The sequence below is a fragment of the Aythya fuligula genome, chromosome 2 (genome assembly GCF_009819795.1).
Source record: "Aythya fuligula isolate bAytFul2 chromosome 2, bAytFul2.pri, whole genome shotgun sequence".
In the NCBI taxonomy this organism is placed as follows: Eukaryota; Metazoa; Chordata; class Aves; order Anseriformes; family Anatidae; genus Aythya; species Aythya fuligula.
Window position 1 is genome coordinate 148,507,802 of NC_045560.1, and position 72,089 is coordinate 148,579,890.

The 72,089-nt window shown below is 40.3% G+C and overlaps 1 protein-coding gene across 1 annotated transcript in view; it reads left to right on the forward strand.

The window, feature by feature from the left end:
* The first annotated feature begins 71,685 nt into the window (after window positions 1-71,685).
* The window catches only part of NSMCE2 (NSE2 (MMS21) homolog, SMC5-SMC6 complex SUMO ligase), a 4,484-nt gene continuing 4,080 nt past the window's right edge, over window positions 71,686-72,089 (forward strand). Inside the window, exon 1 of the mRNA XM_032182632.1 lies at window positions 71,686-72,089. This exon is cut by the window's right edge and continues 477 nt beyond it. The gene's annotated coding sequence lies outside the window, so the exon portion shown is untranslated.

A 72,089-nucleotide genomic window follows, 5' to 3' on the forward strand; every position in this document is an offset into this window, starting at 1 on the left:
CACTGAAATCAATGTCTAAGTTCCCATCAGTTTGAGTGGGACATTAAACACACTCACACACATACACACAATACTAATATCCATGTTAATGTTTTTTCTAAATATATGAATTAATCAGCAACCTGGTAAACTGGTTCAACAGCCTGATGCATTTGCTGAATCAACCTTGCTAAAAGTGATGCACCACCTGCCTCCCACTTTCTAACATTCTGTGAAAACAAAGCCACATTTTGATAAAAGTAGTTATTTTTGCCATTAAAGGCCTCAATCTGTGCTCAGGCAAAATTGCTTAGGACAAGATGTGGTGCACCTCTCCTGGGCCGTGTGTATAAACTATGTTTGTGGCAGAACTTTATGTAGAGAAATAAACGTTAGTATCTACATTGTGTCTTGAAACATAATTCTTGGATGTTTCCATAAGTATTTCCTAAATCCTGTGATTTGCTTGGTATATTTATACATCATATATTGAAAAGCTAAAGAGAAACAAGATGAGGACAGACTTCTAGTTGGTTATAGTCGCTAAGGAAATTCAGTCCAAGCCTTGAGGCAAACCACAGACAGTTGAGCTTTTAGGAATGCTGAAGGGATTAAGGTGCTACATATCCATTAACTTTCTTCACTTTGGTATTTTGGGAAAACCTCACCTGTAATGATTGCGTTTATTGCTGTCTTTATGAGCTAGTTTTACACTATTGGTAGCAAGTAGTTTCAGTGCTGATATTCAAATGTGATCCCCTTTCACTACTTCTTTTTACCCCTTTGGACTTTTCAAAGCAAGGCTCAGGGGGTCTTGGAGAGAAACACAAGGATGTTAACAATCTTGTCTCTACCATAGTGGGTAACAGGGGAAAATAGAGCATTTTATTTTCTGTTAAAATACATGAGGAGTACCACGTTTTACCTGAGGTGAAACTTGTAATGGCTGAGAACCCCAAAAAATCCTGTTCGGGCTGTAAACTTCGCATTTGTGCCCTGGCAATTTTGTTTCTTCACCTGGTGCTCACTTAGTTAATCCCACTCCGTATATATGGTTCATTTCCAAACAGGAGAAAGAAAAACAGAGTGGGCCAAAGTCCCTTCATAGCCTTAGCAAGATGACTCCAACGTACAAGGAGTTCACTTGGAAATACCCTAGTGAGCCCGGGAGCAGCACACAGCCTCTGTGCCTGCTTTATGAAGGTTAAACATCTCCAGCTGTGTTTTAGTAGGGAAAATAAGCCATGGATGGGTATAACCATATCATTACAGGGTAATACCTCAGCTGCAGCCGCCATTTTGACGTGCTGCTCCCCAGGCCCCGCAACCCTACCTCACCTTCAGACTGTTAACTCTGGCAGAGTTTTGGGATCTTCGAAACGTGCTGACAGCCATTTTCTGTTGTGCTGGCACGGTGTTAATAGGCCCTATGTGTCATAAGTATGGGTCAGCCCTCATAAATATGCCTCTCTTGGCGTTTCACAATTGTCTGCGAAGGTGTTGCTCAACCGGAGTCCCAGCCCTGCAGCCACGGTGTTGTAGAGGTGTTGGATCTCCTGGATCAGATGTGGGCCCTGAGGCAACCCTGGCTGCAGCAGAGCTGTGCTCAAACTAGCGCCGACCCTGCTGCTGAATGATGATATCCTTTCTGACCGCCCTTCTTGCAGACGTTTCCAAGAGCTGTGTTTTATTTGCGCATCAACAAATGACCTGATATTTGCTAAGGGTTTGAATCCAGCCATTGAAGAATAATAAATGACTGTTTAGGTTAAGCTGAAATTTTGCAGCCTGATTCAGTTACAGTGGTGACTCACTTAGAGTTGGTTCTCACATGATTCACAAAGAGTATGGGTGACTCAACCCACAAATTTACTTAGCTCCCATGTTATTTTCCCTCTCAGTGAAAAAAAAAATAAAAAAAATTGGTTGTAATAAATAATCACAGCAAACTTTGACTTACCCTGAGGTAAAATAAATGTGTGTGTTGAAAGGCTGCATATTTGTAATAATAAATTATTTACTGAGGTAAGGATGAAATAATAGGACGTAGGAATCATTAAGCAAGAAAGATATGTGCCATGCATTTTGGTTGATTCTGCTGCATAGCAGATCTAAATAAAGGAAGAAGAGTTATTTTTATCTGATGGAGGAGTTCAGCAAGGCTATTCTGACAATGTCCATATTTACTGCTACAGCTAGCCAGTCCTTGGCATTTGTTCTCTGAAATAAGTAGGTGTAGGTACCTCTGTGTCTGGGTCAGACAAGCGATGCCAATTCAGAAAGTGTGAGATACTGGAGTTCTGAAAACTGGGTCTTTGTAGGGTGTCTTCAGCTGGTCATGCAAAGTCCTGAAGTACCTAAAGTTGCCTGCAAAAGTGTTGACCGAGTTCCAATACAGTATCAAATTCACAGAGGTAAGCCATTCTGTCCCAACAGGAGCCATGAGACACCAAGTTTTTCTTCAAAAGGCACAACTGCTATCAGTGTTGCATAAGCATATTCACAGACACATGGCTGTAGTGTAAATACGGTCCACGTTGCTACGAGTTTTGAGCTTAGAGCTAGCCAGAGACTGCCAGCATATCCTTTTTTGGGTTGTCCCAAAAGGATATAAATATCTAGGTAGCTACATACCTCTGAGCTTCTTAGCACTGGGTGAGTAATCACTCTCCCTTTCATAAATGAAACAACAAAGAATCTGGAAAATTAAGAAATTATGCTACGTCAGCTGACTTGGTCATTAAAAAGGTCATTAGCAAACAGGATTATTTCTTTCCCTCACAAATACCAAATGTCAATAATATCCATAAATTAAACTTTACAAGTCCATATTTTTAAGGCATTAAATTATAGGGAACAAATAACCTGTGGCTTGAAAGATTAAGGAGATAATTCTGAATTCTTTGGAAAGAACAGTTCTTCTGCAGGTTGTGCAGAAAATGTCAGCATGGTTCAGGTGTGGGAAGGAAATTTCAGCAAAATAAAATGAATGGCAATGGCAAATTCCTCGAAACCAAGGAACATAAACGATGACCCTGCGGGAGGGTACGTAGGAACCGTGTCAGGATTTAAAACATGCAGCTAAAGGACTTCTGTGCTAGAGAGACAAGAAGGTAAAAGCTAGAAATTAACTTTGGGGTGTCACATGCTGAACGACTGCAACACAAAGTCCAGTGAAGCATTTTTGTGGTACAAAGAATGCCGTCCTTTTATCACAAAGTTTTCCAAGCAGCCACAAGCTGTTTTAGGGTTCTTTGATGAGAGTGAACCAAATGCATGTGTTAATTTGAACTTTCCCTCAACTAAAGGAGAAGGTAAAGGATGGGTTTGTGCTCAAAGTAGAGGACTGGGATTTATTTATTCTTGGTTCTGCCGCAGTCTCCTTGTGCAGGCTTAGGCCAAGCTATTCATCTCTTCATGCCACGGTCTCACTCTCTGTAAAATACAGTTAATTGTACATATGGCACAATGGATGTTTGAGGCTAAGTTATTTAATGCTTGCAAAGTGCTTTGAGATGTAATACTGGGAAGGACAAATTGCTAAACACTGCAGTGCTGCATGCAGAGTTGTGCTCAGCAGTGCCTTGTTAGACACTGATGCTTACTGTGTATAGTTTGGTACTGCAAGCTGGTCCAACCTAACTGGTTTTGGGATTGATCTGGAACAGAACAGCTTATTTCCTTTTTTATTGTGCTAATCAATGAAATAAAAGCTCCCCAGACTGGCACTTAGGATTCCCAGAGTTTACAGATTTCTTAGGTTTATGCAAGTTAGCATTGCAAAAAGCTTAATTTTGGGGGGCACAGTCTGTTTATGCATATACCATACACATCGTACCGGTGAAAGAACCTGCAAAAGGTTATTAGGGATATGTACTGATAGAAGTCAAAGACCTGACGTGAACTGGCTTCCTTCATAAGCATTGCCCATCAAACACACTAACCTCTGTCTATCTATCAGCTGTGATCATGCCGTGAACAAATGTATCATTTGATAGGTATACCACAGCTACGTTTCTCTAAACACTACTTTTTGGTGTGTGTTTCTAAATTTGTTTTCCTATCAGCGCTGCTAGTAGATCACGTGTACCATTAATAATCATAACATACGACATGCCTGTTCTCATGGCTGAGCTTCCATGTAAATGCCTGTGTGGTTCTTTGCTTCTATGGGACTGTCACAGCAGATGCTTTTGCTTTTTCTATTGCTGTAAACAAGCTGTTGTGACTGATACTTCTTTTTACCATATGTCCCGAACACTCCCAGTTCATAGTTATATGTCATTTCCAGGATGCTTGGTAGGGTGTGTATGCCTCCGCCCCATTTCAAAATCAATGTTACTCTCAATGGATTGACTAACGACTGCAAGGTGTTGCTTAGCATGCTGGTTTTGGCTGACAGTGCTACTAAATGAACAGTCGTTTGCTTAACATGTCTTTCATGGTTCCCATGTGAAGTAATTTTTCCTGACAAATTGAACATGCTGGTGGCTTCAGGTTTGGTGGCGAGCGTTTATCTCACTGACTCCTGAGATCAAAAAGAAGTACGACCCCAACTTGTTACCTGGAATATTGATAATTTTGCCCCATCCCTTAGCTCTGCCCTATGTTTATATTGCCCTCCTTCATGTTGTTTTGCTGATCTCATCACTACATCCATCATGAATCTGTAGAGCAGGAGTGGGTGGTGAGTACTAAAGAAAACTGTGAGGTACCTGCAAGTGTGTTGTGCTGATGCAGTGCGTAAGATGTTGCAATGCTGTCCCACTGTGAGGAACTAGGATGGATGTCAAGTTTTCTTTCTTTTCTTGTCATGTGTGTTGTTGAGTTAGACCATTCTTCACCCTATTCATGGCATAGGATGTACAGCACCAAAGAGAAATTACCTATGCACAGCAAATGTATTTACTTGTTATTACAGTGGGTGGACATGCCTTATTATTCACCTGTGACATGTTGACCTTCCAGAAGGTCTACCTGGCATTTTAGTAATAGCATATGTGACAATACAATATTGAGTGTGGTCAGGGATGGTGTCCCTGTTAATCATTTTAATGAAAGCAATCATCTGGAGGTGAACAGAAACTGAATTTAATCTTGTAAACACGTGAAATAAGTTAAACTACAGGAGGGAGCATTCTTTGACCATCTGTCTCATCTGACACTATAGATTTCTACATTAAGTGGTTGTCTGAGTCTGCGTCACGTACACTACATTGCTGGACTATCCCCACAGCTTCATGCATTGCTATTGGGAAAATAGCTGCTGTGAACGACTTTTTTCCTTGATAAATGGTGGAATTGTTCACATTGCCATTAGAAAGTAACGTATAGCTTGTAGTTGGTTAGGTATCTGTCAAAAAGTGCATGTAGATATGCAGCCAAGGGGGGCTCCTGAGGTTAGTATGGATGTCTACACACAGCTTCTTGTAGCTCTACTGGTGCCAGGCCAAAACTTATTTGTATGGCTATAATGTGGCTTCTCAAACATCTGTCCTTTTTCTAAGTGTAAGTTATGGTTCCTGCTTTTGTTCTGCTCATGTGCAAAATCCTTTATCTGGGAGCTGGAGCTGAGGGAGTGGTGTTTGAGCCAACAGTGGCTGTGCCCTTCTCTGCACCTGCCACTCAGCCGGGATTACTGGAGACACTAAATTGGAGAATTTCTGCATTCACATCTTTTGTGAGTCTGGAAATAGATAAAAAGAGCCTGATGTAACCATATCGATGTGTGACATTAGTACCTGCGGAGAGGCAAAGATTATTGACGTTATCTTTGTGGCAAATGCATGTCTGTAATGAATGTCCAAGGCATTCCTTTCACTCTTTGTGTGAATATCAGCAACTTGAAGCACTCGGGGATTTTTTAGGATGCACAACTGGATCTTGGGTATGTTATCAGGCCATGGTGCTCAGTCTTGATGAGGGCACCTCTTAGTGACTGGGCATTATTTGGGCTGTGCCTGTGAGTATGGTCCTGTGTCAGGCTGTAAAAACAGCTCGACAGAGTTGTCCCAGAAAGGAGTATGTCTGCACTATATATTGTCCAAGACAAATCGTGATTTTATCATGTGTTGGATTTATAATATATTTAAAATGTGTTTTGGTGTAGTAACTGCTTTCCCGTGCTTGCGCACAGCTGATGACCAAGTTTCTCCTCCAGCTTAGTGCAGATCAACGTTGGTATTCACTGTGATGGGGTCTCTTTTACAGCAGTTTGCAACGATGCTGAGACAGATCAATCTTTCGTGTGCGTATGATTGACCCATTGCCCCAGGCACAGGATGTCTGTTTTTCTTTGCTCCCTTTGCCAAATTCCTGAGGATGAGGACTGTAAGCGACTGCCTGGTGTTATGCAGCGGTCTGAGCAACCTGCTGTTGGTCTTTAATAGTGTGCTCCCCTGGTACAACGTCTGTCCCATTCGCAGTTGTATGTTGTAGCAGGTGATCTTTCATCTCCAGGTGCCTTTGAAAACTGCATGCTATCACCTGGCTGTGCATGTTGTTTTTTTCTTATTTTTTTTTCTTGCCATAACTTGCACCTGCCTAAAGTAAATGTGCCAAACTGGCTTTGCTCTTGGAAGAAAACATAGTTCTATGGAACCGTCGTTACACAAACGTTTACTAATTCTGTAGGATTTCCAACTTCTCTATGAATGCTGGAACCTATAATTGATATACTGAAGTTGACCATTTTTTCCTCAGGAGGCTCTTTGCTGTCCATGTGCTCAGGGGCAGAATTTAACGTGTGCGGCTGGGGAGGAGCAGCTCGGCAGAAATGGTGCTTACCTCCTTCTCTCTTGTTTTTCCTGATAGGCTAGAGTAGAAATAATCTTTGTCTGGTTCAGAAAGTGTTTAGGATTAAGGATTTGAGCGATGCTGCTTTCTGTCAGGGTTTGTACTGATGCAGGTCATCACTGCACGGCACCACCCCTAGCCCAGCACTGGTAGCAGCTAGCTCTTAGGAAGACCTGCCAAAGGCGCAGTGCCCTAAAATTTAATGTTGGCTTGAGAAACAGAAGGGAACATTCTAATTATAGCTTTTTTGGGGGGTTCCCAAAGTCCTTTTTGCATCCTTGGAATAGCTTCGTATTGCCTATGTGGTGACCTCCATATTATTTCCAGGCGTTTATTCTTCACATCATTCCAGAGGCAATACTGCAAGCAGGGGCTTTTAGGGAAATGGTGTGCCTGTATGGCACAATGCTTGTTGTTTACACGACACAAAGAAATTGAGGCGGTTTCCTTGTATGTTAGCTATCTGTATGGCGTATACTGATGCTATTACACCAATCATGCATAGAGATTATAAGATTCTGCAAACCTTATTGAAAAATGATGAGGGGGAGGTTTTTAACACTTAAAAATGTTATTTCTATTTTTCAGTCATCTTTACTCTTTGGAACAGAGTCGTATTCTTTGGTTCCATTCATGATCACTCATGCTGGTTGTTGTTGACCTTTACCACTCACGGAAGTAAATGTGACCACAGACATTTAGTTTTCCTTATTGTTAATGTAAGATATACCACATATACAGCAATTACATGAGTTAAATGACAATGGAGGTTAATCTCTACGTTTTATAGTTACTTCTCTTGAAATAAATAATTACCAGTTTATGGTTTCAGAGCAGAATGCCTAACTGGAGTCAAAAAAAAAAAAAGTAGGATTATGCTCATGAATTTTTGTTGGACATCTATTGCTTTGTATTGCAATATGTTTCATAGTGAATAACAGCATTCTCTTTTTTTGTTCCTTACAGATAAAACAAGAGAAACCAGAAAATATACCAGATTTAAAAAACTTAGTAAAAGAAAAATTCACTGCACTGGAGAGCAAGAACAGTGACTCAGATTTGGAAAAGAATGAAAAATACATATACTTTAAGGATCAACTTAAAGAGATGAGAAAACAATGTAAGTTTTTTTTTTTTTTTTAATGATTCTTTGAACATTAAATGATAGCATGTAGTAAATATCCTAAAATATAGAACTGCCAAACACAGTTTGTACTCAAACTGCTCAGTTTATGGCCCAAACTGAGGTCTGTTTCAAAACATATTTAAACTGATATTTGTGGAGCAAAAAGCCAGCGTAGTTACTTAGGTAGTTTTATTTAGACTCTCTCAGTTCCTGTCCTGCTTGGATACGAGTACCATGGAAATCTTGCTTCACATCTCTTTTTGTAAGGTGGGCTTTTTCATCTGAAGACAGGGTTTTTTCCTTAATTGATAGGATCTGCTAAAAGGATTAGGTAAGCTGTTTTCATTTGTCACTTAAACAAATTGCTCCTGTTTCACAACTTCGGATGTGTTGCAACTCTAAGAAGACCTTTGCTTTAATCGTAGAACTATATTGTCGGAAAATGCTTACTCTGTGTGTTCTCAGGTTTACAGCTTCTATGCACGCACCATCTAATGCTGCAACATATTAAGATCTGTTTTTCTTATTTTGTGCACATTTATCAAGTGGTAAAATTTTAAGTTACTTGTGCCTGAAATGCAAGAAAAGTTGGAGAGTTAACAGTTTTAGTATTTATGCAACACAACAAAGTAGTATATTTTTATTGCCCTGCACAAATTGCAGCTATTAAAAATCACTCTGATTACTGTTGGGAAAGAAAGTTCATGGGCTCTAACACTATTTGTGCTGTTCTTCCCCAATCATGATTATGTTTGAAATCATATAATTCTGCTTGCTATCCCTTGACCCCTGTACCTATTCCCTCCTAGCCCACATTTTGATTTCAACATAAACTGGTATCTCAGGAACTTCAGGAGTCATAGATTAATGATTTATACCATTGGAAACTGGTATTCTGGATTCTCTCCTGTAGCTCTCCTAAGTTCTGTTTTTTTGGAGGCCAATCCAAAACCCGCTGAAACTAGCGGAAAGAATTTTCCTGCTGACTTCACTGGACTTTGGATTACTTCCCCATAGAGATTTATGAAGTGTGAGGACATGCTTGACAAGGTGAATTTTAGATCTGATATCTCAAGACTCGCTAGGACTAGAGCTTGAGGGCTTAATACGTTTGTTTCCCATCTTTATGGTTTTTAACATTTTGGATTTGAGTATTAGCAGTGATCTCTGAGGTTAATAGAGCTCTTGGCACCACTCTAAGGATGAACACAGCAAGTTGCAGACCACAAAAAAGTGTAATTTTCACTCCCTACATAACCATAAAATTATTACTGCCCCACCATTATGTTGTAATTCCTAATTTCCAGGTGTTTGTAACTGGGAAGATAAAATCTTGATAACTGACTTTGGATTTACTTTCCACCCTGTAATTGCCTGAGGAGGGGGTGTATGCCCTAGTAATATATTCAGTTCAAGCTATGTGACTGAGTTCTAACTGGCAGGCCTGTTGAAAAATCCCCAAATTAAATAATCCCCAAATCGAAAATCCCCCAAATAAATAAGTATTATTTTTTTTTTTTTTTTTTTTTTTTTTTTTTTTTTTAAAAAGGAGTACAAGGACATCATTATCCTACAACTGCCTGAAATCCAGATCTGTCTTAGTAGCAACTTGGACTTTTGTTTTGGTTGGGCGCAGGGGTCAGACTGTGGCTGACAAGATAGAAAATGTTGGATGAACTGATGCGATCAGCATGCAGACTATTTATCAGCCGAGTCAGCTTAGGTTTAGTAGGATTCACAATGTTTTTGATAACATAAATCCATCACGTTGGTTCCTATTGCAGCATTTAATGAAATTCGAAAGGTTGAATGGAAAATCGTTGGTTAGTTTTCACAGGCAGTCTCGGATGTGATACAATGTTCTCGTATTCAAAATAACGAGGTTGTGTTCAAATAAGCAATCTCATTCAGCATCCCCTTTTTTGAAATGGCAAACTAAATGCCACCTCAGGTCTGCAGATAGAAGTGAGACGAAAATTCAGAGGTGAATTTCTCAAAGCAAGAATTCTGCTGCCTTAGACGTGTATCAGTGCAGCCTCTTCTGCCTCAGTAATTTGTTGATCCACCATAAAGTCACTTTCGTGCTTCATTTTCCTCTCCAAAATGCTCTTTTACCAGGAAGGCTACCAGAAATTCTTGAGTAATAATGTGTGACTGAAGATCAGTGAAGTCTGTTTATATTCACATACATAAATTTGCTTCCATGTGATGTAGTGGCCTGGAACCAGTAAGGCTGCCCAATTTCTCTATTTTATGTAGTAATATGATCTTCTTGCCATTACCCTCATCCTCTCTCCCTCCTTTTATGAGTTTTCCCTGCTCATGTCTAGCCTTTAATCAGGCTGTAAACTCTAAACACGGAATTGAGTATTCACAAGCTTAAACATTACAGATACGTTCTCGTAGGATCAGGACCTCTGATCTTCACATCTTTGTGAGAGGCTCAACTGACTCGTGAACTCCAACGAGTACAAAAAACATTTTCTCATTGCTGGGCTCTATGTAAAAAAGCAGTATGTGGAGATGTGTAGTACAGCACTGTGAGTATTATGTAAAATATCACATATACCAAGTAGAAGGCAGTGTTACTATACATAAAGTGGGCTCAGAGTGTCGCATGTGTATTCTCTAGCTTCTCCTTTATGAGTTGTGCCTTCCTAAGCATGGGTCCTTCAATACATATCCATAATATAGCTTATTATAGCGTGTCTGCAAATTCTGCTACAGACTTTAAAACTGCTTTTGGGGGGTTAAGTATATCAACAGCTTCATTAACAGCTAACCCGTTTGATACCTTCTTTTCAACTATTAGTGTTGCCAGGTTTGGGCACAACTCTGTGCATAACCCCTGGCCTGTTTAAAGCAGTGCAGAGACATATACAGTGTGGTCCAATTTTTAGCTCTTTCCTGGGATTTGGTTTTATTGCCAACTCAGATGAAATATCAGAACTGCAACCAAGATTTCTCAGAGGAGTTTCATGGTATTCTCCTTTGTCCCAGCCTTTTCCACCTCAAAGGGGCAGAAGGGGTAGATGTAAAAATGATTTGCCTTGCATGATGAATTGCCATTAATCATTGCATATATTTTATGCAGGGTTTAACATTTGTATTCTGGAATAGCTGAACAAGGACACATTATGTCCTCATGTTATCTTGTTACTTGGGAATCAACTAGGATTTGAAGGAGAAAAACATTCTTGACACAAGGAATTCAGGTTCAATACAGAGCATGAAACAGTTAAATATAACCTTGCTTTCACAGAAAATGAAGAGAGCTAATACATTTTCCATCTTCTTGAGATTCTTGATGTTTACTGCCACAGCAAATGCGAGGGAAGGGGAGCTGCATGGCTCTTACCTGCCACCTGAGAGGTGATGTGCTGCAGAGGGCAGCTCTGATACTCAGGGAGGAGAAAGGCACCCTGTCACCTTCACGTTGTCCTCTTTAGGCAGTTCTGCAGGGAGGAGACCTTCTTGGCTTTGAACTTTAAGCAGCAGCAGATGATACAGTGCCTTAGAGCAGTTTCTGTTCTGCTCATCTTTCAGACAGTTTGCAGGCGTTTTCCCTCAATCTCTGAGCTACTTTATCTGGAATTTGTGCAGAATGATGCAAAATCCCCACCTCTGATGGTATGTGTCAAAACACTGTCAGACAGGTTTTATGTGAACAGCAAGTGATTTTTGTGAAGTCTGTTTCCAGAACTATCTTACGTACCTAAATGCCCACTTCTTATTTTTAATGGGAAGCAGTTTCATTCTTCTACTTGAAGCTGATTAGATTGTAAACAATAAAACAGAAGTGTTGATTTTTTAAAATTATTATTTTTTTTAACATTTCATGTAGCCTGAAATGACTGCATTATCTTTTCCAAATAATTGAGCTCTTGCAGCATATTCAGTAAATCTGGTTGTGCTAGAGAATTCAAAATGATCGCATGTGTGGTTTTGACGGAAATTTTTCTCTAACCTTGCCCCTAAATGACTGATGCACTCCTTACACGTAAGGGTCCGAGATCTGTGAAGTGCTTAGTGATCTACTTTTGATTAAGCAAAAAGCTTAAGCAAATTGCTTAAGCTAAATTGCATGAGTAGGTCCTTTGAAATGGGTGAAATTGCTGGCATGTTTCACTTCCTTGTTGGATTGTAACCACAGAACAGAACCTTGCAGGACCGAGCCCACAGGAGCTAAGTCATGATTACTGTAGGAATTGTAACTTTGCATTTTGTATCTTCTGTAAATTTAAAATCCCCCTTTCTGTTTAATGTAGTATTACCGAGTCGTTTTATTTCATGCCAGTGTATATATATCAAAGGCATCTTCTGGCACAGAGTATGAGAATTTTGCCTTCACAAAATGAAAGTAAATGCAGCCTTTAATCTGTATGTATCAGCTTAAGTTTCTGATACCCTGTGAAAAGAACTAATCAGAAGGTATAATCTTTACTCCTGTGACCCCAGTTACCACTGTTGTATTTGCTGAAGGTTCTTTGGTTTCACATTCAGTGCACAAAGTGGGACAGGTTTCATAGCCCTTTTATAGCAGCTGATAACTTGCACTTTGGAGTCCTTGATAACCACGTTCTGTGTGAATGCCCAACAGATGTACACTGAAGCAGTAGTCACTTCATAGAAAGTGTTAAGATTTGAGTGAATGACAATATCGCTGGCTATGCCAAACAGTTCAAGGAGTGAATTTGGAAAGTGTAAGAATGATTTTATTTATTTATTTTTTAATAGGGAACAAATCATTTTGAGATGCAGTATTCGTTTTGGCAACCATTTGGTCATAGGAAAATAATTTAGTCTGGAAGGTCTACAGTGGGGTTGTAGTGCTCTTCACTGAAGAAATAAAATCTCAAAGATTTTGAAAGGAAAATGTGTGTATCAGATTTAACATTTCGCTGGGACAGGCTCATAGTTGTTACCAATCAGCAAATATATTCAAAGGAACAAACTTTAATACTTAATGTTCAAGTAGGACATCATTATGCACTGTTCATACATATATTTTAAAACCATGAATTGGCTGAAAGAAAGTGATGTACGCAGTGATACTTTAGATGCCGTTTGGGATAGAAGAAAACAACAGTGTGAAAGGAATTCTCTTTAAATTCCTAAAGCAGTCTGTCTAGAGATTTCAGGAAAGACTAAAGTCTTTGGTTTGGTTTTATTAGGATAAAAAAAAAAAAACAAGCTGCAACATGACACTGTATAGCATAATCCTTGACAATTTTAATCCAATTAATCCTCTCAACATTGTACCGAGGTAGACAAGTTAATTTTATTCCTCACCATGTAACAGACATGCAACTTGAGTAAATAGTTACCTGTGTAAATAAATAAGTAAATAGAAACTTGAGAAAAACATATTTGGGCAAAGTCACATCTTCATCTGTGTGCTTAGCTTTTCATCTTTATACTTGCACGTGTTGGCAGAAGATCAGCTAAAAAATAAGGTTAATTTATTCTTCTTTGTATTGTAAATAAAAAACACTCATTTAAGATCCCTTTACCAACTAATTACGGTAAAACAACGTCAGCACAAAAGTTGAAAATTCTAACTGAAAGTGGGATTGGTGTTATGACAGTTCAGGGGTGTGTGTGGGATATGCACTTTTCATTTATGTAGAGTTCCTTATAGGCAGCCCTGTAACTAGAAAAGAAATGAATGCTGATCTAAGACTTAGGAGGGTAGCTTGCAGTTTAGGATACTCGAGTTTAGTTCTTTGCTTTGTTACAGTCTTTTTGTGTTAGCTCAGGTCATTTAGGTTCAGAGCAGCAAAGCTTTCACTGGGAGTTAGGTCTAAAATCTCTGCGGGTCTGAACGTTACACCTGTGCCTGAAATTTGGTAAGTATATATTGAGTTTGTGGACAGTGCAGGAGAGGGTAATGAGCGTGGACTGGCTCGTGCCCATGCTGCTCAGGGCTGCTGCCCCGCGGAGCAAAGTAGCCACGTCCACTCTGCGCTGCAAAGCATTCAATTGGCCTGCTTCTCATGTGGCTCTCCTGTGGCACTAAATCATCGTCATTATTTTTTCAGATTTTTCAGTTCAAAGAGCTGGAAGCAATAACATAACTGTGCTCTAGCCTGCCAGAGAAATGTTTTCATGGCGTGATGCTGAGGAAGCAAATTGCGGACCCCGAAGAGTGACATGAAGATGTTTAGAGGCATTTGTGTGAATGAGACCTGACTTCTGGGTAGGGCTAATGGGCTGCCCTGATTAGAGAGAGAAAAACTTGGCATGGTTTTGTCCTTTTGGGACTATTCTGTCTGGATCTTTTCTGGGAGGAACTAGCTGGCTTGTTCAGAAGTGAGACAGCATGTTTGTAGTTGTGAAGGATTAGGAGATCAGGGCCTGGGAATGAAATTCAATGAGTTAGAGTGATGATAATTATGTCTGACATATAAACCCTCTGGTTCACAGAGTTATTGGAAAGAGAAACAAGCTAGAGAAACAAGAAGCTCAAATGCTACAACAGTGCAGTTACAGAGCACCTAAGATGAATATCCAAACTGCAAAATTACTATCAGAGCTTGTATTCTTGCCAGTTTGCAAGGAAGGAGCAATTCTAGAGTAAATGATGCCGTTGGAGTTCCTCTCATGCAATCTGGGGCAATTTTTCCAGGTCAAAAATTAACACATTGATAGGACAGCAGGCAAGAGCTTCCTATAGCAATAATTCTGTGAGTGGATTCACGGAGAATATCCGTTGCCAATGGATCTGGTGCAGGTTTCTTTGATGAAAAGATTGCCTCTGCAGTGTGATTTATCAAAGTACTTTCTGCAGAAGTTTATTGCTTTGGCGTTGACAGGTCTGAAGTGGAATTGGTAGTTAAAATGAAAGAGGAATCAACCCACCTCCTCAAACAGTCCTGCTCCGGGGTGTGGGAAACATGGGTTTTGGTCTCAGTGATTTAAAATCAAATCTGAACTGACTCTGGGTCTACTCTGTGATTGACTGGTAGGCTCTGGAGTCAGATTCTCCCTTTCTGTGTTCACTGTGTGTTTAACTATATGTAGAAGTGGAAACAACTGCAGAAGAAAATCCAGTGTCAAGACATGGATCCTTTAGCCCTATGGCAAATGCACTCAGCTGAGAGGTATCTAAATCAGAAGGAGCATCAGATGAAGGTCTGTCTAGTTATAAATAACTGCCCTTCCAATCAGTGCATATTTAAGGGTGAACTCTTTTTATCTCTATGTCTCTCATCTGATCTATACATGTATATTTATAAGATCTACATTTCACTCCATTGCACAAGCCTTTGCAAGGTATAATTCTTGCTTTCCTACCAGCCCAGCTTTCAGGGCTTTCAGCTCAGCACTGAGTATATAAAGTCTAGGAAGGAAATGGAGTGTTGCATAGAAATATTTATTATTATTATTATACACTTAGGGATAATTCTTTGTTTGGGTAATTTACTGTCATGGGATAATTCTCTTTTAAGCAAGCACATTGATGGCTACTAGTGTGGCATTTTTACTGAACATAGGTCAGGAAGGGCGTTTCGGGATGCTGATTCTGTTCCCTTGTTGTTGCAGTCAATCACAGCATCTAACAAAATGCCATACATTAACTTTTTCCCCTCTACTTATATGGGAAAAGTGATGGAGAACCTTAGAACCTTGTTCACATGGTGAGGAATGTTCAGGGAAAGTAAATCTTTGGTTAAATTTGTGCTCATTTGTTCTTGAGCTGGCACTGCACCCTAGCTTATGTAGATCTTCTCCCTCACTGGTGTGTAGTTTAATTCAGTCAGTTCCTGTATTTCTTGGCTGTATGGCAATCCTTTTGTTGCAACACTGAAACTTAAAAAAGCGTATGTCTTGTGACCATAAATGAAATAATCAGAAATGTTTTATACATTTCAGATGAGTAAGAGGTATAGAAATAGATGTCAAAGTTTGCCCACAGAATTCAGAAAACTTTAATAGAAGCATTATACCTTATGGAAAATCTGTTTTCTGGTAATAAAACATGAGCAATTTCACTTCTTTCGTGGTGTAAAGATCTTGTAAAAATCTGAGCAGTGAAAATGCAAGGACTGTGTCTGCCATCTCACTATAATTTTTCTTGCTTTATGTTTTTTGTATGTCATTCAGACAAATTTCAAAGGTAGAGAACAGAGGAATTCCATTCTTGTGCCATGAGTTTACAGCTTAAACTTCAAGTGTGATTACAGCAAATAAAGTGAAGAACTGCCCAAGGAGAAGGAGGCAATGAAAAAAGATGGGGAGAGAACATCTTGGTCTTAGGATTTTTCAGCTGAGACGTTCTCTTTTGGAGGTTAGGGTATTGATGAAGAAGCAGAAAAGTAAGGCTCAATAGAGATTTAAACTTAAGGAACTTTGTTTTATTTACTCATTTATTCTGCTTATTAAGTATTTGTCATACTCCAGGAGAGATAGTAGTTTCTTTTACCCTTCCTATGAGTTAATTTCAGCAATTTACATGTGTGACTTTGTGCCACCAGTATGCATAGAGATCAAAAGAAATTCTAGTATAAGTAGAATTCACCCAAGTAAAACATTTGGATTGAGTGCCAGCACAAAAAGCATTTGACAAAGTACAGGGAAGTAGATCTGAGATAATGCTGACTAAATAATAATCCATCACTGCATATCGCACTGCATGGTAACTTCAGAGTACTCTAGTTCAGAGAAAGGAAAACATTTGGTGCTTTTATGGTTCCTGAAACTATTTGCTGTGTATCTCTTTGGTGTGCCCTTCAGAAGAGCTGCAGGTTGAGCTAGATCTTTGTTTGCTAAGCATCAGTGCAGCTTCTGAAGTCAACGGAATTTCCCTGAAAGATACAATAACATGCAAGCTAATAATGTGCAGGAAGATGAATAAACATCCTCTAATTTTTTAATCAGTGGTTCATGTGTATTGGCTGCTTCCCATAGTTTTTGATAATCTCGTTTCATTTCCCTCCTGAGAGCCTTAGGCACCAATAACCTTGCAGAAAAGCATAATTTCTTTCCATCTTAAATTTTACGCCGTGAAATTTACTGGAGATCTTCTTCACACTGCCCTGAGCTTGTTAAATAAATTGACCTGAAGAGAGCTAGAGAAATGCTGAAGGATTGCAAAACCCATCTTTAAGGTTTGTGGACCTCGGGCTGGATGCCAGAGCCCGGAGCTAAGTGCCTTGGCTCCCCCCAGGAGGGTTAGGGTACGTCTACGTGAATGACTTTGTTTAGTGAGGGATCTATTCTGTCAGCAGAATGTCAATCACAGGATTGCATAAGATGGCTAAAAGCATGCCAAGTATAAAGTAACACAAAAGAAGAGAATTAAGAGCTTTAGCTGTAAGACTGAGCACACGTTTTATGTGGATGGAGGGGAAGCAGACCATGGCTCTAATCTGTGGTTTGGGGAATTGCAGGCGCTCAAACAATTACTGATGTCTGGGAGCTGAAGTGGTAATTGTGTGTATGGTCTCTTGGGGTAACCTGTGATATGCAGCCTTTCAGTCACCATTAGCATGAAATTGAAGTCAAACATCTTTGGTAGCATTTACACTTACTCTAAAACGGGCTAGGAGTGTTCAGATGCTGTCACAACTGAGGGAGGAGTGGTTTAAGCTGTCACCTTTCCTCTGTTACCAGCTCTCATCTGAGACACACCACCCGACTTGACAAGCGTGGATGGGTTTATCACATCGTAGCATCTCGAGTATGGATGCAGGTTTGTTGTGTTACCGGACCTGCCGTGAGCGATTGCAGGATTAAAGGCAAAGTTACTCAACAGGTGTGCCGGCAGCCACCAAAAATACCTCACGAGGGAGAGAAGTCACCCAGCAACTGCAAGTGGAGCAATGGTGGGAGTGCTTGTTTGGTAGGAGAGCGCCGTGTCTGCAGCACGTGCCCAGCGATGCAAACAAATCCACACATAAGACAAGTCACCCACGGGCTGTTAAATGTGAAGATGGCGCTTTTGGTTCCTTTGGATCCTCCAAATGCCTCTGCCCAGCTTGCTGGTGGTGAGGCAAGGATACCAAAAAACATCGCTGTAGGCTTCCCCGGCCTCGTGCCTTCTGTAGGGATTTGCTATTATTCATCAGCAGACTCCGACGGCTGGGTGGGACGGGCCTGAAATCTGACATCATGGATTTGCTCCTGTGCTTGTAAGCAACCCCTTGGCTTTCGGCTAGTCTGCAGAGGGCACTCTTCAGCCCTTCGGCTGAAGCAAAGCTTGCCCGGTGTGCGGCAGGAGTGTGAGGGGGCAGGCAAGACCACAAGCAAGAGGGTGCGTGACTGTGCACTCCGGTGGTTAACACGGAACAAGGAGGTGGGTTCTCTGCATCTCCATTGCCGCTTTCTCTTCTGCCACTTGGATGGAGCTGCACCTCATTTCGAGAGCCAAAAAGACAAAGCCCTGCTCCTCCTTACTGCGGATGGGGCAGCTCTGGGCAAGGCAGAGCTTCAGATCCCCAGAGAACCTGGGAGGGACTTACCAGATTTAGATGCCTTCGGGGTTAGGAAGCCACTGAACGGGATTTTTCATCATTTTGGACTTCATTGTCTGTAGTTTGCTTCAGTTCTTTGGATTTGGCCCAGACTTTAGTATTTTCTCGCACTCCCTATCTGAAAGTTTATGGGTCAGCTCAAGACTTGATGAAATCAAAAGAAGCCTTTCCAGGAAGGCTTTCCAGGTTCGTAAGGATCTATCTATAAACTTCCAGTATAAACTAAGTAGCTAGTTTACAATCAGATAGGAACACAGGAAAAATAAAGCCCTGCGTATCGCAGCACGGAAGACTATGCAGAAAAGCAGAAGAGAGACTTCTTTGAGGGGAAAAATGTAAAAGCTGCCTGATTGCTTTATCAGCCTCTGCAGTAAAAATAGTAATTACTGCAATTTAAGACTAATGAATAAATCACTGTATTAAAATGTGAACAAAAAAGTTTAACAAGTAATCATATGTAATCGTTTGGTACCTCTGTTATTAGTGTGGGCAAAGAAAGGTATTCACCTAACCTTTGCTGTAGCATCCATTGCGTTTTTTCCCCTCCTACAAGAAGGATAAGATGGTCTACATGGTCTGCATGTCTTCACCTAAGGAAACACCACTGTGCAGACAGCTCCACTGAAACTGTGTGGCTTTTGTCACATCTGTGACACGGCTGTGTCACGGACAGATATTTTCCAGCTCCGTCGTGTGCTCTTTACCACTTCCCTCATTTTACCCAACTGCTCCCCAGCTTGAATCAGCATCCTTCCTGGTTTTTCTGCAGCTGCTTTCCCTTTTCGCATGACGCCACAAAGCCTCCCGACCTTCCTCCCTGCAGTGCTCCTCTTCGCCTTGCCTCCCCGCTAGCTCCTCCTCGCAGTGTCACAGGACACGTTGCCCGTGATTGATGTGTTTAGTTTCACTGGTGAGGCCTTCATCGGTCTTGTTTTGTCCTGGAAAAAAAAAAATAAAAATATCAGCGACGTAATTGCCTTGAAACTGCTTCATTTGCATTTGCTTTTGACTGCACAGCTGCTGATACGCCGGTGTGCTCCCAGGTCAGCTGTGTGCACAGCACAAGCCGTAATTTGGAGGAAAGTGGTGGTTATTGACCACTAACAGTACCGCTGGTGCTGTGCTAGCCATGGCTTTACATTTTTGTTCGAGTTGGAAAAACTGGTAGCCGAGTGAGTCATGAAACCCGCTGTAGCAAAGTTCGGTTGTAAATGAAAGAGGAACATTTCCATATTCTTCATCTGGCTTAATTCCTCTGCCTAATGGCTGTGTATATACCATAAACATTGTGAAGGAGCAACCATGGAAACACTTGTTTTCTTGCATTGCTAAATTTACTCTGGGTTGAATATTAACACAGCGCCTGGCATTACTTTAAAAGCAAAAATAGCTAAAGCGTGACTCACTGTGAGTCATTTACTGCTCGTCCTGCTATACTGCCTAGAGCTTGACATTGAACAAGTTGGCAGCCTGCGTTGCTACATTTTTTTTCTAGGAACTTTGAACACATTTCATTCTTGTGAATTCTCTTGTGCAACAATATTAAACACAGCAATGTGTTTATTTTGCTTCCAAAGTCGAATGAATCAGAAAATGGTGAAACAAAGAGTATTTTTCTTGGAGATTCTGGAAGAGCTGGGTTCTGAGAATTATTTTTTAGCTGCAATAACAAAGTGATTGCATGGATGTTAAAAGTTAATTACACTTTATCCAGATTATGTAGCGTATATTTTAAACATTTAAACATTTTCTTTTTTATTATTATTATTTACATTTTCAGCAGAGGCATGCGTGGAATCGGAGTACGGAGCCTGTAGTTGAGAATGTTTTCTCTTTGGTTGGCAAAGGATTTTGGATGGGAAGTCAGACAGCTCTACGGGGCAGACAAAATGAGGCAACTGTGTTCCTATTGGCCTGGGTATTTCAAAGGCACACCCTAAATATGGTGCTTGGTATCCGACAGCGAGTAGCTCGCTGGCCGACTGTGGGAATGCCTCTGAAAGATCACCTGATTTCGGTCAGATGGGAAGGGGTAATGAGAGAGGGCTGAAACCAAAAGCAGCGTGCTGAGGCAACCATGTGATGATAGCCTGAAATACACTGGCAGGGCCAAATATCACTCATCAGTATGCTAAAACTCAGTTTCCAACTAAATGTCATTTCTAACTAAAAGTCACTTCTGAGAACAAAAGATAACAAAACCTTAACGTGCTTTAATATTTTCCATGCTCCTTTTTTACATGTTGAAATTATCACCATGGCTTGTGGAGAGCAAAAAATTCATTGAAGGGAAATGTTATGCTATCAGCATGCAACCATCTGCCTGTGTTTAAAGGATTTACCAGAAAACAAATTAAAATACCAATAAAGTAAGTTCAAAACATCTGGGCACAGTTAAGAAGGTTGTTATCTATCTCTTCCTTGAACTTCAGATGATGAGAATAGAGACTGGATGGTGTGTTCATCCCTGTGTTTAATAATACATGCTGTTGCAGGATCTTTATAAGCTAAAGAGTTTTCTCTGTCTAATCTGTTAGAAAACCAACCTCAGAAATTCGATTGCAGTGTTTTCTCTATAAAAAGTCTCATTTTGATGACTGAAGAGAGAAGCAAGAATGATTAGTTCAGCTTAACAGTGGCATCCTATGCATTGTCCTGATGTGCCCTGTTCTATAATATTTTAACACAGATTTATGAATAAAGGTACACAGATCACTACACTGAAGAGAATTCTTCTCTTCAAGGCTTGAAATTGTTCAGTAAATTTAACTAAAATAAGGCTCAAGTCATTTTTCTATAGGTTTTCCTGACTAACAGACATACCAAAAGAGATACTGTGTAATTTTCCTAGATTAAAAAAATGACTGTGTTAAAGCAAACAGTGTAAAGTGGGACATGGTTCTGATGTTTTTCTGTGTTACCTCTTTGACAGTGACCCCCAAATCACTGCTATTAAAATGGTTTCAGTAGTTACTCATGATAGATGCTCTTTAGCAATCTCTTCAAAGCCACTGAGGCTGTACCTCAGCCACACCTCCAGACATGTTATGCAGAATATAGACATGAGAATTTATGTTAAGAGTAAGACTGTGCCTTTTAAAAGACAGCTCTGTGTAGGAGGCTTTTCTGCTCTGAGGATCATCAGGAAGATTGGAGCTGCCTAAGGCATGATATCTCTTGGGCATCTCCTTACACGCCGTGTAAGTGATGTTTCTGTTAAGCTGCAGCAAATCATTGCCCTTACCGTGCGTGTGCTTCTGTGTACACCTTCACACTTATCAGCACGGAGAGGATGGGCAGGGCAGTGACGTGGAGTCTTGCTCTTTAGGACATACCAGAAGATGATGCGCTGAGCTCGAGGTTAAGCTCACGGGAGCAAGGTAGTCTATCACCAAACGTGAACTTTATTACTGAGTGCTAACTGTTTTCCATAAATGCCTAAGAAACACACTATTGAATTGAAACTGGCATCTTGTTACATCTACATCCTAAAGTGACAGACGAAAACTCTCAGTTCTCAAATCACTTTCTGTTCCAGTTATGAATCCAATCTGATTTTCTTTAATATTTTCAAGTGATAGAACAAACAGAACACATTTTATAAAGCTGTAAATCATGTGCACAGTGCTGAAAGGCTTCACATCCACTCAGCTGCGAGGATGTCCACCTTGTTGCATTCTTCTCTTGGGTGTTCCAAGCGTGTTTGAAGTATAGGAACCAATATGACTGTAAGATGTCAATGGAAAAGTGACTAACAAAGCAGTAACAAATTGTATTCTACGGACATATTAAGTTTCAGCATTGCCCTCAGCTGCAGAATGAAGGCTTTTTTTTTCCCACCCTTCAAATTCATCTTATCAGGTCCATCTAACCTGGAGAACTCTTACTCATATATAATGGGTAGGATGCTTAGGATAAAATTCCTTATTGCCCATAAGCTTTGAATAATATTCTTATTACTAAGCAAATTTGACATAAAATGTAGTGCTTGCATAGCATAAACTACAGATGGCCCGAAAAAAACCAACCAACTGTTCTTTGTCTTTTGCCCTGGTTTTTGTGACTGTGCCTTTGTAGAACCAACCTTACTGACTAAGGTTGTCCTTTGAGCCTTTAATCTAGAATGTAGTCCTTCTTACTGCAGCTCGTCAGAGGTTGATTCACAAGCACAGTCATACAAGATCCAGAAGCATCACTGGACTGACTTAATCACTATCACCTTTTGAGAAAAAGAGGCTCTGTGTTAAATTGCGCATTTCTAAGCAGCTGCCAAATTCCTCACTTTTTCAAAAGCCATTAGTCTAGCAGATTTCACTGCTGCTGCTTTTTTATTTTATTTTATTTTATTTTATTTTATTTTATTTTATTTTATTTTATTTATTTTTTTTTTTTCCTCACTTCTTAAAACCTCTGGCAAGACTTTTATACTAATAGTGGCAGGATTAGTGGACAAATTTCCCTGAGATTACCTAGAGAACAGAGACAGTTCAAAGATACTTGCAACTGAAAAGATCTATCAGTCATGAAATTCCACACTCTTGGAAAAGTCAAGTCACCAAGGAAAATGAGAAAGAGAAGAGAGATGCTATTCACTATGCAGGGTAGAGACTCCTACTTGAAGGCATACCTAGCTTGTGTATTTCAGATCTAGCTAGCTAGCTGTGCCACTTGAGATATTCAAGATCCTGAGAGTTAAGTTCTTGTATAGAGTGCACATTACAAAGTTAAGTTACTAAATCCCCATATAGGAACCTAAAGAACCATTTAGGAGTCGTGTTTTTGGTTTCTATATAAAGTATCACTTCAGGTTGAGAAGCTTGATTAACATCTTTATTATGTTGCCCTCTGTATATCAGGGAAAGCCTGCAGCTCAGGGTGAGCATCTCCAGACATGTGCAGACATATTGAGTTCCTCTGCCTGCGTTGTCTCTTCATCTAGCCAGCTCAGTGCCATGCAAATGTGGCTGCACAAATTCTGAATCAGCAGCAGTCTCCATCTGCTCACCCAGGGGAATGGGTGAAGGAGCCGTGTTTACACCTACAACCATATGAGGTACATATGTCCTCAGATTCTTCAGAATTCCAGGGAACAAAGAGCATAATTAGAACAATGTGCTCATACTTCTGGGTATACAGATGTCTCTACATGTGGGTTAATTTGCTTTTACTGCTTGTACCTCCTGAGCAGAGGTCAAGCCCCTGCTTGAGACATCGGCATCATTACTATGACACTGGATATCTAACACATTAAGGCATCATTACTGTATTTTTTAAGCAGGTAATAATATGTGGCAGGAACTGAGAAAGAAGTTGTGAACCTACTGACGTACCTTCTCTTTAAAGAGGAACGAAAGAAAAAAGAACATTCTGTATGTAGGATGTATGAAGATTGTACCAAGATTACTTGAGTTGTTTAAAGAAAAAGGTCAAGATGTTTGTAGTTCAGGTATTGTCTTAGACCTTAGCAAAATACTACAAAATGTGAATCAGTTGATGAATATCTGTGATAAGCAGGTAAACAAAAGATTTATTTCCCAATGGCTTTTTCATATGATGGTGACAAACTCCATTGCACAACAATGGTCACATTCCAAAGTTGCAACCAGGTTCTGGAGGGCTTAATTTCACAACTGCTTACTGTGTCCTATTGCATTACAGTGACCTTTCAATAAAGAAGGGAGATTGCTGTTTGTTTTTTTGTTGTTGTTGTTGTTTTTTTAACTTAAAAAATGAATGAGGATATAGTGCACCACCCTACTTCTACATAGCAAATCTCGTCCTTGATATTTTAAACTATGTCCTCTAGCTCTGAAACTTTCTGTATTTTCTGCCTTTTCAGTAATCTTATGATGTGCAGATATACTTAGGGTTTGCATTTACACTGGCAATAAAATCAAATGTAAACACAAAAAATGTAATTTTTGATATTGAGAGGCAGACCTTAAAAGTATGTGTCTCTGGTATCAAATCTATATCACCCTTCTGACATCAATACAACGAAATAATATATTATTTAGTGTGTTTTTGTTTTTTTTTCCTATTTTTTCTAAGGTGAACTCATGAAGCTCTGATTCCGAAAATCATTTGGTTGAAAAAATAATTACAACTCAAAAATTAAATCATATTAATATGATGCGAGAGGGAATATGAAAACTAATCTAATTATTATTTAGTTCTTGGCTTTTACAATTTATTTTGTGCTCGTAACTTTCACTACACAGTGACTTATTTTGAGGGTTGAATTTTAATAGCATGAAGCACTCTGCTACAAGTACACCTTACTTCACAACCAAAATGAGAGAAAAATCACCGGGAAGCTGATAAATGAAGACGGTATCCAACAAGCAGAGAGAGCACGCTGGAAAGGCAAGGTCTGCAATGAAGAATATTTTACTATTGGTCATAGGAAGGTCAGTTAGAGGGAAGCCCAGCAGACACTAGCCATAACCAAAAAAGACCAGCTAGATAGTTTCTTAAAACAGTTGGGTCTCAGATCATCTGTGGCTCAAAGGACAGTGAACATTAGTACATTTAGATGTGAGCGGGTATTGTGAGTGGTGTTTAGATTGTGAAGTTTTTGAGTAAATTTGTTCAAGATAACTGAATAGTAAGCAGTGCATCCGTTCCCAGCTGCAGACGTAGGTCTGGCTCTGGGAGATGCTCTCAGCGAAGGAAGCGCGAGGCTGCTAGCACTGACCCCGAGCCCTCAGTCGTGTGGGCTGATCTGATCGGGTGCAGGCGGATCTGAGCACCTAACCACCGCAGCTCACCAGCAGATCCCATAACCTTTGTTGTGTGATCATAGCGTGGATGCTTTCAGCCTGAGCTGCAGCTGTGCTGGCAGCTGGCAGCCGTGACACCAAGCTTTGCCTTCAACCCACCGCTGATCTTCCAGCACAGGCAGAGGTCAAGCATCTCCCCCTGAATTCAGTGAGAATTAAGCTGAATGTATAACAGCAGCTTGGAAATGGTCTCTGTAGTAAGCACCAACAGAGGTCTAAGCACCAGCAGAGTCCGGAGCTGTAATGAAATTCCTAGCTGAGAGGAAAGGGCTCTTCCAGACAGAAAGTCTCCCCCATTTCCACCCGAGAAGGAAGCTTTCCCTGGTGCCAGCGAGTCTGAAGGCAGTGTGAGCAATTAGCAAGAAAGAGCTTGAAAACACCGAAGCAAGAAGCCGGGCTGCTGAGGAGTGGAGACGCTTGGGATTTTTCAGCCTGATTAGCTCCGCTGACAGAGAGATGATGTACGCTAATTACAGCTCCTTAAACTCCTTAGAAGCGGTTGCATAAAAGCACACAGCATCTCCACATCGAAACGTAAGGTGCTGCAGCGCTCCCCGCCTGTGCTGCTCTGCTCAGGCCGCCCGTACAACCCATGGACCGGCCGGGATGATGCAGGGGAAGGTGTGTCTGCGAGCCGGCCTGCCAGCGGTTGCGGGCAGGGGAACGGGAAAGTTTCTCATTAAGACGTGTGGCTGAGTAACATAAGCCCTGATAATATCTCTTTGGGTCAGTGAGCCTCTGAGCACGGATCACCACCACTGCAGCGCGTAGGCAGTGGTCTGTAGGGCAGCTCCCGTGCAGGTGTCGAGGGTAGAGAAGTGTTTTTCATGCAAAATACCATTTTCGTTTTCCCGCGTGATATTTTCCATTCTGGTGTGTTTTATATGCTGCCTTCCTCGTAACGAGAAGAAATGGTGACATTCGATTTGTAATAGGCAGCGTAATGAATTCCGATCTCTCAGCATTGTTTCGAGGGGGAAGGAGAGATCAACACGTTATTTAAATTCACTCTTTTTAAATAAAAAAGTCTCGTCATAGATAATGGCTGTCACTTTTTTTTTTTTTTTTCCAGGAATTATAATAATAGGATGTTTTCAAACTATTTCTCAGCACGTTTTTTTCAGGTGGCTCATGAAACAGATTGTTTAAGGCTTAAAATAGAAAGTCAGTTTTCAGGAGGAAAATTGTTATTCTCCATAAAATAAACAACCAAAGACTTGAAAAAAAAGATCTGGTTTGAAGGAATGCATTCTGTTCTGCTTATTTGCTAGACTAGTTCTCTTTAAATTGCCGGTAACACCGTCACCGAGTTGTACCATCACAATGCATTTCCCTTACAGAAATTAATTCATAAACAGTAATTAATAAGGGATGTTTCGTATACGTAGCACAACAATTTAATCTGGAAAACCTTGCATATTGCTTGGACTTAGTTGTATGAGACATTAGAGGAAAATGTGCCACAGCAAGCACTTCCCACCATCATAAAGTGTGCCTCGATTTTAGGCAGGTCATCAGTACCGCGGCAAATGCCATTCCGACTGTATGGGAAACGTTTTCCAAAAGTTCCATACACCTTTGGTTTAATGTTTGGTTTGGACATTATTTGTGTGAAAATGAATATTGAAGTGGAACCAGATGTCTGTAAACATGTCAAAGCTGTGTTAGTGCAGAGTTGTTTGTTGTTTTAATTGAGAAATTGCATCTTCGGATGGTTAGATGTTGGGTGAGGGGAGTTTCTTTTCCCCAGGTCCTGGTGTAACCATTGCCATCGAGTCTTTGGACTTCTCAGCTTCCCTTCAAGAGCTGAGCTGGAAGCTATGTGATTGCTCTCTCTCCAAAACCTAGCAAAAGTACGGTATTTTGGTGTAGGAGTAAGTAGACAAATAATGTTCCCAGATGATACATGAATTTTTATGCTCAGAATTAAGTATGTGAAGCAAAGGAAGTAAAAAAGCATTTTGTTAGAAACACACATATTATGTTTGAACGTGCTATCGACTAACTCAACGTTTGTCCAGAAACATGTAAGAATGCAAAATGTGTGGTCTAAGGCTCTACCCAGGGCCACTGCTGGTTTTCACCCAGCACCATTATTCTTAAAGCTTGTGCTTTTTTAAAAATACTCGTCCTTAAACTTTGCATCCCTTGTAGTTATCAGTGTGGTTGATTTAAGTAGGATTTTTTTCCTTTTACAAATGTCTTTGGGAAACGCTGTGTATGTTACCTGATGGGTATACAATTACCTGATGGGTATACACTCACTTCTGTAACTACCTACCCCTGTCAAGTAGTGTTCCCACCATGGGATTTACTATCTCAAGGCACTCCCTGCACTGCCTACAGCTCCTTTCTTTGCTTTACAACCCTGCAGTCTCTCCTTTTCTGGTAGGTGGCTGACGGATGGTGTTCTGCACTTTTGCTGTCGTGGTGGCTGTGCCATCAAACCAGACCCTGTGCTCGAGCAGATCTGCGAGAAGGTCCTTTGAGAAACAGCCTGGCACCAAAGCCCTCCCCAGACCTGCAGTCTGGTTTGTCCTTACTGAGGGGCCAGATCAGAGCCTGTGCTGTGATACCAGGCACGTGGAGGCTCGTGTATCTGTGCAGAGTTAACACTGAGCAGTAAGTAATGGCAGGCCCTACACACATCCTTGCTCTTCAACTTTGCCTGCTGTTGAAATAAAAGCAACAGGAGGTGCTTTCTGTGTGATTTCTGCTAATTCAGCTGATATTCCAGAAAGTCTTTTTAACTCTTCTGTAGAAAGCCTAGAGCAAGTGCTGTTAAATAGCCTTGTGTAACAGTCAATCAATTACACTGCTTTGGTAGTGTATTGAGACTGCAGTGGTTTGGGAAATAACAGTGAATAAAGAAGACATGCTTGAAACATTAGGAGAATAAAACACACACACACAAAATCCCTTTTCTGCTATTTTTATTAAGCTTGTGTTCTTGATTTACTTCCGTGAACTAATTTTCCTTGAAATAGATTTTGTGTTAAATCCTCCTGCTCACCACCTTTTTTTTTTGCCTTTTTTTTTTTTTTTAATTAATTTTGCTTAAGCCATAGTCTGATCAGTAGTAGCTGTTCAGAGATTGTGTGATGAGGCTGCCCAGCACGAAGCCCATGTGCCAGCATAGTTACTTCTATTTCTCAAGGCCTCAAATGGTCTTGCCAGCGCTTCTCTGTACCTAATTTGCCCCTAATTTTCATTTCCCCATTTCCATTTCATTATTTTCAAGGGTATTCTTATTTTTCTACTTTTAGTTTTACTAGGTTATTTTTCATCCTTGATCAGTATTTTTGTTTTGTGATGCTGCAAGTGCACAGCTGTCTGTGGCAGCTGTGAATTTCCCCCAGATTTTGTCCTAAACACAGCAAATCTGCTGCTGCCTGTACCTATTCTGAAGCTGTGGTTATCTGTTGCTTGCTGCAGGGTAATGTTGAAGTCATGCAGTGCAACCACTCAGGGTATCCACCCATAACGTGAGCAAGCCCAGTGTGACTTTTTTTTAAAAAGCTGCCTTATCCTAACAGGATTTTGCAATACTGAGGCCTAAAGTTCAGTGAGCTGTTCTTCCTGCCCTAGCAGAAACTGAAAATTACTTACATTTCCAGAAAGGAGGGAACGTGTAATCATGTAAAACACTGTATTTACAGAAAATGTCATGATAGAATTTTACATCTCTTTATTCAGCAGATGTTTTGCAGTGCTATAACCCTTTTTGCTAAACGTGGACGTCGTGACTGATTAATCTGTAGTACCTGCTCATGCAGTAGAGTGACTTATCAGAATGAATTGAAAATGAAATTTCAAGTTTTTCATTTCAGAACTGAACCACACATCTAAATCCATTGAGTAAGTTCTGGATCTACAGATTTAGACAGCTTGAAAGTGAGTAGTAAATGCCCAGCGTAGTTCAGCTGTTTAAAATAGCAGCCACCAGAGTAGTGAAGCAGCAGTTTATGTATTCTGATTTCCCATCCCCTGACAGACAGACATACTGTTTTGGAAGAAAGGGCAGAAACCCAAGCAAGGAAACCCTAAGGAAAAAAAAAGTCTTGACTTCCTCATTGAGAGGTTCACGTATAACCCTGAAGAAATCCTTCTGGTTGCCTCACAGAGAGTGTGGGTGGGATATTTAGGCGCTTCAGTTATGCATTTTCAGTTCTTTTTACATCACTCTCTGGGTGTTCACGCTTCCAATAACGAAGTCTGCATTTCACTGCAAATGATCCCGGTGCATTCTAAGAAGTACGAAGGAGCTGTGCCAAGGGGCTGAGGTTATACCCTGCCAGCTAAGATACTGTGAATGGAAATAGTAGTTCCCAGTCCATTGTGAATGAGAAAGAAAACCAGCTAGCTGGTTTTAGAGTATCTCTTTTTGGCTATTTAGGCCTTTCTGTGTATGATGTTATCTCATTACGTGCTTGACGGCTACCTTTGTTGCTGCTCTCAGTCTTCCACTTAAGCATCTTCATCCATGCCCTCATGACACCTTGCTAAGCATAGGAGAAGCTCCAGGACAAAGTCCTGTCCTCCTCCTCCAAGTGTCTCTTCACAACTGCTCTGTGGTACTGCATGGGGACAAGTCTAATCTAATTATGGGTGGGCAGATGGCATGTTGTGATTGCTCTTCCTCATCGGCTGCCAATCCTGTGCATCCTATTATTTGTTATCCCGTCTTTGCTACCACCCCCAGACCAACCCACTTGTTTGTCTCCTCCACCTGGTTTGTCTTGCCTTTTAGGTTGCTTGCTTTGGAGAAAAGATCGACGTTTTGCTTAGGATAATGCTGCTCGGACCAGGTTGGCATTCAGGTGCTGCGGCACTGTACGCGTTATATAATTGTAATACTTTTGCAGAGATGGATCAGGTTTATATAAAAAGAGCCCAATTATCTTCCAAGATGCACCACATGCAAACATGTTGTAGGCTTAACTATGAGCAGAAGCTTATATCACATACATCTAAATCGAGCTACTTTGGCAGACTCCCCGTGACAAGAGCCAGCATTCTATGAATGTAATTTAATCAATGAACTGTATTTAAACCACTGAAATTTATTCAGTCTAAACAAATCCAGACTCTTTCATGACAAATGTTTAATCCTGCAAGATTGCATAACTGGGGGATTTAGGGATTAGTTAGCTTTGAAAATAGGTCAGGGAAAACATCTACATTTGGTTAAAAGCTAATTAGCATGGAAATAAGTAAAATAGTAGAAAAGATTTAGAAAAAGTCTTTTGCAGAATGAGTTTTATGTAACAGTACAAAGAATATTTTCTATTTATATAAGTGATGCAAAGCCTTGTCCCCCACTTTGTTTACACTGGTATGATTCAATGGAAACCACTAAACCAGTGGTGCAACAATGGTGTGTCCAGTGCTTCAGAGTTACTGATGAACTTCATTCAATTTCCTAAAAACTTTAAGATTAGTATTAAAATCTGTGAATCTCAAATATAATCAATGTCAAAATTTGCAGTGAAAATTGGGGTGTCATGCTAGAAGTGGGGTTATGGCAGGAAAAACTTCGGAATCACTGCACTAGGACCAGCCACCAAAGTCTGAATTCCTTCCCTCAACTACTATTCATTCAACTTTTCTTCCTCATTTGACCTCTTTTGCCCTCTGAAACAGGCTCTCTGCTTTCCAGGGCTGCCTGGCATCTTGGAATGGCTGGTATTGTCAGAGGTTGTGTAGTCTGGGTTTGTGAGGGCTTTATTCTGCCAGGTTATTGGAGAAATAAGTTCCAAACCATCCTGCAAACAGGTGCTCGAAGCTTTATCTTTGTGATGCACAGAGAGGTGCTGTCTATGAGATGCACTGTGTAAGTCTTTGTAAATTTGTGCATTTGGGTGTTGCAAGAAGCAAAAAAATAATGGCAGTGTAGGTGACAATGCAAAATGTGTACCCATTAACAGGGATTGCACAGATATTTTTTTCACCTCATGAAATTTCTGTGTAACGCACTGAATGCTTAGCAAAGTAATGTTAACATCAGCAAGACTAAAATCCACCACACCACTAGATCTGCACAATTTTCTAGGCAAATGAACAGTCGAAGAATATTCTAAAAAACAAAACAAAGAAAGAAAAAAAAAAGCAAACAAAAAAACGACTTTTTATTGGCTACAGTGTCTCAATCTCCAACATATCACACATCAAAAAAAAGAATGTTCTCAACCTCTATGTAGTTTGCTGTAAAATTCCCTGGTATTGTAATTCAGACGAATGCAATTCCTGCAACCTTGTCCTTTCTCTAACAAAACAGGCATTTGCCCTGAGTAAGGACTGTGGGGATTAAGGCTACTGACAGGGCGTATGATTGTTTATTTGTCTGAGGTTTTTTAGCTTTCTAAAATTTTGTAGTTTCTAGGTGACATGAATGTAACTAACCAATTTGTCTCTTCCCTGAAATGGTTATATCCTGGGAACACATGCAGTCTTTTGTTTTCTACCTGAAAAAGAGTTTTAGTAAGTGACAGTGTGTATTGCAGGCGTGTAATATCCAGATGGCAGCTTTGTTATAGAAACACTGAAAAGTGTGCTAGAGGTTGAGCTGAGCATTCAAATTAGGTAAACTAATAATGAAATTCATTACTGGCCTGGGAAGATGAGAAAGGAGAAAAAATACTCAGCAACGTGTGAGTCATTCACCTGTGATCCAAAATTCAGCATCGCAGTCCCTTATAGTCCTATGAAAATCTTCCCCTCTTTGGTTCTGTAGAAATAATACCCCCTTTGTTCTCTGCTGTTTTCAAACCTCATTTTATAAGCTATTATCTTCTATGCGGTGCTTCTCAGTTACCTCACTCCCTGGTAGCCACCTGCTCAGATGGTTTTATGTGCATCTATTTTATTGTCTTTCCCAACAGAATGCATTAAATTGCGATTCAGCTGAGAAGCACAACTGCCCGGCTGCCTCGAGGTTGTCTGGGGGCCATTTGAGCAGCAAAAACCAGAGGAATGCAAAGATGGCCCGGGCCACTTGTCTGCTCTGTGAGCCATGCTGTCAACACGAGGGCTGGATGCATGTGGCTCAGAGAGAAACGGCATTGTTTGGAGCTTTAATGTCTGAGCCACAAAGTTTGGAAAAAACATTGTGGAGTCTGCACAGATCTGTGCCTGATAGAAACCTGCGTAATTTCAGAGTTCGTTTGAGAACTGGAATGTCTTGGGTCATAAGTGCCATCTCATTCCTCTTGTCCTTTTGCTTGACAGAAGTGGCAAAAATAGCCCGGAGTAGGATTTTTGTTTGCTGAACAGATTAAAGTAGAAAATTTCCTATCTATTGGAAATTGTGAAAATACTTGCTGAGGAAGAAAAATGACAAGTTGCTCTGAACTGATACCCAACAGTTGACTTGAACTGTGCTGTTCTTGTTTGTGCAACCTCTACAGGGCTGGCAGGAATGGCACTTCCAGCTGCAGGAACACTAAGTCTTCCCTAACACACCCCCTCCTTCCAAAACCTACCTCCTGCTTCGTTGGCTTGCCATGTTAGAAGTCTTGAACTTTGTTCCTTGCTGGGACAAACAGTCCATTGTTGGGGCAGGCAGAGAAACTGTGATGGTGATGGAGATCCAACAACATGTCCCTGAAATTTGGGACACCTATGTGTGATGAGAATACTTCGTGTTCACGAAAGTTCCTCACCCCCGTCAGGAAATCAGAAACATGCTGGTGACATGAAGAAAGATGCACAAATCCAGAATGTGTTCCAAGAACATATGGAATTGGGCAGTTTTACATTTTCCTCTGAAACTCTTACATTGCAGAATTTGTGGCTGGCTTTAATTGATAATCACTTTCTCATGAATTTAAGACAGCAGCAGATTCAGAGCCACATCTGTTTTGTGGGACTTTCTGCAGCATCCTGTGTCAGCTGGCAGGATTTGCAGGAAATTGCAGGATATTAGAGAAATAGAGAACTGACGTTTAATACAAAGGTCTAGACAGCATTTATTTTCTGCTCTTGAGGATTTCATTTCAACATCTGTACTAAAATGTTGAATTTAGAAAGTTTCACTGAGAGACTCAGCCTGTTCTGTGGTATCCATCTTCGTCTTTTTGTAGTTCACCAGTCAAAAACAGTTTTTTTTTTTTTTTTTTTTTTTTTTTTTTTTTTTTTTTTTTCTCAAGACCATTCCAATTTCAGTTAATTCCAAGCATTAAATTTAATCCTGAATCCTCTGGTAAAACTGTGTACATAAAAATATTGATAACATAAAATACTTACTCACTGTGGACAATTTTCACAAAAGCCTACAGTTGAGTCTATGACACGGAGCGTACCAGCCTCCTCACGGGGCATTAAATCCGAGCAGCAGGGCTCATTTTATGATGCAGTACTATGTGCTTTTGATGTTGTCTTTCATATGCAGTTGTTGACGACCCAGATTTTGGTTTTAGCTTTCAGTTACTGTCGAGTTCACTGCACTCTCTAATGAGAACTAACATAAAAGAATAACTGTTACTCTAATGGGGGAAAATGGCACAACAGGATGACCTTTTGGGTACTTTACTGTCTAAAGACAAACAAATCAACACAAATTTGTTTGGTACACACACACACACAAGGATTTGTGCTAAAATCAACAACCTGAATTACAGTCCCAAAGCCAAGCTGTGGCTATTGCTGTTTCTGTGTTAACTTGAGCACATACTTGTCCTTTATTGTCCTCTGAGAAATATGGGAACACAATCACAATGACAGGTCAGTCATAACTAAATGCCGCTTGAAACATAATAGTCATTTTACAGTCAACTTTTTATATTTGTTGCGTCACAAAGATTTATTGAAGAGATAAAAGTGGTTATGGAAAACACTGTCCAGTAACTATGGCAACAGTTATTTGATCTCACAATAATTAGCTTAGCATTTGGTTGCACAATACTTTCACAATACCTCCTTGGTTAGTTCATTAAACAAAATTAGCTTTTGTTTGAACTTTCATCATTTGTTGTTTTAAGATTAGTTTAAGTTCAAAAGAATTGAAAAATATATTTTCAAGCTGCTATTGTTCATGAGTAATTTATGCTATAAATGATTTTTTTAACTTCTTTGTGCAGTAACACTGAATGTATAGTTCTAGAGATATTTTATGGGTTTAGGGGAAAATTACTTAATATATGAGTATAGCTGTCTACACAATGTCAGTACAGAAGATTTGAGTGCCAGCATGAACATAGGTATGTACATACACATAATATGCTGTTAAGGGGATATCATAAATGCTGCAAAGGCAAGCTTGCACACTGAGAAGTGTCTGAATTAAAATGATTATTTTATCTCCCCCTCAGTCTCTACACCTAAGCAATCAGATATCCTTTAAGCCACATGGTCATGGTATACTTTTCTCTCTTAATTCTTACTCAGAATTTTGTATTCTTTACCTTGTTTTATATACAGGCAGTGCCTTTTTTCTAACAGCTGTTATGGGTATTGCTTAGTTATTAAATATCAAGACTTCATTGTATTAAACTCAAGATATAAACACAGAGAGCAAAAGGCTGGCTTGTTGTTTATTGCAGACCAATCAATCCTTGTTCTTAATGTGGAGAGAAATACTTCTGTTATGCTTTTTTTTTTTAATGACACTCATTAATTGCAGTATCTGCAAGCACTAATGAATTTGTTTTTACATTACCCATATGAGAGGATTATTATTATTCCAATTTGACAGATGGAAAACTGAAATTTCAGAGAGATGAACATGGGTGCTTTTGGTAGTCTAGGACTTGGTTTATCAGCATTGTTAAATGGCACGCAGTTCCCACTGACTTCAGCATTTATGCTAGCAGGATGCAATCTTACATCAAGTTTCATAGGTCATCTCAATTCTCTCCTTTTCTGAATTTGGAATAAGGAAACTCCCTTTCTAACTTCCCTCTTCCTTCCCCTGCTAGTCTTCTTTCTGTTCATTCCACCTCCCGCAGGCTGATCTTTCCAATCTTCCTCTTCCCCTTCGAAGGCTTTCTTCTTATCCCATTTGGATCAGAAAGCCTCTTCCTCCACTCAGTTTAAGCAGGGGAATGATCATCGTCCTTTTTTCTTTCTGGCCTTGTACCTAGTCGAGATGAAATCTCAGTATCACTAAGGCCAGATTTTTCTTATTTGAGAACGTGCAGACTTCAGGTTTTCAGAAAGTCATTGTGCATGGACAGACAGATTCTTATAGGAAAGACAAAACATTATTCCCAACATAGAGCTGACTTGAGTTTAACTACAGGTCCCTACTCAGCACAAAATGACCTTGGAGCTGTCCAAAGAACAAATTATCAGAATTATGGAGGTAACATGGCATGATTTTCTTAGCTTCTTGGGTTTGGTGAACGGGATACACTTTTTTTGACTGAAATTCAGTCAGTCCATCAGTTTTAGTCGAAGTAAATACCATTTAGCAACATGTAGCCCAGTATTACTGTCTTACTAACACTGCCATTTCTAATAAAACAGCTAAATCCAATGCTTGCAAAAATATATATATTTTTGAGTATGAAATACACCTGAAATGTATATATATGAAATATACGTGTACAACATATATACAAATATACAATATACATGATATACATTTATATGAGATGAAATATATATATATTGAGTATGAAATATAATTAATTTACCTTACTTGATGCTATCTTTATAAGATACCTCTAAAATTTCATCTTGAGAGAAATGTATAGAACTCTTCCTGTAGTAATTACTCTTCTTTGATTGAAAATCTTCCTATGTATGCAATAGTATTTATGATTGTTACGATTTGCTCCTGTCTCAGCACACTTGCTGAGAAGATGGGAGAATTCTGCTTGATGGCCTCGTGCCTCACCAGAATATATCCTCAGTGGCAGAACTGATGTACTGCATTGGCATCAGCTTTGGTCAGGGCAGAAGCAGAAGCCAACTTTCATGTTTAACAATTGGTTTGTGTATCTCCGAGTATTGTCAACAGAAATCTTCCTAGGTAGCAATTCATAGCTTCTGGATTTCTGGGCTGAATTGCTGCCATGGGTTTTGTTACTGCTGGATGAGAAAGGTGATGAAATTAAGAAGGTTTAGTAGAAAAATGGTTTTCTACTTTTCTAACCGAAGCCAAACTGGAAAGAGATGTACATGTAGGCTTAAAGTGAGTTCAGAGTAGTGACTGATAGCTTCAAGAACAAAGATTATTTTTGAGGTGTAGGCCCTTCCAAAACAAACCTACGTCTCATGAAGGTTAGCTTGCTTCTCTGAAAGCTTGCAGTCTCACAGGCCACAGGCTGAAGATGGTTGACTTAAGGCTTTTTAGTGAATGGGGCCTTATCTTGCAAATCGTTGAACACAGAAATGATAGTGTCAAAACATTTATGAATGGCAGAGATGTACAGGGCACCAGAAAGATAAATATCATTTTAGCGTTTCAGGAATCTTATTATAAATGGTATTTAGCTACAGAAGGAAATTTCAGAATTTCAAAAAATCACAGAGGTTTTACACAACATAACCAGGCATATAAAAAAGACCAGTATTACATTTAATTGTCCAAATTAGTACTTTGAGGTTTTTAAAGGAAGGTTACATTCTCTGTTTGTTACTAGCCTAAGGCTTGGCTGCCAGCTTCCCAGGTGTGCAGACCCCCATTGTTCAAAATATTTGCTTCTGAAATAGCTCTAGCTGTAGCAAAATACACGCTCTTTCTTAAAAAAATGCTTTCACTAATAATTGTAGTAGCCCCAAACCTTTCAGCTAAGGAATGTGTGTACATGTATATATACTCAGGTGTTGAGAGTATTCACCTCCACTTTTTAAGTTTGATTTTTTATGTCTGAATCTTCACTGAAACCTTTCAATTCTGTCAGAAGAGAGCTGAGTTCTGGGGTTGGTTGAGAAGGGATGAATTCGATGGTGCAAAGGGAGTGTGCTAATAGCTGCAGGAGTCAGAACCCTTTCTTTGCATAAATGAGTACAGAGGCTCATTTCCTGCAACTGCGTCCATATGGAAACTCACATTTACATGAGAGGTTGATTCCACAAGATAAGCAATCATGGATTTACCTGTACGTCAGAGAGCCTTGCAGTAGGTACATGCTATTTTGTCCTCTTAAGAACCTCAAAAAGAAAGTATCTGGGCAACAGATCGTAGTTTGCTGATTTCAGTTGGATTTTCTGCTCTGGATATGGAAGTAACTCACATGGAAGTTCTTAACAACAGATTTTGATTCAAAAACTTACATATGAGGTCATGTTTTCTGAAATGTGTGCCCAGTCTTGTTCCTCTTTTCTCATTTTAAATTGTATTTCAGAAATATTTTACTTTTGGATTGGCTCCTTCAGAGCTGCATATTGAAAGAGTCAGTGTGGTCAACAGTATGGGAGGAACAATAACAGCACGAATGATTTTGTTCATGTTTCAGTCACTTTTATTGTCTGTTCTCAAAAATCAGTTTTCAAGTTGGTTGTGAATCTGGGCATCTGGAAGATTTTAACTTCCTGTTCTTGAGTTTTAAGGAAGTTTGAATTTATTTTTCTTTGTCTTTCTAAGAAAAAAAGTAGTCCAAAGTTCACAAAATTGTGGACTTCCAGTAATTGGTTTTCTGTAGTCCCCTACCTAGTACATGATTCCACAGAATACTTGTATCTAAGAGATGTTTTCAACCCTTCATGATTGTGAAGGTAAGATATGTAGCTTAGGATGTGTCCTGAACGTGTGAAAACTCTTCCAGGTGTTGTGCAGGTAGTCTAGCTGGAGCAGGCTGGAGGTTTTGCTGTGTGAAACATCAAAACGTGCTGTCCTACCATTTACATTAATAAAAATTATACATAAATCAAAAAAAAAAAAAAAAAAAGAAATTAAGATCAGGATCAAACCAAAGTTATTTGGTATTTACAATGAGATTTTGCTTTCTATTTCTCAACCTCTGTTTCATAGGAGAACTGTAAACTGAAATATGCTCTTTGAAAAGAAGAAAAAATCTTAAATGTGGTAACTAAATGTACATAATTCTTATGGCCTAATTAACAGTGACAGGTCCCTGCTCCAAGCAGCTTACAGTACAAATACTTGATGGAATGTGATGTGCAAGAGAAAGTGCACATTGTTTGTTAATTCTGGAATATTCGCTTTGGTGCATTTATATAGGATTAGTTATGGATTCGGTATCCACACTGTAGTGTGCATTTTCAGTCTCTTCTTACAGCACTGTGAATAAGCCTCTTATTTGGAGGAAAAGTGCTTAATTGATTTTTCTGTAAGCTGAATCTTTATTCTCTTGTGTTTCCTTTGATTGGGAACTCATCTGGGAGGGCATGAGCAAAACTTCCACATAAAACACCTTGTACAGTTTGGGTGCTGCTTGAATACAACCTGGAAAGTAACACATAATAAACTTGCTTATTCCCTTCCAGCTACACAGACTGATCAGAAAATATTTCATCTCATAGAACATCCTTGTGAGAAATGCTACTTGCCTGCAATCAAACTCAATCCGTAGTAGAGACTGTGCTTGGCAAGATAATCGAGTGCTCAACATCAAACGCTGTGCTCCACACTTCTGTGTGTTATCAAGTAAGAGGCTCACAGGACTCCAAAAATAGGAACATGAGCATATTGCTGACACAAGCAGCAAAGCTGAATGTCCAACCGTTGCGTAATCAAGGAAATATTTTTATTGCCCTATAAAATGTGGAGTTTGATAGGTGAATCAAGGCACTAAACCTACATCTGTTGGTGTGCCACTTGCCCATGCTGCTGATCCCTTGCACAGTGCCCTGCCTCGATCCATTCGTTTTCCTTTTTTCTGTGCTTGGGGTCTCATAAAAGGAGTGCAGCCTGCTAGGGCTAAACAGCAGTGAGATGGACACCGGGTTCTGGAAGGGGATGCTGAACGTCAAAAAACGGTTAAATAATGCATGCTGCTTACCCTTGATTTCATCATTGCTTTTTCCTAAGCCTTTTTCGCTGGTAGAATTACATGTTTATTCAAGCTATTGCCAGCTGAAAATGGCTTCACATGTTGCCAAGTACATCTGTGAAACAACCTCTTGACAGCTGACTTGTCTGTTACTAGAATCATGTTTCTGAAGCAGAAAGTGGTAGAATACGCACTCGGATGATCCAAAGCAGCTTCTCACTTACTAACAGCTGCAGATGTGGCAAATGAAAACCTCGAACTGGAAAAAGGCCATCCCGTCAGGGAATTTCTTTTCTAAAAAAAATAAAAGGGAAGTAGAAAGATTATAATTCCATTATTTAAAGTGTAGATAAATGCAGCAACATGGAAGCTTCTGCAATCTTTATCTACCAAGAGGAAAATGAAGCAGAGATGCTGGTATTCTGCTGCACTGCTGATGAATGTTTCAAGTATTACCCAAGAGACAAAATGCTTGAAAGCTTGACAGTTAATTTCCTGCAGATGAAGTGCAGGCGCTGTTAAATGAAGAGTTTTGCTTCTGACTTCAGTGAGACCAAGATTTCATCTGTTGTGTTGTTTTTTCATTTAAGAGTAGAGAACAGTTTGGTTATTGTCCCCAAATTTGCCTGTCGGTGGTGTTTGGAAAGGTTCCAGGCCAGGTTTGGCTTTCCTTTGTGTTTTGTACAAGGTGGGTTGGTTGTGCATTCATCTCTTCCCTCTTAGCTCTAGGTCGTCGAATCATCACGTTTATGCTGAGTGCCTAGAAGAACGTTTGATTGTGGTTTATTGCTTGGGTGAATGAGGGACATGGCAGATAAGTTGTAGGCTATTCTTACACTTCACCACGCTTCTGAGAAAGGGCTCAGCAGGTACTGGCAGACAATTGTGTGTCGTCATCAGTTGTTTTGAAACGCAGCAGTCCTTAAGGCCATACCGTGCCTCGCAGATAGTTTAATACAATGCCTTGCAGAGCCACCACTTCAGAATTTAGAAAAGAGACTCATCAGTATGCTGGTGAAACACAGACGTGTCTCTCTTTCCTCAGAAGAACCTGAAAGTTCAGCATCTCCCATGAAGTAATGCTTGGATGATACTGCCAGCTGGCTGTGTTAAAGCTACCTTGTTTTCAACCCTGGGAAAACTCAAGTGCTACTGCTGAGTAAAGGTCATTGATATAAGGAGGTTTATTCTGCCTTTGTCTCCTTGTTTATCCAGGCATTGTGTTCACAAGTAACAAAGCCAAGCTAAAGATTTCAGAATCTCCTAGGACCGTGCCCTTTTCACAGAAATCCCTACGTTGGGTTGCTACGACGTATGTTTTCTCACTACCCGGTTTGTGCTGTCTGGGGTTTATTTTGCTTGTAATTATGTCAGAATAGCAGCACTTTATGTATCAGTGCTCACAGATGGGCTTTTCTGCTGCCTGTAATTTGTTTTGATTCAACAACACAGCTGCTCGCCAGTTTGCACACACCTTTAAATATATGGCTCCTTTTCGGATTCCTTATGCTAGCTGTTACCAGAGTAACAGGTTAACCGTAGAGTTGCACCATTTCTTCTTAAAAGCTTATAATGAAGCTGATTCAGGCTGGGTATCTGCTTCTTTTGAGCTCTTCAGGCTGGTATCCATTACCCTCACATTAGTGTATCTAAATACACTAAACCTTCTTTAGCTCCATCCTTGGGGGCATACATACTCATGCTGCCTGCCACTAAGGCAGTCTTTTGTGATGTCTTCTTAAATCATCAGCTTGATCACAAGTTTAGTGCCTTGAGACAGTTAGCATGAAATGCATTCAGTTGACAATTCAATCATGAACTGAGAGGCGTAAGTCCTAAAAAGCGCTAAAAGAAAGGGCTTTGGCACTGCCGTAAGCATGCTGTATTAATGCGTTTCTTTGAAAAATGGATTGGTTTCTCTTTAATTTACAATCTTGCAGCCTCAGAATTCCAACTGTTCTGCAGACTGTTTGACCCCATACAGGGTAATTTCCATTGTATGTTACTGAACTTTTGCATAACACACACATTTTAATTTCTAGCAGGATGTGGAATTTCCAAACTCTCAGATGTCTGAAGAGCGGCTTGACTGTCATCAAGCCTAAGACCCATTTTACAGGGTCTGTTAGGACAGTTTGCTAATGAGTTGGGCATATGACAACTGCTCTCACCAATGTGAGAGTTCATACAGGGAAAACTTTTTTCATACCTAATGAGATAACTGGATGCAGCAAAAGTCTCTCTTGGCTCCATGTCTCTGCAACATGCTAGCAAGCAACTGCACTATAGATTCACAGTGAGGCAATACAAAATAGGTTCTAAAAATAACATAAATGTGACTCCTTCTGTCCTTAACCTCAGATCCTATGCTGAAGTGTTGATCCAACTGAATTTGATCGGTATTTTGCAAATAATTGTCATGTGTAGGATTTTATTTTTCTCTTAAAGTATCTATCAGTAAATATTTACTATAAATAGCCACTACAAGCAAGCTGTTGGAACGCTTAATGTGATTTTGATTATGTGCCTGCTGGAAAGGAGAGTTTAAATATGAACAGCAGGAAGTGGTAATAAATCAAATGCATGAAACTTAATGACAAGAATATTTGGGCAGAAAACCTTTGGTTCTGTTTCAAATGTAGAAATGTTTCTCTTTTCTATTAAGCTTGGAAAGGAAGGGTAGGTTGCTATAGCCTTGCTATATTATCTGGTTATCTCTCTTTTTCCCATGCTTAGCAGTGCCACTTGGGGTTTTGCTGTACTGTAATCTTCCTACCACCGCAGCATGGCAGAGAAACAGTGACACAGACGGCTGAGACACTGGGGCTGCTTATTTTAAATACAAGTACAGTTTTGGCACTGAAATGTGTTTTTCTAGGTCTCCCTTTCTCCTATTTGTATAATATCCCGCACAGCCAATATCTTTTTTAAATTCTTCTGTCCTGTGGATACTGACGGGGAATATATGAGCTGTCTCCGATGAAATGCTGTCTTGCAGCAATACCTATTGTGCAGATGGATAGCTGAGACCCAGAAAAACAAGATTTACTTCCACCAAAGTATTTTTGGGGACTCAACTCTCATGGGTTTCAGTGGAAGTTAGGCACATCATTATCTTTGTGGGTCTGGGTTTAAGTGTGTTGTACAGGAACTTTCAGAAAGTGTGTCAGAACAGAGAAATGAATCCATTTCTCTCCTGTCACAGGTTAATACTTTTTTCTTCTGAACAGTTCTTTCTCAACAATGTCTTTTCCTATTTTCCCCCGTCAGTCTGTCTCTATACACACCTTACAGCAGATCATATGCCTGGAGGGGACTTGCTGCCAGGCATCTCTGGCTACAAGCACCAGATGAAATGTCTGTTCACCAGAAGGAAAGCTGTGCAGATGAAACTTATCCCTAATGAGCAGGGACATAATTTTCAGAATTAGAGCAGCAGAACCCAGAAAGCTTTCAGAAAGCCTTTAAAGTATTTCTGTTCAGGTGGTGAACAAGTTGACATTGTTGAGTTTCTTAAGTATGAGAATAATTTCAATAGATGTACTATTGAACTCCAGAATTAGTCTGGTCTTCTGACCCGTGGGAAAAAAATCTGAAATTGTTGCGGGTAGTAAAGTCTTTACCAGATTTGGAAAAAATAAGTCCCTTTCTGTGCCATAGGAGGAGCTTTTTATTTCAAAAAGCAAGTAAATATGGACAAGGAGAGGATAAAATAAAGAAGAGAAGTAACAAATTTCATCATAAAGGAAAGTCAATTTAAGGTGACTTGGGAATCCGTTCAGGAAAATACAGTTGTAACCTAATAACTTGTTTTAATAAGTAAATTAAAAAATATAAAAAGAAACTAGATGAGATTTGAAGAAATGTGTGAACTGCAGTATACATCACCTTAGATTAATTCAGGGTAGCTGAGGTAAGTCTAGAGATAATGTCTGCAGAAAAGAGGACCTCAATATACGTAGGTGTGCTTGGGCTCTGAGAGTTGTGCCTGCAGCCATGGGCAGCTGGGCACTGCCAGCCCGGATCCAGCCCCTCACAGGCACAGGAGTGAGCGGGGTGCTTCTGCTTGGCAGCTGGCCAAATCCAGTCCCAAAGATTCGGTACCAAAAATCAAGGTGTTTCAGAAGGGTGAAATAAGTTATTTTCTGTAAGAGATTCTTCCTTGGCTGCCCCTCAAGTGCTGTGCTCAGCTCTGGGCCCCTCAGTACCAGAAGGATATCGAGGCCCTGGAGCATGCCCAGAGCAGGGCTACGAAGCTGGGGAAGGGCCTGGGGCACAAGTCCTGTGAGGAGCGGCTGAGGGAGCTGGGGGTGGTTGGTGTGGGGAAGAGGAGGCCCAGGGGAGGCCTCATTGCTCTCTGCAACTGCCTGAAAGGAAGGGGTGGGGAGCTGGGGGCCTCTTCTCACAGGTAACCAGTGATAGGACCAGAGGGAATGGCCTCAAGTTGTGCCAGGGGAGGTTCAGGCTGGAAATGAGGAGGCATTTCTGCTCAGGAAGAGCAGTCAGGCACTGGGACGGGTTGCCCAGGGAGGTGGTGGAGTCCCCGTCCCTGGGGGTGTTCAAGGAGAGGCTGGACGTGGTGCTTGGGGACATGGCTTAGTGGTGACATTGGTGGTAGGGGATGGTTGGACCAGATGATCTTGGAGGTCGTTTCCTGCCTTAATGATTCTGTGATTCTATGACTCTAAAGTACACGTCAGAACAAGGACTCAGCTCATAAGGTCAAACGGGTGTTACAATCAGAAGCTTTGTCATCCTGCAGTTGTATTCTGAGGAATAACTCCAGGGAGGAGAGTTCTGACCTTCCCAAGAAGGGATCCCGGCAGCAGACTAACTTCCTTACGGAAAGCCTTCTGGATCCCATGCTTTTCTTCCCACACTCTTCAGAAGCAGACTTTCAGCCTAACCCTCTCCAGGCAGATGTTGCCTCATTTTGTTACTGACAAACTGGGGGAGGAGGAAGGCCCCAAACAACAAGTGTTTTCTTTTCTGCATCCCCAAGTTCAGACCTCTGACAGTACAGCAAGAGGAAAAGGATCATACTAAAAATGAACAGATAAACCTAAGAGATAATATACAAATTATACATCCTCTTCATGAATGCTGTATTCATCTGCAGGGATCTTATCTTCAAAGGGAAGCAGTTAAAGTAACATTCAGAGAGAGGCAGGAAAAAATATTAAAGACACAGAAAACTTTCTTGTATGTAGAAATCTAGACTGGAAATGAAAGAAGAGAGGACCATAAGATAATGAATCATGCCAAGAAAACAAATTAGAGAGTACGATTTACTCCTTATTTCAGATAGAGATGTACTCTGCAGTATTCAGGTAGGTTTTATTTAAACGTGCAGAGTGGAAAACTCTTCTCCATTTTAAATGCAGCAGCTTAGAGCAATTCAATATAAAAGAGGTGTTTTTGGAATAGCTCCTTGAATAAAAGCAAAAGATATTCTGAAAACCCAGAAGCAAAACCTTTACCAAAAAATTCAAATATCAAATAGGAAGAAATCTCATGAGAGGTTTTAAAAGACAAGAAGACTTTAGACCTCAGTCTGCCATGTTAAATAGCCAAATATTTAGATTGAAAGTGGTCATAACATATATGAGAAAAAGAGACTTATAAATAATTCCAAGAAATGCTCAAAAATTAACACATGAATGATTTGGGGTCACATTTCTAAAGGTATCCACATTATTTAAAGTAGATCTCATTCAAAAAGAGTTACTGGAGAACAGTGCTGCAAGGAAATTATTCAAGACTCTTGTTAACATCGAAACTATTGAGAGAAAAAAAATATTCTGCAGTGAATAGAGAAAAAGGTATACTCGTCAACAGTGATTACAGATGACAGAAATAGTTCTGGCTCGGTTATCAAGGTGTGTGCGTGCGGTCATAAATGCAGGGGTGAATTTAGTAACAGGGTAATGATCACCTCCAATTCAGCGATGGCTACTGCACTGCTGACAAGCGTGCAGCTGGAGCGTGATTACAAAAGTGTTCGATGTCCTTTCAGTCCACAGAGCAGCAGGTTCAGGTGCCATGCTGAGTCACAGGTTTTACAGGAAATCAGCGAGGAAATAAATGAACCTTTAACTGACGCTATAGATGTTCGCTGGGTTAAGAAAACTGGTGGAGGGTTAAAAAGAGGAAAACAACATTGTTTTTCTTAAAACTAGGATCCACCTTGTAAATCAAAGACAAGGGAAAATAATTCACTATCTTGATTTCTCCTAATAAACCTGAAAATACCACAAACATTTGTGCTGCAGAAGTTCTGTGAGCAATGTCAATAGCACTGTGTACTGAAGTGTTCACGTTCATATTTGTATTTCACTTTGTAGAAACTCAGCCCACCTGCCTGTGTTTTGCAGTCTGCTAACTTACGAAGCACATTTCGAGTATTGTTTGGAGGCTTTTCTTGAGTGATTGCTTTGTTGTTCCTATTGTGTTTATTTTCAAGTTCCTCGCCACCCACCAATCTGTTCCCATAGCTATACTGTTCATATTTATGTATTCATTTCTGATTTTTATAGGCAAATGGGTTCTGTTCATCTCAATTAAGATGGGTATCCCGTTAGACTAGGTACTGCATATACACATAGTAAAAAATAGCACCTGCTCAGAACAGATTTTAGTCTAGGTGCAGAAATTCAGTACTATTCCTAATTGTTCCTAATTTTTATAAAGCAAAATCCCCCAAACTGTGCTAATGGCCAGATCTCCTGAGTCCCAAACTATTGCTTTACCACAAGATTGATGTGAGCCTTGGGGTGCTCTTTGGGAGAAATATTGATGGCCTGTACTCATATTTTGTTGTTGTTGTTTTTTAATTATTATTATTACTGTGTGATGATTGGAGTGATGAAAAAGGTTCTTGTCTGGTTTTGTAAGTAATTAGTATTACACACTTTGAGCCCTATGTTAAAGTAATAGTGTTTAAACAAGATGGAAGATGATGAATGGAAGACCCAAATCTCAATTAACCAAGCAAAACCACCCTGTCAGGAGCTGTAGGACAGAACTGAGAGTAACATAAATTATTTTCTATTAAAGTTAACTCATTAGATTGAAGAGTTTTTTGTTAAAATAGAGAAGCAAAATGTGATCATGTGCTATTTACTCATTTTAGCAGAAGTTTCATTAAGCATACTTTATTTCATAAGTACTTGGAAGTGAGGTTTCACATCCTTTCTGAGTGTTTTGAAATATGGGCTCTTTTTGACATGTTAAATATGCAGCAGTCCCTTTGTCTAGCAGCACTTTTATTATTTTACTGTACAGAAACTATAAGAATTAGGGATTTTATTTTGAAGCAGCAAGATCATCTTCTGTAGGAGTGTAATGGAGGGCATCTGTAAAGTCTTCCCTGGGTTGCAGCAGAGTTTCTGCTCTTCTAGTCTCTCATCCATCACTATTCTCACTGTGAGATTCTATGCTCGGATGGGGTTTTTAGGATGACAACCAGCTCATTACTTGGTTATTTTCTTTCACTGCCACTGTTTATGTTTTTTTTTTTTTTTTCTCCTGACTACATACAACTCCGCTAAATATTTTGAGTGCATTTTGGAGTTTCCTTTAAAATTGTGAAACTGGAAAAAAAAATGGTAAAATTAGTTCCTCCTCAGCAGATTCATTCAGAACATATAGCACATGATGAATGGTCTTGAAGATGTCTACTGATTTTAGTATCCATCTTTGTTTGAAGTTGAATTTCCTTGCTTTAATCTAGTATTTCTCAGCATTGATACATGAAATAGCTTCTTTGATATTCATGTTCCAAAAATAACAATAGTCATTATCATGGGTACCATTGTGTCAGGACTGATGGGTGGCTGATGACTTTACAAGCCTCTGCAACATAAACACATGATAACTGCCTTTTACTCAATTATTATTGTGTGTATATATATATATATATATATATATATATATATATATTGTTTTTAATCTATATATCTTGAAGTTTTTTACCAACAAAGTCACCTCAGATGAGGAAATTCAGACTCTGAAAGAGAAAGTGATTTGTTGAAGGTCACCCCAGCAGTTGGTGCAGCCTCAGGAATACAGCTAAATGTCATGGAAAAACCTATGAGGAAATGGATCTTTCTTTAATTTGGGTTTTGATGGCTGTAGTGAATGAGACGTTGAACCACGCTCTGAGTCATAATGACAGAATGATAAAGACTGATCTGTTCATTGGTCTCCAACTATCTTGTGCTATCAGCAGCACAGACATCCCATGGGGATTTTTGTTTGTTTTTCTAAAGTATGAAAATATGTATTTGAAAGACTGTTTTGTTATGCACACCAGAGCTTAGCTTCAGGAAAGAGCGATGCTTTTCAAATACGTAAGAAAAGTAGAGCTGTTACTCCTGATAGGCTCCACTGTGATCCTTCAGAAGATAGAAGTAATACATTTCAAAATTTATAAAGCAAAACCAATAAAATATTTCTGTTTCAAGCTCAAGGGTCAAGTGCATTTGATTTTTAAGAGGAAAAACTTAACATATTTGTAGTAGACATTGGTGGACAAGTTACTGACTTAATAAAAACATATAAGCTTACACAGAGGCTTTTAATATGGGGAAGAAAAAAAAAAAAGCCACAACCAAACCCTGAGAAGGTAGTTATGAAATAACTCATGATGAATTTATGTCTAAGGCATTTGGAAGAGCAAAACTATTAAATAGATCGTAAGCTATCCTCTTAAGAGATGATAGCCTTGTCCAAGTTCAATAGCTCTTCACATTCATCTGTTCAAAATGATTGTGAAATACTTGGATGGTAACGGGAACAGAGGACTAGCAGACTCTCATGTCGTGAATGCAGTGCAACAGCTATTAAGATTTATTTGATGTTTTACATCACTGAGTTTTAGATGAGTAGTCATTAAATTCACAGGAAGAAGGAGAACTTAATTGACTTTGTAGCTCTCTTTGCAGCAACAGAATAGATTTCTTTTGGTACCTTAGAGTTTTATGATGCATAGAAATATGTTAACAAAGAAATGAAATACTTTGGGTAGTTATCCTGTTAATGAATATTCTTGATATAATACGCTATTTCCTACCCTCTTCTTTGGATTCCAAGACTTAGGAAAATGTAATATGAAATACAAGATAGGCAGTAAAATGAATCATAGCTTGGGAAGAAACATATAGAAAGGACTTTATGTTGGTTACTTGGGGTGGATGTCTTTCTAAGTGAGTATACAGGAGCACTTAAAACTGCTTGGAAGAAGATTTGTACAAATGCTTTTTTAATTGCATGTTTTTGAAATGAAGGACAAGGCACAAGTGGTGTCAAGGAGTATTTTAGCAAGATGTTTCAGAGTAATATTGCACAATTCCAGCCCTTCAAGGTGGAAGTATTTAATCACACTTGCTGTTATGAAATATTTTGTTATTCAAGTCAAAACTATAGATATGAATAAATATGAATGGAATTATATTTGGTTGTGGCTAATAAACTTAAGGGATTTTTAGTTTGATAATATCTTGAATAAAGATGCTTATTTGCTTAAACATGAGGTCAAAAGGGTAAATTCTAAATGCATAGAGGAACCGCAAATATATTTATGAAGCTCAACGTTTTTAATTTTCTTGCTTTTTGATTTTGCTTTCAGTAAAAATCTCGGCCATATATGTTGAAAATGTTGAATATTACAAAACGTTATTTTGTAATAATATTTTGCATTAATGAGTAAGCAACTAATCAAACTAGGTCACAGCTTTCATCAAAGTAAATCCATTTTCTGATGAGAAAGAAAGCGATTGACTCTGTAATGCTTTGCCTGGTGCTTTGTGTTTTATCTCTGCAAGTGTTGTGTTTTACAATACCCATTTCTTCTCATACCAATGCTAAAAATGTCTGTCCATATAAGGTGGCTGTGGCGTGTTTACTGCCTCCTGACACCACGTACATGTGCGGAGTGCAACCTGTTGAAGTCTTGTCTTTGTGGTTAATACGGTCATCAGAAACCAAAATAAAAACATATCCTTGTGTCATAACGTTATACCTTGTAATTGGCATATCTTGTGCAATTCCTGCAGAGGGGATTTCCCTTTCTTTCCTGTAAACTGAAATCTTTCATGTAAGCACTGTTTAGACATACTCTTTTGTAAAACTGATCTTATCAGAATTATTCAGAGCTTCCCAATTCTCTACAGGCGTTAAGCAGTACTTACCACACTGGTATTTTAACTGGAAAATTGAGATACTTTGAAAAAGAGGTTTGTTTGTTTGTTTTTATGTCTTATATTTAATTTTTTGTAATGGAACAAAAGCTATTGTATTTCTGTGAAGACAGTATACCGAGTAGCATATGTGGAGTTAGACAACTCCCTCCTAGGGATGTAAGGAATCCCTTGTTAGTTTATTATTCATTATTGCAACAGCTTATAAACAGGCTGTAAGTATTTTGTAAGTTTTATTGATGCTGGAAAATGATTCATTGAAATGTCACAGAAATAGCTTTATAAAACTTCAGAAATATGTCTCATTGTTATGCCTTACTCCTCCCTTCTTTTCCACCTACCAACCTTCTGCCAGCCCACTACCCCACCTCGTGTATTGTCATGTCAGAAAGCAACAGAAGTCTCACAAGACTTGTAAGATGTTAGCTCTTGAAGTTAGGAAATGCTAGAACTGGCATCATTTTTGTCATTTTTTTGGTCTTTGTTTTTTGTATCGTTTTTGATCCCATATCACATATAGTAAGATTAGAATTCACTGAACAAAAAATTCCAGTATTTTAAAAAAAACTTTGTACTCTATCTGAGAATGGAAACTAACAAATCTAATTTTTTTTTATTATTATTATTTTTTCCTCTGGGGAGGGGTGGTGGTGAAAAAAAATTCCAGAAATGTTTGAACAATTTTTATTCCATTATAAACCATAATGCACAATGAAACAGCTGGTTTGTCCTCACCTTTTGAGAAGACGCCTCCAAACCTGCTGTAGGGAATATCAAGAAATGCCCAAGGAATTACCTGTCAGTGTGCTATTACAAGCAGTTTAATATATGTGGGACCATACAAAAAAGGTTGAAAGTCTAAAATTGTATTGGGCCTGTATGGTTACCACCTGCTTTGGATCATTTGGGTTTATGGTGTCCCCTGCACTGAAGGGGGAAGAAATACCAGCAGAAGCAACAGTTCACAGTTCTCTTTTTGACTAGCCACTGCTGAGAGATTTTCCCAGTGCTGAGCTTCTGGAATTTCAAGTTTAATTTCAGACACAAGGAAGAAATGAATTAGTAGAAACTCTGCTATTGCAGCTTTGGGTATTTCTCCTCGATTCCCTTTCCAGACTTTCCTGTCATTCTTCATCCCAGCCTCTGCCTGTCACTCCCACCTTTCCTCCTTCAACCCAACTGCTGCTACATTTTTCATCTTACCATCCTAATTCTTGCCCAACTAATCCGCCGTGTGCATTCCTACCACTTATCTGATTTCTTACCTGAATCTGCCTCCCTTCTCCTTCCATCTCCTGTTCCTAGTTTCCCGTTTCCATTCACTCATGTTCTCTTCAGACTCAGAATCTAAGCTACAGAAGAGATTCAGCCTCTTTCACTGGTGCTGCTTCAGGACAGGTAGTAACAACTCCAAGATCTCTTTCCTGATTTGCAGCTATGAGTACCAAGTTCAGTACAGTGCAGCTGTGGTTTAGTTTATTTTCCCCTAGATTAATCGCCTTACACTTATCTGCTTATGAAGCTCTTCTGTCAACTTTTTGACCACTTCTGTAAAGTCTTAATGTAGTTCCTCATCATCAGGGCAGCGCTTGACCATTTGAAAGAGTTTAGCAGCATCCTCACGCTTGGAGATTTCACCACAGTCTCACTTCTCTGGGTCACTGGTGAAAATGTTGAAGAAAATTGGTTCCAGCAGTGATCCCTAGGAGAGATCCTGATCCTGCAGCAGACCCTTCTCCAGCTTCAGTGCATAAAAGGATCTTTGCTCAGTCCTGCAGAAACGTATTTTCTTTAATAGTCTTTGGCGTGGATACCTCAGCTCCTGCTTATGAGAAAACCTTTAGAAATTTTAGCTTCCAAAGTGATAACAATCTAGTAAAATAGTTGCAAAATTATTCTTTTCCTAAGCGTTTAACATGTCCAGTTCTGTGTGGGGATGTCAAGTGCCAAACCCATGGCACGATGATGTCCATTTTATTACCAAATGTCTGATGCTGGAGGTTATTGAATTCATCAGCTGCAACACAGTTTTACCGATCTTTGAAATTCTAACTATGTCTTGGCCTAATTTCATCTCACAACAGACTTGTACCACATTTGCTGGATTTACTATTAAAATCAACAAAGCCAAAGGTTCAGGAAATTTCTGTCAGAAGCCCTCAAACCCCTAACAGCAGTGTATCAGCTGAAGATTGCAGTCGTTCTGCCCAGAATTTCTGTTGGTAAGCTCACGCTGTGGGAGAGCCTGCCTTCTGCTGGGAAGCAATGCAAAAGATGAAAGGTGTGAAATTTTGAAAACGTTATTTGGGAACAAAGATAGCTAATTAACAGAGATAGTGTGAGATTTAGTTAATTTAGATGAAGCATCATTCTCAGCACCGATTCCGGTCCAAGGGAGGTCCAGAAATACTTGCAAAGCCATCTGTTGCTTGACGAAGGAGTTTCAGAGGGGCAGACCCTTTTGTCTTTGTGTTTGAATTGCAGAGAAGTGACCTTTCACAGTCTCATCGGGACAAATTTATTCACTTATAGTCCTGCACTTAAAACCCTTCTTCATGTATGTACAAGGTAGAATGCACAGTGAACCTTCCCCCTCCCGTTCCCTCACTTTGCCCACTCCAGCATGTGATTGATGTAATTTACGGTGGTGTTGAGCCAAAGGAGCTAATCGGGGAGCTGCACAGAGACTGAGCCTTGCTTAAATCAAGTTTTACCTCCTGTTTGGCCTCTGCTGGCAGAGGAAGATCTCTCCGTGGCCTTGCTGAGCTTGGCCAGAAGCAGTTGGCGGGATGCAGAGAGCAGATCCTCCGAGAGACAGTCATTAAGAGCAAACAATGCTAATTTGTGTCGCAAACCAAATTATTTGAAAACTAGGAAGAAATTCAAACGTTTTTAACTGTGCTTTTAGAAATATGGCAAGAATACTTGACTTCTGATGATGATGATCTCCAGAGGTCCCTTCCAACCTCAAGCAGCCTGTGATCCTGTGATTGTGCAAACTTCTTTGCAGTTTTCCCTTGAACTTTAGGAATGGCCAGTGCTTTCTGTTAATCCTCTCGTGCACTGCAAAAATACTTAGGAAACTGTAACTGTTTACTTTCAAGATACTGTTTTATTGTCAGTAACAGTAAAATTTTTAACTTATTAAAGAAACAGATGTGGTTGCTAGGAATTGCTCTATACCTCTCCTTGTATCTGAGGACAGCTTGCCTATCTGCTTTTGATCCAAATACTTAGCACAGTTGTGCACAAACTTTTCTGAAGTAGAAATGTTACCATGAGGTTGGAATTTTTTATTATTCCTGTTTTACTTAGGGGAAATAATGTCTTAGAGACTGAGTATGTATTGGATAAGAAAAAAGCATTGTGCAGTAGGATTAGGAGCAGAAACTTGTATTCTCCGAGTCTTAAAGTCCACTATTCAATCAAAAGCTCTTCTTGAAAACATGAAGTGTGTGTACAGTGATTTGGTGGAATCAGGATGCTGTAATAGCTGTGTGCATTCTGTGAATGTGATTTCACACATTTCCACTAGCTTTAGAGTCATGATATATTATCATTTTTCCCATTCATTTTGAAAATTGAACTGTGGAAGTTAATCCTGTTCGGTTTTCTATTTTATTCACCCAGTCGTTGCAGTCAGATTCTTAAGGTCAAGACGGATTGGGGTGAGTGTGAGGGCTAAAATGTGATACAGTTTAGTATATCTAGCCCAGAAATATTAAAAAGCCACATTTATTAGGTCAGCAGCTCCAGACTTCTGGGAGAAAAAAGGATAAACACTGAGGTAAGGTGCTTTAAAGTGTGCTTAAATAACTGAAGGTTGCTATTGGGAAAACACAAATGCAAGACGGGAGGGGGCTATTTAATTCTATCCAGCTACTTTACTGAAAAGGTGAAAAATATCTTGATGTCAAAGACTAGCTACATATGCTTAATTTGAAATTTGTAATTATATGCAGAATTTGAAGGTCAAATCTACATTTCTCAGAGGAGATAAAGTCATATAATCAGTAGAAGAGCAGAGCTGACTGTGTTAACCTTGAATGTATTTGCCTTAGAGGATTTTGAGCAGATTGACTAAACTTTAATGACATGTATGACTTCATTATGTCTTCAGAGAATACTGCTATTTTATAGCCTTTGTGTTTATTTCTTGCCCCAAAAATAAGCACAGTGGGATTTGTTTTGAACGTGAGAAAATGTGGACTTCGGGAAAAGTAAAGAAGGTATTTTGGTAGCAGACATCGTGTTCCTTCTGTGTAAACAATTGCATTTGTTTGTGGATAAAGAGTTGGTTCTGTTAGAAAGATCTGTCTGAAGAGAGGAAAATAATGTACAGAGAGATACTTCTGAGCGTGTAGATAACTGATGTTCTAATCTGATGGCCAGTTTTAACATACGGTTTCATTCAGTGCATGAAGTAACTAGCAATACCGTTTCTTGGAAGAGGTGCTGGTTCACTCTTATGGCATTTACTGGCATAAACTGAGCCAGTGTTTAGATATGTGAGTAGGTGTCCCGAGTTCCTAGAAACAGTGAGGCCCAAGTAAAACGAATTATACCTAATGACCACCTTGAGAATTAGGATATATTTGTTTGCAAAGTAAATGTTAGACAGATTTCAAGCTGTTGGTCTTTGTTCTGTAGGTTTCCTATCTGTACACATTTCTTTATCTTCCAACTCCGAAGATTTTATCCTCCACATTTGCTTGTTGAACAGTATCTCTGGTCCTTATTTCCCCTTTCCCATTAGTAGTGTCCTCATTTGAGAGAAAAAGTTGAAAGAGGCAGACACCGGCTTTGTCCACGGGGGTATGTCCATGCTGTGATCACAAGAGGGGCAGCAGTAGTTTGCGTTAAACTGGGCAGCTCAAGTACTGATATCAGAGATTTTAGCCCAGCTCAGGCTAACATGCCCATGGAAAAACAGAATATCAAAGGCAACAGTAATGTACACCCAACTGGAGACAGGTCGTGGACAAGTGTAGCAGTTCAAGAGGAAAAGTAAGGGGTGCTGTCTCTCTGGTGGTGTAAAACCAATACCAACTCACTAGATTCCCAGTTCTAAGAGCATAACAGCTACTTCTGCAGTTTGCTGAGAGGTAAAGGACCGTCACTGAACAGGCATCCCTGTATTCTTGTTATCCCCAGGCTCCAGAGTCGCCTCATGGTATCACTGTTGGCTCTCATCAAGATCAGACAGACAATGTAGCTTCTCTGACTCGTGTTTGGTGTTGGGCTCTAGAGAACATGAATATTTTTCACTTTCTTATTCCTTGCTTTATAGATGATTGTACAAATTGAACACTAGATGCTGGGCTAAGAACTGTATTTCAGCCTTTTCTGTGTTTATCCTGGTGCTGAAATGTGAAATGAGCTGGGAGAGAGATGGGTTGAGATACAGGAGCAAATGAAAAGAGAGGTCAGAAGTGGAAGGACATGTAGGATCTGCAGATAGTAGGCAAAGCCATGTGAGTGGTTGAGGTCACTCACTGAAAAAGGTAGTGACAAATTATAAAGATAGGAATTGTCTCTATGACAGAAATGTTATATTAGCAGAGTTTTTTAAATATAGTACATGAAAGTCTTTTTTTCGTGCTATCTCTAAAGGATCTATCATTGTATGCATACAAATGAAGCAGCCTAAAATGAGACGGTGATTAAAGCTTTAAATTAAATGGCTTATTTATACACACAGAAAAAGGAAAATCAGTTTTTTTTAATAACTGTTTTCCAGTATTTGTAGCTACAGTAAGGAAAAAGATATAATTGAATGAACTGGTCAACACAGTAAAAATGTTTACTATAGCTCAGCTACTTGGTGTTTTCCACAATGAGTTTCTAAGCAAGTGTAGTTTAAGATTATAAGGTTGTGGTTTTTTTTTTTTTGTTATTATTTTCTCTTACTTTTTTTTTTTTAATCGCAATAAGCACACAAAATCTGCACTTTCATGAGTTTGCTATAAAATACACAAAGCTATGCTAAAAGAGAGATGTGCATTAGACTCCATGCAGCCCACTAAGGATTTAGGTCCTGAGAGGGTTGGACTAAAACCAAGGAGAGGCTGGGGAGACATTTGTAGGTTTAGAGGTACGTTCCTTGGAAACATCCGAAGACCAGGTCACATTGCAGAATGCCTAATGCCGAGTTGGTGCCTACCCATTCTGTACAACGAATGGAAACAAACCTTTAATGATAGGATTTACAACACCTAGCAAGCTTGAGCAGCAGAGTGCTTAGACCCCCTGTGTGACCTGGACCACTAAATGGAGATGAAGCAGTGGAGGTACCTCAATCAGGGTTAGTGTGTGCCATTAGTGTGTTGTTCCTGGGAGGGACACTTAAATGTCTCTCGTGAGCAATCCAAAAAGCCTGAGATGAGGAACTTTGTTTGTTTATTTGGGTAGAGATCCCTGCCTTCCTCTGCCCTTCAAAAAAGAACGGGTAACAAGAGAAGACCAAGCAAAAGGTAATATTTTTGCTTTTTGCTCTTTGGGGCATGCAGCTGGGTGTTGGCACTGGTGCTGCTCTCGAGATATGGAGGGCTGCATTTTACATGAGCCAGCCTGTGAATGCACACTAGAAAAACCCAGGGGACTATGAGAGAAGCTCAAAACTTCCTCCCTCCCTCCTTCCCAGCTGAATGCTCTTCTCTGGGAATTGCAAAATAGTGCTCTAGATTTTTGGCTTTCGTTTTCAGCTCGTTACTCCAGCTGCACAGTGACCCAACTTCAGTAGAAGATGTCAGAGTGTCTACATTTTCCTCGGTAGGGTTGCAAGCTACCCAAGCTTAATTACCTTGTTTTTCTATCTGAGTTACTGAAAGAAAGGGAACAGTGGCACTATTGCCTGCTCTTCCTGACGTATTTTGAAAGGAACAATATTGTCTCCTACTGTTTTGAAAGAAAGGACTTTGAACTCCAGAGAAGCCTCAAACCTCTAAATCTTCAGTGGTAGGAGGCTTTTTCAGAATCAGACACCAAACTCCCAAAAATAAGGGATCTGAAATGCTGTCATCAGCGTTTGCTGTGTGCTACTTGAGCAGGTTTGAGGTTGGTGGTAGTCGTAGATTGCTTTGCTGGGTAGCTGACTTTCTTGAAGCACTGGAAGAAGCTTCAGTACCCAACTCGTCTCTCTCTTTCCTGCCACAGTGGCTGGGCACCTGAAGCCGTGGGTGGAATCGGCTCTAAAAATGTCTCAGCTTTACATATCTGGTACCCAAGCAAGGCAGTAATGGGAAGTTATATAAAACAGACTCCATGCTGGTTGGTGTGTCCTTTTTAGTAACACCTTCTCAGGCAGAGCTAACTTTGGCCAAGGGAACCAGATAGTTATCTCAGTCTATGCTGATGATTACTACACATCTTCAATTAGGTATTTGGACAATTATAACAAAGAACCTCTGTGACCATCCTGTATTAAAAGTCCATTATCAGCTCTCCCAGCCCACAGGTACATGCTGGGGTAGGGACCCACATGGCAATTGGTGTCCCCAGAAGAGACTCGCACCCTCAGTAATTTAGCAAAGCCTTGTAAATTGTACTGCATGGCAAGCTGGTGTGCCATACGTCCGATTGCAACAAATAGTAATTATAGGCATGCTTGAAGCAAGACTTTCATAAAACTGAATGAAAAGTATGATTCATCTCACAGAAGACCCACCCACCCATTCAGCCATTGACATGTCTGTCGTCTTCTTTTGCTTCTTCTTTTATTTTTTTAAAAAGTTTCAAAGGGAAGTAAGATGTCTGAAATATCAGACCTGCCTGAACATATTCCTCTTCAGTATTTAAATCAATTTGTAAAATAATATTTTGATTATAAGGTTTCCTAATTTCTAAAATGTTAATAACTCTGCGCATTTCCACCCATCTATTTGTGTAATAATCACAAGTATTGCTCAACGGATTAAATCTGATGCTAGCCTCTGATAAGGAAGTTTTCATCATTTCAAGTCATATTTGAATATAAGTTGCTAGTATTTGTTAAGTGCTCTATCTCAAACAGCTTTACATACAGCGTTAGAGCTGTGCATTCCCTCCAGTTAGTTAATTTCCTTTTGGAAGGAATGTGCGACGTTGTACTGCTAACTAAGATTTCAGTTAGAAACTCATCTTTACATTATAATGCTCAACCCACTTCAAATGTTCAAGTATCCAATAACCAAATCTTTGTGATGCTGCATGCTAGAAAAGGTGCCTGTGGCTACCTATGCCAGACAAGTCTGCAGGATTAAAGCGGGAGTGCAGCGGGGTGGTGCAAATACTACTGGTTTATACCAGTTTTAGTGTGTTAAACACTAAACACTGCCTGATTTCTGTTCCTTTTTCAGGGTTTTAGATCAGTGTGAGCATGCTTACCTGAAGGATTCTAATTACGTTCTCCAAGTAAAATTCCCCTGCATCTTCAAAAGCATTTTGCATTATTTGATATTTGTGGTATTTGATTTTTCATGCATAAATGTGCTTTGTATAAGTGTTCCTTAAATTCTAAATTTTGTGCGATCAACAAAGTAGATACAATTCTTCTCAGGACATTTGCCATGACAGCAGCACATGCAAACCAGGATTTCCATCCTTCAGTGAACTTTGGGACAACAAGATCTCTGTTGAACACAGTCAACAAGACTGCCCTCGTGGACCTTATTTCATGATCAGGATCATAATATACAGTAAAATTTCCTATGTAGTGAAAACAAACACACACTCCTTTTGTGATTTGAGAGAGGAGAAAACATTTTGTAAGGTCCTTAAAAATTCAGACTTGTCAAAAATGAAAAGTACATTTATATAATGTACGTTGTAGGATCCATTGCCATGTCAGTGTGCAGATAGCAGAACGCACAGTCTGTATGGCAGCATGTGATATTGTTTATGATCAATGCAGATACCCCAAATGCAGCCCGAGTTTACCAAATCCAGGTGATCAAAACACCCAATTAGTCAAAGATGTTTTCTTGCCTCCAGAATGAACTCAGCTGTTGTGGAGGGCTGATTAGTGTGCTTCGGAGACCTGTAATGAGGAAAAACTTAATTATTCAGATTCATCAGCTTGCAAAAGTGTTGGATGATGCCACAGAAGTCTGCTCAATCAGCATTCCAGACCATGTGCAACCTGAGCATTTAATAGTGGTCATGGGTTGTTTTAGGCATATACTTGAAGGTTAACCCAAGATTTCCAGTAATGTTTTCCATTTACTGAAGAGATCCCCTCTTCTAGGCAACTGGTTGTTAAAGCTTATCTGAGAAGCTTCGCTTTACATACTGAACAAATTGTTATTAATTATGTAGTGTCATAAAAGCACTGCCTCTTCGCTATATAAAGATGTGTTCTCTGCCCCAAAATGCTTGCAATCCAAGATAAGTGAGACGAGACAATGAGAAAGCTGTTAAAGAAAAGGAGGGTGTGGAGTGAGAGCAGAGGCAGATAAGATATAAAAGAAGAGCTTGCCAGATAGGACTCCTGCAGGAGCGGGCCGTGAGCATGCACTACCCTTGGGGACCTTGGGAGAGCCGCCACACCTGCCGGAGCACTGTGTGATTTACGGATAAAAATCACCCACTTCCCTTCTGCTTGGGCAGAGCTGGCTGCCTTGATTGTCATCGTCGCTTGGTTCCCACTAAGTGTCCCTTTACTTCGTGTGTCTGTGCCCCATCCCTTCCATGACAAACGCTCTCCAGAAGGACGGGAGCGCCGTGGCTTTCCCTTGGTGCCCCCAGTGTCGAAACAGCAGCAATCCCTGAGCTAGTGCTAAACTAAAGCTAATAATATAGCTTTGCTGATTGAAAGGAATCTTAAAATGCTCTGCAAGTACAAACTGTGCACACAGCTAATCTGTAGAAACAAGCATGCTGCTTGGACACCATCTCTATCGCTCCACCATCTGTTAGCTTCACACACCTATTATGTTTTGTCTTTAGCGAAGTGTTTCTTGGCTTTTCTAGACAAAGCTGTTTTTAAACTTCAACAGCTTGGCAGCTGGACACATTTTGCGGCAGTAAAAATCAAGGAGAAAAGTGGGAGGTGCATTTGACAGAGAAGGAAGGGAACGTTCTGAGCCCAAAAGGAACGTACCCCGAAGTAGGCAGCAGGTTTGAAAATAGCACTAAAGAGGTACAAGAAGACTGAAAGTTGGAAGGAAGAAGCAAGCCATTTTTCCCCCTTTTGACAGAAACCTAGGGAATAATGAAACTAGCAGCTCCTCTTCTATGGAAACTCTAGCCATCAGCATAAGCAAGAATTTCCATTTCTAGCCAACGTGTAGCTTTCTGTCTGGGAACATTGGGTAAAATTCTCATTGTATCTTATCAGTGAGGTACCCAGAGTACCACAAAGTGAAATCAGAAGTCTTCTCTGATCATAGACAGCATAGCAGGGTCAGAGAGCTGAGGAAATGACTTTTTGAAGAGCTCTTCTGACATGTCAACCGGCATCGTCTTTTACAGGAAAGTAGGCTAAAGTCTTTGAGGGTAAAAAATGCGAACAGAAACACTAACCAATTATTTTGTCTTTGAAAAACATAATGCCATATCTAGGTTTCAGCAAAGTGTGTTAGTCTAAAAGAAGTTGCTACAGACACCTACTCCACATTTCATTTGTTTTCCTTGATTGTTAAATTTTTCTATATTTTCCTGTTCTTGAGATGGCTGCAGTAGCTCTCTGACAAAAGACTTCTCAGGGAAGTTGCTTAGGGAGTCTGCAGGCCTGCGGATGCTGCCAGAGCCAGGGAAAATGTTGGGAATTTGGATGTTCCAGCAGGAGCTTGTGAACTGCTGCAAACAGTGCATCTTAGGTGTTCCACAGGACCAGCAGGAGAGGTACTGAAGCAACCACATATACATGCAAAGTAAATAGTTTGCTCTGCCACTGCATTAGCAAGGAAACCACTTCAAACAACTCTCTCTACCTAGGGAAAAATGTAGTAATAATAAGCAATCGCATAAGTCTCCACTCCTTGCCCCAGAGGTTGTCTACTAATCCTTAGGAGCCTTTGCACTCTGCAGGCTTCCTTTTTCTATCCTCGTCACTGCAAAAGTATTTGTATGGGTCAGAGGCATAGTACATGTAGAAGGAAAATATTATTATAGAAAAAAATGAACAGTTCTCCAATGAATCCCTTTATCTGTGAGAAGTAAACAGCATAAAGTTTATCTTCCTGAAGGGAAACAGAAGCCTGTTAAAAGAAGTTTGAAATCCCTATTGCATGCGGGTTGCTGGAAGTCCATTGGGCTGCTACTTCTGGGAGGAAACTGACTGCACTTGTGAGGGTTTTCTTTCCTTTCATTTTAAAAGCCTCCTCTGGTTTGAGATCTCCCCGTAGCTAATTAAAACAGAAGGCAGAGAGACATTAGTTATGCACCAGAGTGGGAGTCAGAAGATGTAAGCGCAGTTCCCAGCCCTGCTACCGACTTCCTGGGTGACCTTGGGTAAGCCTCTTGATGTAGATTTTCAAAAGACCTTTGGGCCAAATTTTCATATTGAAGTTTGATTTTCAAAGGAGCTCAATATCTAGTGATTTCCATGCTGTTGATTACGGAGAGAATTTCAAGCGAGCTCAGCAGCAAATGTGCTGAGCTCATGTGAAAATCCAGCCCTTAATCTTTTTCTGCCTCAGTTTCCCATCTCTGACAGTGCTGGTAAGATATTTTCCTTGTCTGTCCTGATTATTTAGACTGTAGCTCCACAATGCAAGAAATTGTCTTTTCATGAACGCGTATATTGTCTTGTACAGTCTCGTTTGATCTCTATTGTGGTTTTTAGGCATTGCTACACCAGCGATATGTTTTAGAAGAAAAGAACCTGTAATCAGAAGAAAGCTTAATTGTTCTGTCAGTTTTGGATCTGGGTGAAGAGATATACTAATTCCTTTAGTTTGCTTGGGAGAATGTCATCTGGAGAACATCAAAAGCCGTATTTAAAATGAGAATATATATGTTAGCTGATTTCTCTTGTCCACCAAGGACAGTTAATCTATCAGAGAGGCAGGTTAGATGAGTTTGGCAGGATCTGATCTGGAAAAAAAAAAAAGTATTGACTGCCTCTTACTGCCTCGTTATTCTTGTGCTGCTTATAATTGAGTTGTTTAGCAATTTGCTGAAGCATATTTTCAGGTGCTGACTGGTGTGGAACTCCTTCTGCCTTCCTGCCCCCCTTGCTAAATAATGTCATCACCCCTGTAGTTCCTACTGCACCGACTCTGTTTGCACTTTTCCCACACTGCGTGCATGCTCTTGCGACATCTCTGCGCAATATAACATTCTCTGTTGGCAAAGGTATAGAGTGCTTCTTCGCTTCATAAATGCTGTTTGCTTCCCCGGACCCACTACAACCCATTCCTGAAATTCCAGATCAGCCCTGTCAGTGATAATCGAGCTCCTCGTTTCAAGCCCTGCGCTGTACAAGCCAGAGGCCAAATGTAGTAACCCAGGAATGCGTGATTGCAAAGACTGTCACTTCCCAGGGAGCAGGGCTGACTGCTGAACGACTGCCCTGTCCGCATACCTGTGGGTGTCACTAACACAGTGACTCTTCCCTGCCACGTTTGTCACCCATGGGTGGACGGCACCCCAAGCAGCTGAAAGTTCGGGAGTGATCATTTCCGATGGTGACAGAATGGGCACGCGACTCACTGCTGTTCCCTGCATTGCCCTCTACCCTCCTGCTGGAATTAGTTGTTGTTCCGAGGATGAGCCCTCTGGATTGCCCTTCTGAGACTTTGTGTGTTCTCATTTCTACAAAATAGGATGCTGAATCACGATCAGCCTCGCAGTGAGAAAACCGGCAGGCCACTTCTAGGAAGTCCATGGCTGTGGCAGTTTTTGGTTAAGGCTGAGTGTGTTTCGTCACGGGGAGCTTAGCTGTGTCTTTTGCCTGTGACTAGTGTTTTCTGTTGCTTTTTTTAAAGGATATCATCCCATTGTGGTCTGTACGGAAAGGCTATTTCAGCTTCATAATCTAATGAAAGAGTTCCTAAATCGTGTTACTTGTTCTACTGTTAGCATGCAAGCCACACCAAGGCAGTATTTGATCCTGGAAAATGGCTGTCAGTGCTGGCATCTGCAAATAAAAACCTAGAATAAGGGAAATACTGAATCTGTCCTTAAAAATTTTCCACTCCTCCCCGATGCTGAACCCAATTCCCACACAGGTTTACTAGCTATAGCTAAACTTGTAGAAAAGGAGGAATTTGAACTGCCTCTATGAACTAGAGAGTCTCAGTAACTCTGACCTAAACTTAACTCTGGCCTGCAGGGCTGTGCTTGATTTCTGATGTAAAATGAGCACCGATCATGTCTTATCTTCAGAGTTTTGAAACAGGGTAGCTTCGTTGCATTCTTTTTTTTTTGTTTTTGCTTTTTGTTTTTGTTTTTTCCTTAAGCAGCGCATTTATTTCAAGAGACCAAATCCTGATCTTAGCACACGCAAAGGGATTGAGTGTGTTCCTGCTAGAGCTGATGTGCCAGCCAAAAAGCTGCAAGGGAAGCTAATAGTTCATTAAGAGGACAACAGCGATGTTACTCCATCCTGGTAATAAATAAAACATTGAAGAGGTGAGCTTTGTTAGAAAGATGAGGACTGCCACGTGGTTTAGCTGTGTGCTCACGTTGCCATTACTATGAAGTGCAAGTGACACTGCCACTGCTGTCCCATCAATTCAACGTAGCTGTGTCTTCCCGTGCTGTGTCTGTCCTGCTTAGCTGTTCATATTACTGCTGCTGTGCGTTTATGCTGAGGGTGTTGAAGTCCTTTCTTTGTCCCATTTCACTGCCTTGATCAGGAGAGGAAAATGCTGACATGGAGGAACCTTGAGGGCTTAAAAGACCTCATGCTTGACCTTCGTTAAGCCCAGCACAGTCTGCCCACTCTCCATAAAGCACAGCCATTTCCACATTATCCTGTTTTTGCACCATGCAAAAATGTCAAGGTGAAGTCTGAAGCGCGTGTGTTGCTGTATAAATGACACCTATACAATGGTAATGCTTTTTGGATGCATGTAGCATTAATGATGATGTGCTCTTCCAGCTACACTCCTGGCAAATAAGAATCTGCAGAAAGAGGTTTTAAATAAATATTGATCAGTTTTTAAAGCTAACTACTAATTACCATCAGAAGCTACCAGGTTGCTGCAGTTATAATCCATAAATATTTATAGCTCTGGTCTTTAGCGTTACATTTTTTCTACTGACTGCCATTCAAGAAGCCTAATCTTAAATCACAGGTTGAGAAAAGTAACTGTTCAGCTGTTCCTAACTGCTGATAGCGTTATGTTTAGCTGCACAAGCCCCCATGACATTGTTTTGAAGGATGCTATATAAATTGGGATTGGCAACATTTTCTAATTTCTTTCAGGGAACAGTTTACTGAGGATTATTATAGTGAAGATCTGTTCAGTGTGCACAGCGTGGTTTATGCAGAATGTCTTTGTACACACACGTGCAATATGTCTCTGCCTTAACCTAAATGAAAACCTTGCAGTTTTGTGATTGAGCAATGGCAGATCCGTAAGTTCCTCTTAAAAAGAAAAAAAACAACATAGCTGTGAGCTTTGTTTCTTAACTTGTTTCGATATGATGTTAAGTGTTGTGTGGTGTTATTTTTTTTTCATTTTCCCATGTATTTTAGCAAAAGAGCACGATTATGTGAATATGGCTTACCAGAAATCGAGCACATGTTCTTCAGTACAAGTGATAGTTTTCTCAGAGTAAACAACCAGATATTGTGCAATTACTAGAAGATACTGGTTTCTGGATTATATTTTGTGCTTTTAGCATGGAGCTGAGACATTTGCTAAGAATGCATGTGGAAACTACTCACAGCCGTAGTAACCTGGGGGAAGGCATGGCCCCGAGCAGGTCCTGGTGAGCACCCAGGGCCATGGCTGCAGCGGGCACGAGGCCCAGGACGGCGCTGGAGGAATGGCCACGATACGTGGGCAGCCAAACCTCCTGGGCCACCCCAGGGGTGTTTCAGCAGAGGTAGTTCAGGCAGTGCAAACTGAGTTCTCATGGTGATGTGTGAAATACAGCGGAAATTCATTTCTATAGAAAAAGCTTGGGACGTCAGCACAGCCTCTTTCTCTATACATCTTAATCGTGTAACGCCAGCGAGCTGTGTGGAAATGTATGGTGCTTCAACTGTAATCGCTCGGCGCTGTGTATTTCTAACCGAAATAATTTCATTTCTGAAGTGGTTAAGAGTTCTTGAAAGCACTCCGAAGGACTGAGATGCATTACTAATAGCAGAATTGCGAATGTTGCTCTAACCATTCATTCATATTCATTCTGAAATGAAATATCTCGCCTAACAGTTTCTTTTAAATGTCTTGACATTGGGCTTTGGGGGATAGGAAAAAGAATATTTTGACCCCAGCACTTCTTCAGTTTCACTTTTCCTTTCTTGCGAGCTCACGTCTGTATTCACGAGCGATACCGTGCACCTGTTTGTTCCCATGAAAGATGGTTGGTGCCATCACAAAATCACCACGGTTGTGTTTAGGGGTTATAGCTTCGTGCCTTCTTGCCCTGTACCTCATACATATTCTTACCGATGCCCCAACACACAAACTATGTGCACAGCTCTCCTGACACTGGGTCCTGTGGCATTATTTTGGTGACTTTTTGAAGATGTTTTCCAGCAGGGCTAGTCAGGGAAGAACCACAGCTCTCTTTGCTTTCTGCCCCTCAGGTACCATGGAGCATTTCTGTCACAGGAATGTCTTCTAGCAGAAGCATGTTTCACATCAAAATACGTCACCAGTTCAGCTTTTCTGAAGTGAATGTCTATGGGAATGCACAAATGATGTCCTAAAAGGCTCACAGTCATCTTCGATCATACAGGTTACAAGATACATGACAATACTTGTTGGTCAGAGACATCGTAGGTATGGTGTCTGCTCATGGGCTAATATGGGGATAATTTGGCATGGATTGTTCAGAGAGCATGTGAATTAAATTTTCAGAACAGACCATCCGAGGCCTGCTAGGGACTCATGTATAAATGGATGTGACTCCAAGGTGCTGTTAATACCCGACAGCTGTCCTCTCAGCACTCCTGTCCAGCATCAACAGTGCCTTTCTTGAGTCCACTGTGGAAGTGGATTAGGCTAAACAGCCAAGAGGCACTCCTAGTGCAGAGCGAGAGCGTCCACACAGCGAGTGAATGCCAAGTAGCTAATGCATTCTGAATTCACACCCTCGCTTATTTTGCAACAGCTTCCCTGTGTAGGCAAGCCCTACATGTTCATGTCATTTGATGGTTAGCATTGCATCAGTGACATTCCAGATTCTGACCACAATGTTAGTAATGGAAAGTGGTTCATCTTCTAATGAAATGGTAGGGCTTTTTTTTTTTGCTTTTTTTTTTTTTTTTTTTTTCTGGTTGTTGCTTTTGCAACTTTTTGTTTCATGTGTGTGGGGTGAATTTCTTCTTCATTTTTCATGTGTGTTATTCTCCTTCTAATCTCCGATATACCAAATGATGCTCTTGAAGCATGGAAATTGCCTGTATACTGTATGAAGCCATGATTGTTAAGCCTTTTTTATTCCAAAAAGTAGGAGAAGACCCAAGTAATCTGTATGTACTTTTCACATCTTTGTAATTTAGTAGCTTATGCCTGTGTATCTTTTTTCCTCTAAGATATTCCAGTTTTTGTCTTTCTTTGCTCTTATTGTGGCATCCCTAATACTTTTGCTCAGCAGTCATATGCCTGGCACCCTTTCATGTAGACCTAGAGTTTCCTGGTTGTTTAAGTAATCTGTTTATCGGTTGGGTTTATTTTCAGCAAGCCTTTGGTGTTTAACTTGCTTATTAAGTTTGCACGTCACTGTGGGTGATGATAGTTAAGATGGGAGAGTATGGCCTTCTTAGATTTTCCAGAAATAGTGACTCCTCTGAGCTTACTGATGAGCCTCCATGACATCTTTTTAGGTAAGCTTCATCTCCCCCAGGAGCTTCTTCAGATCTAGTCCAGACTGTAGGGATGAGGAAACTGCTGTTTGAAATGTCATCCACGGACTTTGAAGTGCGGATTTCTCATGTTTGTATGCAATAACAAAGTAAGCAAGAAAGCTTCCTCTCTCTGTTTTCCGACCAAACTGTTCCAGTTGCATGGTTTACAATCAAAGGTACACTTTCTGTTCACATTCCTAGGGACACAGCTCCCGCTGCATGCAAGCCAAATTTCCCAAGATCTCAAGGCAAAGACAATGTCTTGCCTCTCGCTCTGAATAGTGCATGAGTTGAAGGTTTCATGGGACAATTCTCTGGAGTTTTTTTTTGCCTTTTTTTTTTTTTTTTTTTTTTTTCCTACATGGGTTTTGTAGTCACATTTTATTCATTAATGGATTAGACAGTAATTTTTCTCTAACTTCAAGTCTTGTTATGTCTCCTTTGCTCCCAGCTCTGTAACTGAGTGTCCCAAAACACGTCCATCAATTCATAGTCTATCTTCGTTATAAGGTCATTCTGGAAAACCGACATCAGCCAGCTCTACCCTGTAGTGAAAGGATAAAATGGGAACAGTATTTCCATTAGGAAAAGTGTATTTTGAAAGACCTACAGCTTAGTGGGACAACGTAAGGTAAAATACACATGAGCTGTGAATTTGATGGCATTGAAAAGGAGTTTATAGAGGACAGTTGCTTTGTGCAGGATACTGTCCTTTCCTTCCTCACTCTTATTATGTAAAGAAACTCACAATTTGCTAATTTGCTCATCTAAATTACTCTTCATACTCCAGGAAAATCGGAATGGCTTATAATCACAGGACTGTCATTTTATTTTGGGTGGACCAAGTCCACCTCTATATACTCCTTACAAAATTACGTGTAAAATGGGGCATATGTGAAGGACTTGTCAGTAGATTAACAGCAAATTGCTTGGCCTGGACAAGAGCAAGTAAATTTGCTATTGCAAGCTGGAGCAACATGTTAGAGGCCACCTTCCTTAGATCAACTTGTGTATTGCAACACCAGCAAGTAATCAAATTGTAATGTACTTTAATGCAAAGCCTAGTTTGGCTTGGTTGGCAAATTAAACTATCGTTCGCCTCTAGCAAAAGCAGAAAGCCTTTGAACTTTTTGACTGCAGCTGTAGCTTGCACACCTTATTTTCCCTTTTAAAAATCAAATTAAACTGTAACCTGCAGCCTCTGCGGTAAGTTTCAAGGAAAATTAAACTGTTGCTAACCTTTCTAGCAAAGATAACTGTCTCTAATCAAGCTGAAAAGTCCAGTCCTAAATTCCCCTTTCCAAGTTTAGAGAAATTCATTGCAGGAAAACTCCAGGGGCTATTAAGTACAAAGCTATTACCTCTGACTCAGGAAGTCCTTGGGCATGAATAACTAGAGACTGGGAAAGTTTATCGGGAATTTATTGCTCTGTGCTTCCCCTTCTCTTTCATTCCTCTTGCAGAGTTTACTGTGGATCTGTCTGGGAGGCAGGACACCACACAGCTGCTCTGCTCTGGTTCTCAGGCTCGAAGGCTGATCCAAATTCAGGACACCGACAGGAGCGCTGCCCTTGCTCCTCAGCATTGCCCCGGTAGTCTCAGCAGCGTGTTTTGTGTAAAACAGCAATGGGGCTCGTACCCTCCTTCTGACTTGTCCTTGGCCCTTTCTCACCTTGTGCTAGAAGCGGCCCAGGCCCAGTCACTGCCCCTTTCACTCATGTATCTAACTCTTGGATGCGATGCCCTTCAGCTCCCCCCCTCTCGTTATTTGCTTTGTCCTGCTGGCAGGAGCACTTGGCATTTGACTTGCCCTCACAACGTTCCTGTTTTGCTTGGAGCTCTCAGAGATAGGATTTTTCCCAGCCTGGGTGAGTTGCTGTTATTTCTATAGAGTCAGCAGTACAATAGACCCTCTTGGGAGCCAAGACCATGTCTGTCTGCTGGCTCAGTCTTACAAAGCCTCGATCCTGCATGCTTAACGTTATGCTTTGATTTCCGGGATTAGCGTCAGGCTGATGGCAGGTGAGAAGGCAGAGTGGTGCAGCACAAAAGGAAAGAAATCAATTAAGTTCACATTGCAACATGTACTTACTCGTGGCCAGGTTACAGCAAACTTCTCCGCCTTAGAGGAACAGGAATCGGGTAGAAGACGTTGTTATAGCCCTGGAAGCAGCGAGCAGACAGCAGTCCGTCTGTCATAAAAGTGGAAATGACGACAAAGAGGAGCTTTCCTCTGTTATTATTTTTTAATATGTGTACTATCCATGCTTAATATAATCCACAACATGGCAGGTAATATCTCTGCGCTATGGTTTTCTCCTTTTTTAAAAAGTTGGCTTAAAAGTTCGCAGCCTCTCGGCAGACTTGGTAAAAAACTGAGCTAAGGCACATTAGTCACTTTTTTATCAAGAGATGAAAGTGATTGAGATATAAAGTACAACCCGCTTTTAATTAAAATTGAATAAGTCAAAAACAGTTGGCAGTTGCAAAATTCATTATGATGTGTTACCAAAAATAGCTGCCTCTATGAGAATGCAGTTTTATTACAACAGTGGGCACTAATTACCTGTAAACAGCATTGCTGAGATAGCCAGATAGAAAATGTGTTAACACGCTCGTAACAGATTTCAGTTGGCTGGGATAGAAAACTAGAAACTCTTAAGTCTCTTAAAGTGTCATGCGTTAGAGTACCAAAATAGACGTATGTACTTCTGTTGCTTAAGGCAACATCTGAATTTCAGGAACAATAACTTAGTGTATTCTGCATCTGGTTTTAATTTGCAAGAAAAAGCCAGTTTTAGAAAAATGTAACCTGACTTAGCTGAAATATGCATGATTTGGTGTTCCTGTTTCTTCTTTCTATAGAGAAGTCATACTTAGAAACTTTTCTACATTTCATTTGGTAAAATTCCCTTAAAAAAAATCTTCTGATGTGAGTTTACAGGCGTCGATCTACGGTTTAGAACATCCTACTGACTGGTTTGGGATGTATGTATGTCTGTTCTTTTGTGTCATCTCTGCAAATTTTACTGTAATTGAAAAAGTTATTTTCCTCTCTCCTTCTGTAATCTAGAACATCAAGCAATAACAACAAATCTGTGGGTGTTTTATCTGATTTATGCTAATTTGCTATTGACATGTTTGAGGTATCACTTGCATCATCCCAGACTTATGTATTTATTATTAAAAATATTAGCTGCTTATGAAAAGGAAATATTTCAAGTAATTATTCATTTGTGCTGTGATGAAAACAGGGCCCTCGAAACCAGGGCCCTACTCTGGTAGACATCACTGCAAATGAAGTCCCAACGTGAAGTGCTTAAGATGAGCTTGCAGCAAGAGGAGAGTCTGAATCCATGAGGATTAATGTATCCCCCCTACCAGGAATGGGTCTCAACTTACCTTATTTCAGCCACTAAATGTGAGGCATCTAAATCACCTCCAAAGCCAGTAAAAGAGAGGTAAACCCAGGCTATGGCTTATCCCACATAATTTCGAGACCTGAGATGTTCAAGGGAAATTCAAGCACCGGCACCCGAGCTTGAGCTAACATTTTCAGACTTGCATGCTTCACCAGTCTCTAAATTCTTGTGTTAGTACCTAAGTAAATGCATGCAGAAGTGATGAGTGAAGGGGTAACTCCTCAGCAAAGTCAAAAGGTGCTGCACAAGGTGAACGCTCCTCCAGAAGAGGCCACTTACGTGCCTGACTTGGAATGCTTAGATTAAAAGTAAAACCACAAGCCCCACATCTTAAAACCTTACCCAGCTTCTTTGGCATCTAAATATTATTGATTAAAAAATAAAAAATCATCATCCTTTGTGATCAATCGCATGTGTGCTCCATCTTGCTAGCACTGCTGGATTCTGACTTGATGGGCTGCCACAATGTGCAGCCACACTGAGGGTACGTGCCAAGTTCATGAGGTGACACAAAGTACAGCACACTGAAATGGATGCTTCCAGATGTTTTCAGCAGGAAGGGCTGGAGCTGCAGTACGTCAAAATTTGCAGATACATGAATTTAAGGGAATTCTGAATCTCAGGTTCTTTGCTGGCATTACTCAGAGGAAGAAAATCAGTGTGGTATTTACATAAACTGTCCCGTGCAGAAACTTGCTCCTACCAATGTTGGGAATATTCTTTGGCCTTACTGTTTAAATGGGATTTTACCCATTGCCTTGTATTTCAAAAGCTTCCTTAATAAAAAAAAAAAAAAAAAAAAAAAAAAAAAAGTTGTATTTTCTTTAAAATACTATGTGTTTATGATAGAATAACCCATATATATGAGCGGTCTAAAAATAATAGAAAACTGGTAACTGATGCAAGTCTTTTTCTGCTGTCTATACTATTGCAGTTTCAGTATTTATAGGTAACTTTTGCCCACTTTTTCCTTCTGATTTGCAAATACTTACTTCTGTTAGGGGGTCAGTATCAGATAAAGGTACGTTAATATTCTTGGAGATGAAAGCCGTACAATTATTACTGACATCTGATATTTGAGCCTCTCCTCCTCTTGCATCTGCACCCTACTGATCGAGTGAAGGCTTGCTAACAGAAAGAAGAATACCCTTGGTGCTTGCCTGCATAAGTATTTGCAGGAACCAGGGTCAGAAACTTTCCTGAGTGCTTGAGAAACTCTTGGTATGGGATGGAGGGAAGGGCAAGCTCTCTTAAGGAAGAAGAAAAACACACAAAGGAAGAAAACTGGCACAGCGAGAGGTGCTGTGGTGAAGTGATGGCTGCAGTCCCCATGCCAAGAGTCCCTCAACCAGAGATGTTCTTGCTCCGTCCAGGCTAGGTGTGAGAGACTCTGCTTGCTCCAAGGGTGATGTCTTCTGTTGTCATCCGGAAGGTGATGGCATTGTACAGGCACGCGGGACTGACCCTAAGTTAGGAAACACTGGTCCTTAACAGATGTGGAGGACCGAATACCAGGGATGCAGAGATGGGCTGATAGCAAAGGGAGCCAAGGTTGGGACTTTGTAGAAGGCAAAATCCTAAAATGACTTTAAACCCTTGGTGTTGGCTTGTGTTTCTTTCTGCCTCATAGGCAGGCAAAGCAAACTCAGGCCATTGAATGATTTCGTCCTCTCTGAACTCTGTGTTCTTGCTTTGCAAACTGGCTTGTGCAGCTAGAGAGAAAAATGTCCCGTTCAGCTTGGGACACCTTGAGAAATACGCCCCGGGGCACTGCTGCAGAAACACTGCAGAGTTCCCCCAAAGGAATGGAAATGCAGGGCAGGTGTTAACTTCATTTGTATTCCCAGATAACACTGCAAGATAAACAAATGCGCTCCACTGAAAGCCTAGATTCACAATAACAGGACGAAGTTAGGAAAAGATGAAACAACGTGTAGACATTTATTAAGGCTACACTTAGCAACAAGGCACCCTCCTTAGCTGTTCTGGTGTCTCCGTTTTGACTCTGATTAATTAGTTTCTGCATGAAACCCCAGGCTGGCATGCCCGTGGGTATGCAGAGTTACACCTTGCCTTGCTGTTCTGGCAGAGGCAGGGACCTACAGCATCTCTGGCTCAAGGTGGATTTCCTCCTGCCTGTCTTCCCTTCCTTCCCTGGCCCCGAGCCATCAGGTGTGCTCTGGGAGACGACGGTATTTCATTTTGGTAACCTCCTTAAGGTTACTCCAATAACGTTCCTGTTGTCTATCTCAAATAGCACATCCCTAGCTTTTGTTTTTCACTAATTATAGTCTTAAAATACAGAGCCGTCACTTTGCAAATGATGTATTATGATAAATAGCACAAATTCCTCTTAGAGCATATACTGTGTATCCAAGCTGTATAGTGAGCCCATCTATGACATTCAAACACAACTGATCTTGAGGGCAGGACTGCCAAATCTGCAAAAGCTTCACCTCATC